Source organism: Aegilops tauschii, chromosome 4, assembly GCF_002575655.3.
Source record: "Aegilops tauschii subsp. strangulata cultivar AL8/78 chromosome 4, Aet v6.0, whole genome shotgun sequence".
In the NCBI taxonomy this organism is placed as follows: domain Eukaryota; kingdom Viridiplantae; phylum Streptophyta; class Magnoliopsida; order Poales; family Poaceae; genus Aegilops; species Aegilops tauschii.
This window is the reverse complement of record NC_053038.3, coordinates 254,970,283-255,042,371: the sequence shown is the minus strand read 5'-3', so window position 1 is coordinate 255,042,371 and position 72,089 is coordinate 254,970,283.

The window sequence follows — 72,089 nt, the reverse complement described above, 5'->3', positions numbered from 1 at the left end:
ACGAGTACGACCTCCAGCATGACCTAGATGCTCGTCGAGGCCGTACCAGGTCCATCTATGGACCTAGAGAGGACCTGCACGCATACAGGGAAGGATACTATGATCGGTTAAACCGAAACGATAGAGTCCGGGAGTAGCAGCACATTAGGAGGGCCGAAGACCTCCAACATGACGTAGCCCGAGTTTGGGGCACTGCACACCCCCGGTGCTTCACAGAAAGGGTAATGCAGCATCAATTCCTAGAAGGCTTCAAGCCTGTGAACATCGAATCATATGACACAACCACAGATCTTGCCATATGGATAGAGGATTTCCTCCTCCACATCCACATGGCGCGAGGAGACGACCTCCACGCCATTAAATATTTACCGCTCAAGCTTAAAGGCCCAGCTCGATACTGGCTAAACAGCCTTCCCGAAGACTCCATAGGTTGCTGGGAAGAGCTTGAGGGTGCTTTCAAGAAAACTTTCAGGGCACCTAAGTCCGGCCTCCGGATGCTGACGACGTAAATCACATCATGCAACAACCCAAAGAATCTGCCCGACAATTTTGGAACTGATTCCTGACTAAGAAAAATCAGATCGTTGATAGTCCGGATGCTGAAGCCTTGGCTGCCTTTAAGCATCGTGTCAAGGACGAATGGTTTGTACGGCAGGTCGGCCAGGACAAACCAAGAACTATGGCAGCCCTTACTTCCCTCATGACCAGCTTTTGCACGGGCAAAGACAGTTGGCTTGCTTGCAAGAACACCAACCTAGACACACCCGATACCTCTGAGGTTCGGGACGAAAATGGAAAGCCCTGATGCAGCAAGAATAAATGTCGCCACAACGACGGCGAAGGTGAGGATACGGTAGTAAATTCCGGATTCTGAAACCAGAATCCGAAACCCGAAAGAAAGCCCCTGAAGGCAATGGTGATGGCCCGTCCAGACTAGACACAATTCTGGACAGTCCTTGTCAGATCCACGACACATCAGAGAAGCCCACCAACCACTCCAACCGAAATTATTTGGTGATCAAATAGGTCGGGAAAGTCTTCGGGCAAAAGCCCACAAAGCAAAGATAATGACGAGCCCTGCAGATCGAATAGTGGAGGCGAGAAACCCTTCCCTTCTGGGGCTAAGACGGTAAACATGATCTATGCAACCCACATACCGAAGAAGGAGAGGAAGCGAGCCCTATGAGACGTATACTCCGTCGAGCCAGTAGTTGCAACGTTCAATCCATGGTCAACCTGCCCGATCAAGTTCCATCGTAGGAATCATCCCACCAGCATGAGCCATGGAGGGTATGCAGCCCTAGTGCTAGACCCCATCATCGATGGATTCCACCTCACTAGAGTCCTAGTGCACGGAGGGAGCAGCCTCAACCTGATATTCGAGGATACAATGAGAAATATGGGGATCGATCCATCCAGGATTAAACCAACTAACACCACCTTCAAAGGGGTCATTCCGGGAGTGGAGTCCCACTGCACGGGCACCGTGACGCTCGAAGTAGTGTTCGGATCTCCAGATAATTTCTGGAGCGAGGACTTGATCTTCGATATTGCACCTTTTCGCTGCGGCTATCACGCCCTCCTCGGCCAAACAGCCTTCGCCAAATTCAATGTCGTTCCGCATTACGCGTACCTCAAGTTGAAGATGCCTGGTCCTTCGGGCATCATAACTATCAACGGCAACACGGAACGCTCACTTCGAACCGAAGAGCACACTATGGCCCTAGAGGCCAAAGACCAGACCAGCCCATATAGGCCGGATGCCGACCCGCCGTGAGGGCTGGTGACAATAGTAAACGGGTCCAAACCAGTTACCCGTCATGGGAACCCGCATGTGTTCACCGCAAATAGAGATACGCGCCCCACGACACGAATACATTCTTCACGCTCTACGTGCGTCGTCAGCACAACTTCACACTCAAAATACCATGGGCAGCCGTGAGGCATACATTAACCCGAAGTACATGTTCATTCAAACCGGACTTCGGAATCACCTAGTCGTCGGACGACCCGGGGACCAATTCCGGACACCCCAAAGCTTAAAGCTCCATCGGCAGGGTCCTCGCCCATCAAAGGTCTCATCGAAGGTCCCAATCCCCTCCTATCAGAAGCAAAGGCGCAGACGTGCAATAGGACACAGTGAAGGCTTCAACTCACACGTCAAGGCCCTGTGTCAACCTTTCTTCTGTAGATGTTCCTTTTTATCTTTTTTCTTACAAGTACTGCCTTCGCAGTTCGAATTGTACGGTTAGACGTGCTGAGCTTACGAGAAATAATAAAAATGCCCTTTATGGTGTTCGGATATCCGCATCCTGCGACTCATTGACTCCCTTTCCGATTATCTCCTCGCTCTTCGAATAGCCCGACATGAAAGTATATTAATTAATCAAGAGTTTGATTTGTACAACAGCTTAATATCTTCAAGTCTAGCACCGCTTTCCGCTAGGTATCCGGCGTCTCGGATATTGCACTATATGTGCATCTGTTCTGAACTATGTCTTGGGTCAATAGTTGGGTTGCCCGATTCCTGTGCTTGCCCCTTATGTTCTGCATGTTCGGCTAAGAGTGCAAAGGGAGAAACCTTCCTATTGTACTACTGGTTTGCCCGGTCATGTACCTCAGGAGGAAAAAGCCGAAAACTGATCGTCATAGTTAGCACGAACGGGCCCGCGATCTGATGACGAGGCTGGACTCTAAAAATTCTTGGCGATTTCGCCATGTCACACAAAGGTTTCGTCTTAACATAAACCAGGTGAACAGAAAGAGCAGGTTTTAATCCCTAAGTGTGTCACAATACACCGGGGGCTAGTCCCTAGTCCCCACCATCAAGCTCCTAAGGCTAAGTGAAAGCAGTAAAACCTAATAGTCTGATTGCCTGGTTTCACTCCCGCGATACCGCCTCTGGGCACCAAGACGTTGGCTAAGGTTAACAGTGCAGAGACGGAACACCACTCGTGATATTCACTTGGGGGCTAAAGCCGATGACTGGCAGCTTTCAGAATAAACATATGGCCACACAGGAGTCAAAATATAGTTATTACAATATAAATAAGTTCGCAGGGAGCATAATAAAGCATAAGTCCCACTTGATACAAACTTGCTACACCTACTCAAGCATTAGATTTTCCGAACACTGGCCCTCTATCGCCCATGCTCCGGTCATCACCTGTGTGAAATACTGCTCGGGGCGGCGATGCTCCTTCCCCTGGGGCCGAGGACCAGTGGCCATCTCCATTGGATAAATCTTTGGCCAAGAACCATGGTCTTCACAAATGCGAGCCTCGCCCCCTCAAAGCACGTTGACTGCCTCACGGCATGAATCCGGAGCGGTGACTCCCGTAGCTTCTGCACAAGGCCGAAGTAGGTGTCCGGAATGGGATCTGCCGGCCACAGGTTGACACAAAGGTCCTTCAAGGCCAGCTCAGACATCCGATGCATCTCCATCAGCTTCTTCATTTGATCGCTGAGGAGGGGTAGACGCTCGGAGTCCAGAAACTATGACCAGAAGAGCCGCTGCGTGGAATCCTCCTCGAGGGTGGCGTAGTGCCTCGCCGTGGCCGCTGCATTCTTCGGAAGTTCGCCGAAGACGCCTGCGGAGTGCCAGATCCTCATCAGTAGGGTGAATTTGTTGCCTCAGAACACACTCTACAATAAATATTTCTTACCATTGGCAATTTGCGCAGCTTGCCGAAGCTCCTCCCAGACACCTTGAGCGTCACTTCTCGCCTCCTGGAGCTCCTTCTCCGCCTTGTATAAACGGGAGGATTGCTCCTCCTGCCCCTTCTCAAGGGCCTCAAGCTTCTCAGTGGGATCCTGGAGCTCCCCTTTGACCTCGGTCACCCGAGACTCGTGCTGCTTAGCAGCACGCTTGGCCTGCTCAAGCTCGGACACCGCCCTCTTAGTGGTTGTCCTCTTCTCGGCCGCCTTGCCCTCAGCTTTCTTCAGGGCCTCCTTCAAGCCCTAGACCTCGGCGGCAGCAGCTACAAGATCATCATGATAAAGGATCAGTAAATGGTCTGGCCAGTCACTATCCGGCAAGTACACATCTTTTCACAGAGCTTACCTTGCGCCTTGTCAGGCCGTTTGTTGACAATGTCCAGTTCTTGATCGAAAAGCTTGAGCTTCTGATCCATCTCCTCTAACACCGTGACATTAGCAGCCACAGCCACGGAAGATGCCAGCGTAAGAATCAGAAATGTCGACATTATCAATCGACCTACCGAATTTGATCCTCTGCAGGTCTCTTCGAGGTCCTGGCAGAGTCTTGGGGGCTGCTATGCACGCAGACTACCTAAACTAACAACTATAACCACATTATGAGGAAAGATCATTACTTGACTTGCCTCAAAGCTTGTTAGAAGGCCTTGGACAACATCGCTCAGTCTGGATTGGATGAACCGAACACTCTGCATAAGGGTGCGGTGCTCTTTAACGATGACGAAGTTGTTCACCAACTCCTCTAGTGTGTTCGGCCAGCCAACCGCCGCTCGTGTGGAGGTGTTCGGCACGGGCGTTGGCTCCCCGGCCCCCTCCCCGCAGGGAGGAACCTGTTTTGTCGAGGGCCTCGGGGGCTCGAGAGCGGTCGATGGAGGCGGTCCGGATGGCCCGGACTCCTTACCCTCGCCGGCTAGGAGGGACGCTCCCTCCTGGTCTTCGGTGACCACGTGTTAGCTTTGGCCATTTTGTCATCTGCTCCCCCTTTGTGTTCAGAGGAGGAGGAGGAGGAGGAGTTTGGGACCGTACCTCCTCGACCTCCTCGGGGATCAGAGGAGGTGCGGAATGCGCCATAGACCCACTATCCGCCAGTTCGGCGGGCAGACACGTCCCCTACGAGGTCTGCTCGGTGGGGCGTTCGTGTGGGGGGATGCAATTCAGAGGGGTTGACCTTCAACTAAAACAAACTACTGAAAGCATAATAGCTAAAAATACAGACACCTTACCTGCCGGCAGGGGGTTTAACCGTGGATCCCTTCCTTGGGAGTCCCTCGGACGCCTCGGACTTCTCGTCAGAGTACGAGCTGTCAGGTAGAACCAGCTTTGGTCGGTGTCATCTCTCTAGGGCCGGGGAAGGTTGGACCACCTCGGCGTCCTCGGACGCCGACCTCTTTTTGGAGGGCGAAGAGGCACTCTCCTCTTCTTCTTCCTCCTCCTCGCCCCCATCCTGTATGGATGAGGCCGCAGCGTCTCCGAACCGGTTGCCCAGACGAATCCTGCAGCGGAGGCCATCCCTGGTCTCCGATGCTTCGTGCTTCTTGCCTTCTTAGCGGGCACCTTGTAGGGCACCACGACTAGCATCTTCTCCAGCTGCTCTGATCGCGGGCCCTCCGGCAGTGGCGTCGGGCCGCTGATCTTCTTGGCGTTGGCGAGCCAGCCCTGCAGAATCCACGTAACAAGGTTAGATCGAGTCTCACATAATGTGAATATCTGAGCACTCTTCGAAGAGAAATGCCACTCACCTCCCTTGGGGGATTCGCGACGTCAAGACCGATGTGCTTCCCCTCGTCCGGCCAGTCCTTCTGGGCTGGAATAGTTGGCCCCATATCTTGTCAGGATTCATGCCAAAGAGGTGCGGCATAGTGGCCAAATCCTCAGGCTCATGCTCCCACATGGGCTTGGCCCTCTCCTGGCAAGGGAGGAGCCGGCGGTGGAGCATGATCTAGAACACGTCGACCAGCTTCGCACCAGTCTTTATTATGTTGTCGACGCGCTTCTGCAGCGCTTTGGTGTAAGCAACACATCCCCAGTCCAGACTCTTAGTGTAAGCAACACATCCCCGTCCGGCCACTGAACCCTTGTCACCTTTCTGATCATGGCCCTGCTGCAGTTCGCGTGCTCGCCGCCGACCACCTTGGGCTTGAAGTTGAACACCTTCAGCCATATACCGAAGTGCGGCTAGACCTGGAGGAGCGCGTCACTGACGACGATGAAGGTCGAGATGTGGAGGAGGGAGTTGGGGGCTAGATCATGGAAATCCAGCCCATAGTAGAACATCATCCCCCGCACGAAAGGATGTAGGAGAAATCCCTGCCCCCTAAGGAAATGGGAGGGGGGAACTACCCTTTCGCATGATTTAGGTGTAGGGATGATCTGGCCCTTTTGGGGGCTCGATGGACGACATTGGCCGGCAAGTAACCGGCCTCCTTTAGCTTCAGTATGTCCTTGTTGGTGACAGAGGAGGCCTCCCACTTTCCATTGGCTCCAGACCCAGCCATGGTCGAAGGACATGAAGTGGGGTTCGATGTGGAAGAAGAGGGAAAGGGCGCTGGAGCTCTGAACGACTCCGAGTGCGGAAGGTAGGAGAAGGCGTGGGAGGCACACTGTAGCGGCCCCCCTTTATAGGTTGTTGATGGGCCGAGGATTCATTTTTCCACGCCGTTGGCCTCTCCACTTTCCGATATCTCCGCAACATTATGAGCAGGGAGGGGAATCGAAATCATTAACCATATCCCCCGAATGGTGGGACACGATCTTCGCCTTGAGGGGACGTGTCAAGCGTGGCGTCAGCCTCGAACCGCGCTTCAAGAAATAGTAACTGCTTGGCGTGATGGCCGGAAGCGACTCTTTGTTGAAAGAGAAAAAGTTCTCAGATAAAGGTGTTGTATATGCTCGAGCAATGTTTATTGCTACCTTTGGTGTTAAGTAAAACTACTGTTTCAGATTCCGGACATCGCTTGGTTCCGAACAGGGGGAGACTTGCTCAGGAACTTGCCCCACAAACCGAATACTGGTCGGATGAATGGATATCAGATATAAGTCTCGGCGTTGGAGGCAAGTTCGGGGGCTACTGAGGGAGTCATGGACTAAGGGGTCCTCGGGGCGGCGGCCCATTATACATGGGACGGACTGGTGGAGCCGTACTATGACAGGAGATTTATGAAGCCATGGTGTGCCCTCCAAGTCAAGAAGGCGTAGGATCTCTTTGATTCCTAATTGTAATCTATCTTTGGTAACCCTAACCCTATCGGTGTCTATATAAACCGAGGTTTGTAGTCATTAGGGGCAGAGCTATCTTCATCCCCCATAGCCTAGGTTTTAGCTCATGCAGATCTCGAGGTAGATCTACTCTGTAAACCATGATATACAATCAATAAAATCAAGCAGGACGTAGGGTTTTACCTCTTCGAGAGGACCCGAACCTGGGTAAACACTGTGTTCATCATCCCTTGTTACCCATCGATCCTAGATCCCCAGCTGGGGACCCCCTACCCCGAGGTCTGTGGTTTTGACACCAACAGTGGCCTTCTGCGTAGATGGTACTTTAAGCTTCAAACCTTGGAAGTAGTGGCTGAGCAGGCTCTCGAAGTGGCCGGTCGAGGCTCCTTGGAAGCATCTCCCGAAGTGAAGGCCGACTCCCCACCTGGTTTCGGGGCAGAATTACCTGCCTTTTCAGCGGGTGGCGCCTCGATGGACCGCGTGGCAATTGAAGGGCCCCCTTGAGGAGTCATACCACTACCAGAGCACTACAAGCGTCGACTTTTAGGAAGAAAGGTCGGGGTGTGATGTCTACTACACAACTTGTTCGTGTAGACTCGTGTTGCGCCTCCAAGGAGAGAGTTTTGTAGGACAGTAGCAATTTTCCCTCAAGTGGATGACCTAAGGTTTATCAATCAATGGGAGACGTAGGATGAAGATGGTCTCTCTCGAACAATCCTGCAATCTAATACAAGTAATCTCTTGTGTCCCCAACACACCCAATACAATGGCAAATTGTATAGGTGCACTAGTTTGGCGAAGAGATGGTAATACAAGTGTAGTATGGATAGTAGATATAGGTTTTTGTAATATGAAAATATAAAAAAACGTAGCAACTAACAGAAGTGAGCACAAATGATATTGCAATGCTTAGAAACAAGGCCTAGGGTTCATACTTTCACTAGTGCAATCTCTCAACAGTGCTAACATAACTGAAGCATATAAAAATCCCTCAACGTGCGGCAAAGAATCACTCCAAAGTTCTTATCTACCGGAGAATATAAGATGAAATTGTTGTAGGGTATGAAACCACCTCAAAGTTATCTTTTCCGATCAATCTATTGAGCCATCCCTATAGATGTCACAAACATCCCTAGAGTTTGTACTAAAATAACACCATATAATACACATCAACCAACTCTAATGTCACTTAGATACTCCAATGTCACCACAAGTATCCGCGAGTTGATTATTCGATATGCATCAAACAACTTCAGATTCACAATATTCAATCCAACATAAAGAACTTCGTAGAGTGCCACAAGGTTTCTACCGGAGCAAGAAGGACGAAAATGTGCATCAACCTCTATGCCTAGATTAACCCAATGTCACCACGGGAATCTGCAAGTTGATTGCCAAAACATATATCAAGTGAATCAATAGAACACCCCATTGTCACCACGGGTATCCACATGTAAGACATACATCAAGCGTTCTCAAATCCAAAAGGTATTCAATCCGATAATAGTGAAACCTCAAAGGTAAAAACTCAATTCATCAAACAAGATAGATAGAGAGAAAACACCATATGATCCAACTATATTAACAAGGCTCTTGGTACATCAAGATCATGCCAACTCAATAACACGAGAGAGAGAGAGCGAGAGAGAGAGAGAGAGGGAGAGAGAGAGAGATCAAACACATAGATACTGGTACATACCCTCAGCTCCGAGGGTGAACTACTCCCACCTCGTCATGGAGTCAGCCAGAATGATGAAGGTGGCCTTCGGTGATGATTTCCCCCTCCGACAGGGTGTCGGAACAGGGCTCCAGATAGGATCTCTTTGGTACAGAGGCTTGCGATGGCGGAGTCGAAGTTCTAGGGTTATTTCTGGGGGTTTGCCTATTTATAAGAAGTTTTAGAGTTGGAATTATGCGAAAAGGAGCTCAGATGGCCCACCAGCCACCAGTCACAGCCACCCCCATGGGCGCGCCCTGGTGGCGTGTGGGTGCGTCGTGGCTATTCTGGTCCTCCCACAAAGTTTTGGGGATCTCTTTTGTTCCAAAAAAATCGCCAAAAAGATTCGCTGCATTTGGACTTCATTTGATATGGATTTCCTGGAAAACCAAAAACAAGCCTAAAACAACAACTGGCACTATGCACTAGGTCAATACGTTAGTCCATGAAAATCATATAAAAGTTATATAAAAGTGCAACAAATTCATAAAAATATAATAAACATGGGATGAATACTTCATAAATTATAGATATGTTGGAGATGTATCAGGGTGCTTGGGGCAGAAGTTCTCTTTCTGGATGAAACAGGGGTAGGTTTTATCGACAAAGATGGTTGTGTCCCCGGCAGGTCCAGAGTGATGGCTACTTTGGAGCCGTCAAGGCTCTCTTGGAAGAATGTCCCTTCCTCCTATGTTATGGACAACTACTAGTCTTCGTGAAAGATTGGGTTGGTGTCTCGGCGGTACGTCCCAGACTCAGGCGCAAGGCACTTCAACTCCTTGGCCCAGAGTCTCCATTGGTGGTTAAATACATTGGATATTCAGATAAGGGCGAGGCGTGCTGCTGGGTAAATAAAAAGGTTGGAGGAGACATACTCTGTCGCCGGGATTGTAGTAAGACAAGCCATCTATAAACTTCCACTTAGCAAAATCCGTGGCTTCGCCCTTATATAAGCTAGCTATGACCGTGCCGAAGGCTGCATCATTAGCAAAGCTTCTCCAGATCGACTGGGTCGCGTCGTCGGTTCCATTGTACATACGCAATGGATGTTATTGTTGCCGAAGAGGTTGGATCCTTTGGTCGATGGCCATTTCCATCACATCTAGAATGGTGAGGCTCATATTTATCAGGCACCTCACCTTCGCTGTGAGACTAGCCACATCATCATTGTCCTATTGAGCATTTCTCTATGGCCTCTAGCTATAGAGCTTCTTCGGAGGATCCGAAGAGAAGGGAAGCCTGGGCCGAGCTGGCTCATGTAATGGTACATCATCCATGTAGAACCATTCGTACACCCACATGTTATCTTCTCGAGGAGTGCAGATGGGGTAGCCAGTTCCGACTATTCTGCATACCTCGACAGCTCCTACCTCATGTAGTTTCTTGTCTCGAGAGCAGGGCATCACACAGAAATATCGTCTCCATAGTCCAAAGTGGGCCTCACATCCGAGGTACATCAGGGCGATGAACCACATGGTGGGCAAGATCGAGTTGGGAGTCAGGTGATGGAGTTGACTCCATATAATTCAAGTAAACCATGAAGGAAAGGGTGGATTGGATATGCCAGCCCGTGGAGGAGGAAAGGAACGAAGCATACCCGCTCATCCCCATGGTGGTGGGATAACTATCGTCATGTGTATGCTTATAGATGGATATTAGGCCCAAATGAGTTGAGTAGAGAGTCTGTTTAGCTAGAGTCGAGTGATGAAACAACTTCCCTAGTCACCCTTGAGGGGACCGTGTGGGCGCCTGGAAGAGCCAGCATCATTCGCCATTGATGGAACTTCTCAAGCTCGACTTTGGGAAGGGGAATGGTATAGAATGGAAAAAAGGAGGGAGGAAGTCCAAGACGCGCTTGGTCGTAAAGACGAGCTCGGTGCGGGTTGAATAAAGCCAAAAAGGTGATGCTTCGACATTTGGCCATAAAGGAAACATGATTCCCCAAATGGCGCAGCACGCGAGGAGACATGAGGTGGCGCCTGCGCTGAAGAAGAGCTCGACGACTCAAGATGGAGACACGGAAGAAGACATGGGAACTTGCCTGCCAAGCCGAAGATCGTTCCGAGCCGAAGATCATCCAGCCGAAGACATTATCCGATGAAGGTTGTCAACCTCGACTTCGAAGAATAGTTCGGGGGCTACTAACGGTGTCCTAGACTAGGGGGTCCTAGCCAAGCCGGACTAATGTATGGGCCGTACCACCAGCCCATTAAGGAGGAGAGACTCCGGAGGCCTCCAAAACCGGCGATCGAAGACTTGGCGTGTACTTCAAGTATATCTGATTAGATTCGGCATGGAATTTCTTAGATGGCAACCGACCATGTGTAACCCTAGATACCCCTGGTTCCTATATAAACCAGAGGGTTTACTCCATAGAGGGCAGCCATACACACATTCATACATTCATCACAATCCTAGGGTTTAGACCACAACTCACGATCTCGAGGTAGATCAACTATGTACCTTGATACTTCCATAATATAAGAAAGAGCAGGACGTAGGGTTTTACCTCCATAGAGACGGCCCAAACTTGGGTAAACGTCGTGTGTGTTCTCTCTTATTACCCATCGATCCGATCTAACAACTCGGTCCCCCCTATTTGAGATCTGCCGGTTTTTACAACGACAATCCATTTAGTGCATTTCAAGATATTTATCAAGGCTTGATCAAATTTGAAATACAAGTGTGATGTATGTTGGTCCTAAAAATAGGCAAAAATCATTTTAAGCTTTTGAATTGGTGGTATAGGTACTGGGAGGAACACAAGTTAAAATTCTGAACCATCTGGTAGGAGTGGTCAACCTTGCAAGTTTGACCACATTTTTGAAAAAAAATCAAATAAAAAAGCCTCAATATTGAAATCCTTTTGCATTGAGCCATCCTATGTGAAGTAGTTAGTGAGAAAAATAATAAACTTGCAATACCACAAGTTGGAAAAAAAAACTTCACTAGTGTAGATGTTGCAATTTTTTGGTAAGCTCTGCATGTGGATGATAAGCTCATTCTAGGTTGACCTATTTTTGGTTGTGTTTGGATGTTGCACCTTTTTAAGTAAGTTTTGCATGTTGCTCCTTTTTAAGTAAGTTTTGCATGTTGCTCTTTTTAGGTAAGTTTGCATGATGCATTGTTTTTGAACATGCAAAAGCCACTCGACGTAGGAAATCCTAAATGCAGCATACACCAACTTAGTAAGCACATTCGAATAAAAGTTAACAGCATGATTAAGCTTAGCAAACCTTAGTATGGCAACATCATACTATTTTTAGTTAACATTGGCATCCACATGTTAGATCCTCGACACTGGCTAGAAGGGGGTTGGAGACGTTTAAGATGGTGAGCCAGGCGGCGGTAGGACCATTAAGCATTCTACTCAAACTAAGCCTATGGTTTATATTGCTCCACCACTATTGGGACAGTCATGCAACCCGGCTTGGCCTCCAAGCTGAGCAGCAGCAGATCCTCCCCGGCAACAGCCTCCAATAGCTCCTAGCCATCCATCTTCCCATCCTCGTCGTCCACTGGAATGGCCAGATTCATGTCTATCGGCAAAGGATGAGTGATGATCTCCATACCCCCCTGATAGCCCACCTCCTCTGCAACCTCCTTTTGGGCGATGTTCTTCAAACCCCCTGGTAGCTGTCATCTTCTGCTTCCTCCTGCTCCTCGTCAGAATCCTCCTACTCCTCGTCAGAATCCTCTTCCTCCTCCTCCTCATTAGAATCTTCTCCCTCTTCTTCCTTGTCAGACTCCTCTTCCTCCTCCTCCTCATTGTCTGCATCCTCCTCTTATGTTTCCTCGTTGACAGTGTCAATAATGTGCAAATTCGCTTGCCCTTCTAGCTTTGCATTCAGCAATGAGAGGCGAGAGCAGTACTCACACCAGCAAGCTTGCTGTCGAGGATCATCATCACCTCTGTCGTTGCCCAAAGGAGAATCTCCATTGAGATTGCCCCCTTGTCCTTAGGAAGCATTCACTTCAATTCATTTGATGTCACTTCCAAGGTCAGGCCCAACGAGTGCAACTCGAGATCTTTCTCGCCCGGACACGAGGGCCATATTTCCTTGCACTTGGCCAACAACTGCTCGTCTACGGCGCAAAACTCTTCCATAGCCCTCTTCCATCCAGCAAGAGCTAGCAATCAATCAAATACAAAATTTCCAAATAAAATTATTAAAAAATAACTCGATTATAAGGATCAAAATTACCACAAAATATAAAATGGGCTCCTATGAACCATCCTAATTTCTAGGGTTTTCTTTTTGTCAAACTAGTTACCACTATCAGGAATCCAATCCTACATAAACTTCCATCCTATTTGGAAACTGGAGCAGCTCAACGAACAACAATTCAATCACCCAATCGCCCAGTCAATCGACTAATCCTAATTGCTAGGGTTTCAATTAGAAATGTATCTGTTGCCCAACTATATCGGATGGTTCCTGTTGGCTACAACGTATCACTAGGTTGCTTCACCTGGGGAGCTTAGACAGATGGTCAGAGTGGGCGGCGGGGCTACTAGGGCATCGCGGCGGCAGCACTGCTACGGGAACACTGTTGAACGATTGCTTAGGAAGAGATAATGCACCGGTTGATTTGAACGTTTTGAATGAGGTAACAACCTCAAAATAGCTTGAAAGGAATAAGAATGGAAACTTGAATCTTCTGGGATATCTTCAGCACTCCAGATAATATGAATAGCAAGAGCTGGATGATTAAGAGATGCACCGGCTTGAGAAAGCATTTGAAACGAGGAAAGAATATGATCAACAAAGCTTGAATTGAATCCACCGGAGAAGAAAAGAGAACAAAATGATAAACTTCAAGCTCCGTTATTATCTTCATGGGAACTCATCGGATAAGAACATTGACGGAAAAGAATGGAGAGGCTTCCCATCAATAAAAGGATACATGATTGAGAAATCTGAGTGCTTGAAGAAAAGGGTGGGAGGGCGGGAAAAACAAAGGCAACTTGGGGTAGATGGAATAAACACCGTCGAGAAAACTTAGAATTGATCTTGCGGATGGGGAGAATGATGGGATCATCTCGAAGAGAAACAGACCGGTTGGAAATAGAATTAAGATGGCAATCTCGATGATCAAGAAGGATTAGTATCCACATAGGAATATGAGAACACCACTTAGAAAAGGTATGGAATCCACACTTGACATTGAAGCAACTCGAATACCACAACTCAAAACCAAAGAAAGGATTTGGCTTGCAGAATAAGCCGGAAACAAACATATGATTGATCCCATATCGTATCATGTGTTTGTTGGAAAGATATCCTACGAGATACTTGAATTCCCACTTATAAACTCCCGAAACTTTCTGGTTATGCAATCTGGCGTTGGGGATACAGGGGAAGCAATATATCTCACCCAAACTAACAATCCCTACATCCAGCTGTATCCATCCGTCAACACATAACCAAGAAAACTCCGGAAATCGTGTACCTCGACCTTAGAAAAGCATCCATTATACGAGTTATGGCAATACTCCCGAACTCCCTCACCAGTACTGGGTGGCGTCGAGGTTATCTCACCAACTACTGCATAAAAGAGATTTTCGATGTCGGCGAAACTCAGGTATTCCAGAACTGCAACGATAAAATTGTGACAACAACACCTCGGAGCTCAACTCCCCGGGACACTGCCACAATCCCTAAATGTCAGGAGGCACCAAGAACAATGTTCTTGTCACAAGAATATCGGAACGATCCCAAGATACCCGCGTGATCCTAAAAAGAATTTAGTGAAATTTGAGGAGAGGAAAGACAAAACATCTACGTCAGGAGGCCTCACCAAAGCGGCAAAGGGACTGAGGAGTAAAAAGAATCCTACTCTCCGATATATATAATCCTAAGACTCAAAACATTTTTGTTCTAGACTCAGCGATTCGATCAAGCAGGGGGCTCCTAAGTCGGGGATGGCTCTGATTATCAACTTGTAACACCCACGATGCGGCTATATCTCCGACGTGTCGAGGCATGACTTGGAGGCATAACCGCATGGTGGTTTTGTCGCAAGAAGGGTCATCTTCACACAATCCCATGTAATGAACAAGAATGGGATATTGATTTGGCTTACAACCGCCACTTCACACAATACTTAAGTAAATCATACATCATCAGAGTACACACATAGACCGACTACGGTCAACTCCAAAAGAAAAGGAAGATAACCCCAAATGCTAGATCCCCGATCGTCCCAACTGGGCTCCACTACTGATCATCTGGAAACGAAACATAGTAACGACCAAGTCCTCGTCGAACTCCCACTTGAGTTCGGTTGCGTCACCTGCACTGGACTCATCGGCACCTGCAACTATTTTGGTAGTATCTGTGAGTCACGAGGACTCAGCAATCTCAAAACCTGCGAGATCAAGACTATTTAAGCATATGGGTAGGATGGGGTAATGGGGTGGAGCTGCAACAAGCACTAAGCATATATGGTGGCTAACATACGCAAATAAGAGCGAGAAGAGAAGCAACACAACGGTCGAGAAGCTAGAAGTGATCAAGAAGTGATCCTGAAACTACTTACGTTCATACATAACCCAAAACCATGTTCACTTCCCGGACTCCGCCGAAAAGAGACCATCACGGCTACACACGCGGTTGATGCATTTTAGTTAAGTCAAGTGTCAAGTTCTCTACAACCGGACATTAACAAATTCCCATCTGCCACATAACCGCGGGCACGGCTTTTGAAAGATTATACCCTGCAGGGGTGTCCCAACTTAGCCCATCACAGGCTCTCACAATCAACGAAGGATATTCCTTCTCCCGGGAAGACCCGATCAGACTCGGAATCCCGGTTACAAGACATTTCGACAATGGTAAAGCAAGACCAGCAAAGCCACCCGAATGTGCCGACAAATCCCGATAGGAGCTGCACATATCTCGTTCTCAGGGCACACCGGATGAGCAATCCGTACAACTAAAACCAGACCTCAAGTTACCCGAGGTGGCGCTGCAAAGGGCTCTAGTTTGGACCAACACTCAGAGGAGCACTGGCCCGGGGGGTTAAAATAAAGATGACCCTTCAGTCTGCAGAACCCAAGGGAAAAAGGCTTAGGTGGCAAATGTTAAAACCAAGGTTGGGCATTGCTGCAGGAGTTTTATTCAAAGCGAACTATCAAGGGGTCCCATGACCCCAACCGCGTAAGGAACGCAAAATCAAGGAACATAACACCGGTATGACGGAAACTAGGGCGGCAAGAGTGGAACAAAACACCAGGCATAAGACCGAGCCTTCCACCCTTTACCAAGTATATAGATGCACTAATTAAAATAAGAGATATTGTGATATCCCAACATAATCATGTTCTAACATGGAGCAATCTTCAACTTCACCTGCAACTACCAACGTCATAAGAGGGGCTGAGCAAAGCGGTAATTAGGCCAAACAACGGTTTGCTAGGAAGGTGGGTTAGAGGCTTGACATGGCAATATGGGAGGCATGATAAACAGGTGGTAGGTAGCGCAACATAGCGATAGAGTGAACAACTAGCAAGCAAAGATATAAGTGATATCGAGGGTAGTGGTCATCTTGCCTGAAATCCCGCTAGGAAGAAGAACGAGGCCAAGAAGAAGACAAACGGACGAAGTCGAACAAATCCCCACAAACGCGACGTTATCGGAACTAACCTGAAGAAGCAACACCGGAAAGAAGCAAACAACATGCTAAACAACCATCACATAAACATGGCATGATGCACAATCAAGTATGATGCATGTCCGGCTTAAAGAGGCATGGCATGGCAAAATTCAACAAACAACACTACAAGTTAAGTGGAGCTCAATATGCAACGAGTTTCATATTGATGAAACTTCACAACATTTATTTAGTTCACTCTTGTTTATGTACCCAACAATATTAAATGTTGATTAACGTGGCAAGAGGTGAAGCATAAGAAAACTAACTATTTAGGCAAGTTTAAATGAGGCCGGAACAACAAACAACAATTCCGGAAAATCCTCATATGCATATTTTGGATTTGGTACTGTTCTACCCTAAACACAATTTAATGTTGTTAAACAGCAAAATGAAGTGAACCAAGTTAAACTATGCATTTTTCCACCCCATGTACATCTAAACTTTATTAAATTTGGAGCTGCGGTTAATTAGTTATGAAATAAATCATTTTAACATGGCATTTAAGCAAATTTAAACAAACAGCAAGTTTAAACATTTTTAACATGGATGAGAGCAGCATATTATGAAACTAGATAAAATTCTAAGCATTTGGCATATATAAATTATTTACATATGATGCATGATTAATTAGTTATTAGATGCATGAACACTAGGGGTTTTTCTGTAAAACTGCACTCTCTGGAAAAATGAACAAATCGTCCAGAATTGAAAAAAAACGTCCACGGGCTGAAACTGGCTGGCCCATTAGTGCAAGGCGGGGCGCTGGATCTGGGCTTCTCACCAGAGGACTTGGGGCGCTGCTGGGCAGCGGCCTGGCGCGCTGGAGGCGCGGTCAACGCGAGCGAGGCAGGGTCAAGGCGCTCGTGTGGGACGAGCAAAGTTCCTCTGCTCGAATCAGAGCGAGCAGAGGCCGGCGACGGTGGACTTGGCGAAGGGCGGCGCGCCGACGTGGGGTAGCGGAAGCAGACGCGAAAGCTGGAGGCATGAGAGGCACGGATCCGGGCGGTGGAGGTAGCAGGCCGGCGGCGACGACTACTGTTATAGAGAACCAGAGAGAGGGATCGGCAGTGAGTAGCGGCAGGGGGAGGAAAAATAAAGAAGAACAGAGGCGGGGCATGGCAAGGACCTGGCAGCGGTGGACCTTGCGGGCACGTAGAGGAAGGTCGAAGACGGTGGGGTAGCGCCGGATCTGGTGCACGGGTGCAGGTGACGAAGCTCCAGGCGGAGAAGGTTCCATGGGGCGGCGGCATCCTTGTTCGTCCCTGAGAGAGAAATAGAGCGAGAGCGATTGAGAGAGGGGGAACAGAGGAGGACCGGAGGACGGAAAGAAAGGGTCGGCGACCTGCAGGGAGGTCCGGCCGCGGAGACGCGCCGGCGTCAAGGTGCGGCGGCGACGGCAAGATTTTGCGATGATGCGACTTGGACGAGGCAGCGGCTGTCCATGGAGGTTCTTTGTCCGAGAAAAAAAAGACAGAGATGTGAGAGGGAGAAGAGAGGAGCGGGAAAGGAAGGAAGGGGCGGCGCGGGGCTCATCTGCTGGTGATGCTCGACGGCAGAGGGAGTTCCGGTGGCCTGACTGACCGGAGGGCTGCTCTCCTGCTCAGGAACGAGCCAGGAGGAGGCTATAGGTATCGAGGGAGGGGGATCCCGAGGGGATTTGGTGGAGTGGCGGCGGGATGGGACATCTCCCTAGAAGTTAGGGTTTGTCCATATTTGGATTAGGGGTCTTTATATAGAGGAAGGAAGGGGTATTTGGACCATTCAATTAAAATCGGACGGCTGAGAAAATATAGGTTAGGAAGTCCAATTAAGAAAATCAAGATGTTTTATAGATGTTTGGGGATGATCCGAATCCAACGGTGATGACTGAGTGGGTCGGGTTCGGGGAATTTTCGGACACGGGCGAGGGGTCGATGCACTGTGTAAAGAGACTCCGGTTTCGCAAGAGGGAACAACGAAGAACAAGCTTGCTCTAGAAACGGTCAACAAAAGCAAGGGGACGCGGCAACTACGAGCGGATGCAAGTTTTAAAAACAATGACGATAACGAGTGCCGATGCAATGCAGATGATACCATGATGAAATGCAACAGACAAATAAAACACACGATGATGGAAGGCATCTGAAGCGTCGGTCTTGGGGCGTCACAACTCTCCTCCACTTACAAGAGATCTCGTCCCGAGATCTAGGATGGCACCGGAGAGAAGCGGAAGAGAAAGAGGTGAGACAAAGTTGCTTCTTTGACAAACGAGTGAAACCAATGAACCTCGAGAGGTTGAAAACTTGAAAGAATAACACAATAGAGTTGAACAAAATTGAGAGCATTCCAGTAGAAAAGAGAAACAAGGAACACCATGTTAACGTTGGAGGTTGCAAATCTATGAATGACGAGCACAATGGACAAGAAGGAATTGAAACCACTCTGGTTGAAACGAGATAAGAATGAATAAGAATGATATAATTTTGACAGCACTCCGATTGTAAATGGAAGGAATTGAACATGAACTTGACAAGATGAGAGGATACTCGATGAAATCAACAACACACTACCTCCGGAACTATTGAAAGAATGGCACAAGGGGTAAGAAAGATCTCAAACAGCTCTCCGGTTGAGGAAGGAGGCAAAACTTGATAAGATGAGAGAACTCGAATGAAAACATGACACTCCGGCTAAACGGATAAGCAAGGAAAAAACATGATCTTTGACAAAAAATGGGATGATGGGTTGAAGAGTGCAACATCACAATGCCTCCGGAAGCAATGAAAGAATGGAATAAAAAGAACAGAGAAGAGAAAACATCCTCTCCCACAAATAAATTGGAAAGGCATCCTTACGAAGAAGGGTTGAATGGAGTTGTTGGAAAAATCAAAAATGAAATGATATACTCCTCGTGGACTTATGAAAACATCTCAAAACTAGAGGTGCAATTTGCCACTAATGAAACCAATTGATTGTTTAAGTTCAACGAAGAGATGAAAACTTCTTTCATCAAGGGGATAGGAGGAAACTTGGATCGTTGACAAACACCACAATTAGCAACATTCCCAATGGAAGGCTTTAGGTGAAACCTATACTGTAACATCCCAAATTTCAAAATTTTGGAATGTTATAATAAATAGATAGTTATTATTCATCATTATCCTATGGTGGGAATTTGCCAGTACATTCAATGTACTGACCCTTTGTGGCTGCAACGTCTCATGTTGTAGGAATCTTATGACGAGTAAGTGATATGTTAGGGTTACGATTTCTACACTCAAATTTGCCGTTGGTGTTGATGGGAATCCACAACCTTGTTGTTACTTCCGCTATTTGGATTGAGGTAATAATATCTTACGTTACTTCATACATGTGATTTCCTCTGTTATAAATCCTCGAGTACTGTGTGTGTCAGCATACCGATCCTTACAAGATGGTATCAGAGCACATGTTGACTGTAGGACGTGACCCTAGAAACTGGCAAGCCCATAGGAAGGATTTTCTCTAAAATTTTCTTTTTCAAAAATATCTTTTACCTCTCTTCTCTTCCGATCTTATTGAAATATTCCCTTTAGGGAGACCATGTCCCTTTTCCCTTTTGACCACACGAAGATTCAGCTGATGGGACCACTCCAAGAAGTACAAGATATCAGACAACCACGACCACTACGAAATGAAGGAGATTTTTACCGTGCATCTGAATAAAGGAAACTACAATAGTTGAAGACTCCGAAGACTAGGAGAATTTGAAGGCCCTGAAGAATTCTCAGATTTTTTATGACCTAGGAAGGCTACCCTTATGGAACTTGGCAGATTATGGAAGTTGTCAATACCCGAGATCAGGGTGTCTCGGAGAAAGACCGGAGCATGGAGAGTTAAAAACTCAAAGTTCTGTCAAGGAAAACCCTAAGGCAGGAGATATCCACTATGGAGAGATAGCTCATGGAAATGACAAGGGCAGAAGCACGGCTATCCATGATGTTATCGCCCGCTTATGCTATTGTCACCGTGCTGAGTTAAGCATGCATATGCATGGAAGGATTGGATGGTAGAAGGCTGATGGAGCACCTATCAGCAAGATGAAGTTTTAACTTTAGCCGGTGTATCACCAGGATCTGGAGTGTTACATCAAGAAGTTAAGATGGACCTACAAGAAGCAGTATTTGATAAGGAAGCGTTTCATGAAGAAATCAGGACCCAAAAGCTGAAAGTAGCCAAGCTAGAGGAGCAAAACCTTGAGACATCAAAGATTCGTCATGAACTGAAGGACAGTAGGATCATGGTCCATGTCGAGGTTGATGAAACCCAGAAGTTTGGAATGCAACTCCAGAAATATTAAAGGACGTCACGAGAGATTTCGCGTCAACAGAGATGATCTAGCAAAAGAATTTTAGAAGAACAAGCATGATCGGAAGAAGCCATCAGAGACATGAACAAGACTTGAAGAGTTTGGCGACTCTGAAGATTTATTGACCCTTAGAATACCAAACCCCTGTTTTATACCTACGTTAGATGCGACGTTTGTGAGCTGTCATTTGTTTGATGTTTTTCCCGACAGCCACAAATAAAATCTGCCTTTTCAAAACTTTTTTTGTATTGTGTGCATCCCTCTCTCTCTCTCTCTTATCCCACCCCAAAACCCATGGACCCAATAGAGGATGAATGGAGATGAACCCATATTTTTCTAGACCGATGATTCCATTGGAGACGGACCGATGGATTCAGAACATGGAAGGTCATATGAAGAATAACACTATAGCCGGAAAGGATATGACCCAGCATGCTCTTCAGTGCTTTGTAAGAATTTCTGCTACTTGGTGGAGGATGTACCAAACCATCAATGGATGGCAAAGAGTAACCACTTGGGAAGAATTTAAGCTGACTCTGCAAAGATCTCGTCTTGTGTCCCAGAAGTTGAGGCCTTATGGAAAGGATATGAAGAAACCTTGTGCATACAAGCTTTGTGGAGAAATAGGACACAACCATAAAGAAAACAAGGACGAATACCCTCATAAGCGGAGGATTACCAAAGGAGTTAGCCGAGGATCTCAGGGAACTTCGGTTGGAGATTGTTCCCAAAGGTTTTGTTGCAGCAATGGAAGTTCAGTCTACATTGTTGGGAAAGATCCGTGAAGCTTAGAAGGATGACAAAGAGATTGCTGAGGTAAAAGAGAGGATGAGCAAAGGAAAGGCCAATGGTTTTCGTAAGGATGAACACGACACCTTATGGTTCGAGGACCGTGTATACGTGCCCAATAATGCAAAGATCAGGAAGTTAATACTTCAGGAGACTCATGATTCACCATACTCGATTCGCCCTGGAAACACCAAGATGTATTTGGATTTGAAGGAGCATTTCTGGTGGACTGGTATGAAGAAGGATATTGCGGAGTATGTAGTCGTTGGTGATGTATGCCAGAGAGTAAAGGCAGAGCATCAGAAGCCAGCCGGATTACTACAGCCTATGCCGATACCCGAATGGAAGTGGAATAAGCTTGTTATGGATTTCATTACTGGATTTATCAGAACCCGATCGGGATATGATTCTATCTGGATAGTAGTTGATTCACTTGACCAAAGTGGCTCACTTTATCCCAGTGAAAACCACCTATACAAGTGCGAAGTTGGCCAAGATATATATGACCAGGATCGTATGTCTGCATGGAGTTCCGAGGACCATTGTTGAGGATATAACCATTAGAGTCACCCGCCCAGGAGGGGCCGGGTTACTCATAATGGTCATCACGCGAAGCCCGGCGCCAAGCTTGAAGACGGCGGGCCACAGATGGGCTTAAGACCCGGAGATGGCTTAAGGCCCGTAGTTACAAACCGCCGTTATGGTAAGACTTGTAGTGTAAGGCAAGAATAGTTAGGAGTCCGAGCCGGACACTGTTATGAGCCGGTCGGGACTATGAGAGCCGCTGGGCGTCAACCTCTCTATATAAAGGGATGACCCGGCGGCGGTCTAGGGACAAGAAGATCTCATCGAGAGCCAGGCATAGCAATTAAGCTCCCTGGTCGTCGAAACCATAATCAATACCACCTCAACTGGACGTAGGCTTTTACCTTCACCGTAAGGGGCCGAACCAGTATAACCCCCGTGTTCCTTGTCCCGTTTAACCCCTTCTTTAAGCTTCCTAGCTGCGATGGCTCCACGACTAAGTCCTAGCTCGAGGACATCTGCCGTGACAATTCCACGACAGTTGGCGCCCACCGTGGGGCTGGCGCACGGTGGATTTGAGTTCTTGAAGGGCAGCTTCGAAGGGCTCAAGGGATACGCTGTGGGCCGGATGACCAAGAGTCGTCACGGCAAGCTCTACATCGACGATGCAAACTGGGGCCCCGACGCCGGCTCAATTGAGTACGGGTACGGGGTCCCCTTCGGCGGAATTCATGTCTTCATTGGCAAGATTGGTGAGCCGGGCCATGAGCCGGATCTCTGCGCCGGTCTCATCGAGACGGCTCAGCGTGCACGACCCGCCCGGGCTCTACCTGCCTTGAAGCATGCTTTTGTGGGATGTGTTCATGGAGGACTCTCTGAAGGGTCTGGATCTGCTGATGAGGCGGCCGCTGGCTCTGACGGCGAGTCGTCTACAGGTGAGTCAAACTCGTTGTATCAACTTCAAGATGGCAGGCTCAGGGGTTGTTCCGATGGTGACAGCATTCCGGACCCCTTTGAACCGCCGAGCCGGGTTGGAATCTTCATGGCCGGCGCGCAACCTGTTCAAAACCCCGCCTTCGGGTTGGGAAGCCCGGTGCCCTCGCCGGCTCAGGTGCTGATGGATCTTACAGATAAGATGACGGTCCTGTTGACCGCTACGGTAGCTCCGGCGGATCAAGTTCAACATGACGCAGAGGTGGCACAGTTAAAACTAGATCTAGCAAAGGCCAAGGAGGATCTGGCGGCGGAGGGGATTAGGATGGCTGCGGAGAGGGCGGCTCTTGATGCCCAGACTCAGCTTATTTAGGCACAATCCTTCCGGCTCACGATGGATCAAAACGCATCCAATGAGGTCATGAGAAGGAGGCATCAAAAGACACAATCTCGACTCCCTCTGGTATATGATCCTCGAAACCTCTTCAACACGCTAGGTGCAGGGTCTAGTAACCCGCCGGAGATCAAAGTGCCCGGGGCCGGGACACCAATGCAGCCCCAAGTAATGGGACCGCCCCGGGCGAACCCTGCCCCGCCTCAGTATGTGCCAATACCACCGGGTCATTATGCCAACCCGTTGGAAAACATGGTCGCCGCAGCGGCACGGCTGGCGGCTCTCCCAATTGATGGCGACTCTCCAACTGCGGTCGAAACCCGTCGGGTTAGGGAGCTCCTTCAGACGGCTCTGGCGCAGCAAGAGGCGTACTCTTATAGCCGGGACAGGATCCATTCAACCCCTCGTCCAGGCCAGAGCCCGAGTTATAGCAGACACATGGTTTCAGCGACCGGCTCAAGTAATGTCCGACGCCATGACTTGCCACCTGGCCATGGCCCGGCTCATAACGGAGCCTTTCACGCGACACACCAAGATAGAGCACGGCAAGAGGCGGAGCAGGTGCCTCAGTTGACGGCTTACCAGACACCCCCAGCTTATCCGACGGCTTCCGTCGACGTGGGTATCCCTACAAGGACTGGAGGCGTCCCTTGTTTAGTGCCGGCTCTCCGCAACGAACGTCTACCCAAGGACTTCAAAGGGCCTAGGAAGGTGCCTAATTACACGGCTGATTTACAAACCGGAGCCTGGATCGAGAGCTACGAGATGGCCATGGAATTGCTGGAGGTCAGTGAAGCGACGATGGCCAAGTACTTCACCATGATGTTAGATGGGACTGCCCGCACTTGGTTGAAAGGGCTACCACCGAATTCCATCGGGTCTTGGGCTGAGCTGAAAGCCCGGTTCATCCAAAACTTCAAAGATACCTGTAGGCAGTCTATGTCAATTGTGGATTTGACTAACTATAAACAGCAGGAGGGTGAGTCTACGACACATTGGGTTCGCCGGGTCAAAGAGATAATACATTCATCTGATAAGATGGATGCTGGCTCTGCAGTCTTAATGTTGGAGCAGAATTGTCACTTCCTGCCCCTGAAGATGAAACTCGGGCGGCTCAAACGCGACTGCAATGATATGGGTACGCTGATGGCGGCTCTCGTCAAGTACGCCGACTCTGATAGTACCAAGGACCCCGCTTCAGATGATGAAAGGACAGGGAAGGGAAGGAAGAACGGCAATGGCAAGGGTCCCCAGCATAACCCGGCAAACCAAGGAGGTAACAAGCGTAAGGCTGATGGAAGCATGGAGTTTGTGGCCAATGCCAGCTCACAGGGTAACAACCAGCACCGTAAAGGGAGGCCACCTCCCCGAGCTGGCGGGTCAGGCCCGACGCTCGAGCAGTTGTTGAACGAGCCTTGTCCGAGGCACGGCTCTAGGGAGAAGCCAGCTACTCATCTATGGAAAGATTGCGCAATCATGAAGGCCTTTAAGAATTCCAATGCCTTTAATGGCAATAATGGCTCGGGCGGCGGCTCAGGCGCCGGCGGTTTTCATGGCCCGGGCGGCGGCTCAAATTCCAATCCTCAGAATGTTCAAGGGGGCTTTAATCAGCAGTCCGGCCAGGGTCATCAACAGCAACAGGGGGGATACCAGACCAATCCAAAACAGCTCAATGGTGGACAGTACCATGTGTTTACCACCAGTCTGTGTAAGCGAGATCAGAAGCTTCATAACAGGGCTGTGAATGCTGTTGAGCCGGCGGTTCCACGCTATTTAAGATGGTCTGAGCAGCCTATTGTGTGGAGTAGGGAGGATCACCCTCCCCGGGTTGATAATCTGGGTCACTTGGCCCTGGTGGTGGCTCCTCAGGTGGGAGGATATAAGTTCACTAAGGTGCTCATGGATGGAGGCAGCAGCATCAACATCCTCTATTATGAGACCTTCCATCGTATGGGTTTGATTGATAAGAACCTCAGCCAGTCCAATAATGTTTTCCATGGTGTGGTGCCTGGTAAGTCGGCTTATCTAGTTGATAAGGTCGAATTGGAAGTGGCCTTTGGAGATGAGTAAAACTACAGGGTGGAAAATTGACCTTTGAGGTGGTCAAGATAAGAAGTCCGTATCATGCCATATTTGGGTGGCCGGCTTACGCCAAGTTCATGGCACGGCCGTGTTACATATACCTACAGCTCAAGATGCCGGGTCACAATGGGACCATTACGGTTCATGGTAGCCGAAAGGTAGCCTTGGAATGTGAGGAAGGTGACGCGGCTTATGCAGAATCTGTTTGTGCAACAGAGGAGCTGAAGTTTTACAAGGATAATGTTGACCCAACGGATATGACATCTCTGAAAAAGCCGACCACGGAGCATGAGCCGGCAATGAAATTTAAGTCAGCTGATGAGACTAAGCTTGTTGATTTCGTTCTAGGTGACTCATCTCAGCAGTTTAGCATCAGTGCCAATTTGGATCCAAAATAGGAAAGCGCGCTCATCGAGTTCATCCGTGAGAACAGGGACATCTTTGCAAGGAACCTTTTGACATGCCGGGTGTACCTAGAGAACTCGCTGAGCACACTCTCAATATTGATCCTAAATTTAAGCCGGTCAGGCAATTCCTTCGGCGGTTTAATGAAGAGAGGCGGAAGGCCATTGGTGAGGAGGTGGCCCGGCTCTTGGCGGCCGGGTTTATTGTCGAAGTCTTTCATCCAGAATGGTTAGCTAACCCGGTGCTCGTCCTTAAGAAGAATGGCACCTGGCAGATGTGTGTGGACTACACGGACTTAAACAAGGCATGTCCGGCTAATCCTTTTGCCCTCCCCCATATTGATCAAATCATTGATGCCACCGCGGGTTGTGAGCGTTTAAGTTTCTTGGATGCATATTCTGGATACCATCAGATTAAAATGGCAGTTAAGGACCAGGAGAAGACGGCGTTCATCACTCCCTTTGGAGCCTTCTGTTATGTGTCTATGCCTTTTGGACTCAAGAGTGCACAAGCGACTTACCAGCATTGTGTGCAGAATTGTCTTCATAACCAGATTGGGCGCAATGTTCATGCCTATGTGGATGATATCATGGTTAAGTCCAGGGAGAAGGAGACCCTGGTAGATGACCTTAGAGAAACCTTTGATAATCTCCGGGTTTACAAGATGATGCTTAACCCGGCCAAGTGTGTTTTTGGTGTTCCTGCAGGCAAGCTCTTGGGTTTCCTGGTGTCTAACAGAGGCATTGAAGCTAATCCGGAAAAAATCAAGGCAATCACCTCTCTGGCTAAGCCGGCGTGTGAAAACAACGTCCAGCGCCTGGCGGGTCGTATCGCTGCTTTAAGCCGGTTTATAAGCCGTTTGGGTGAGAAGGCCATGCCGCTGTACCAGTTGATGAAGAAAATTGATGATTTTATCTGGAATGATGCTGCTATTGCTGCTTTTGAGGATTTGAAGAGACAGCTGGCCGAGCCCCCAGTCCTCGCTGCTCCGGTTGACAAGGAGCCCTTATTACTGTATATAGCTGCCAACACACGAGCCGTCAGTGTGGCTGTGGTGGTGGAGCGCAAGGAAGAGGGTAAGGAATATCCGGTTCAGCGGCCGGTTTATTACGTTAGTGAAGTGCTCATCGAATCCAAACAGCGGTATCCACATTGGCAGAAGCTTGTTTATGGTGTATTCATGGCAAGCCGGAAGCTTAAGCACTATTTTCAGGGTCACCCCATCACCGTGGTTAGTTCTGCTCCCCTTGGAGATATCATCCAAAACAGAGAAGCCACAGGGAGAGTGGCTAAGTGGGCTATAGAACTTGGGCCTCATGGTCTGAAATACGTGCCACGTACTGCTGTTAAATCTCAAGCTTTGGTGGATTTCATCAACGATTGGACAGAGCTACAGGTGCCTGAAGAAAAGTCGGATAATACATATTGGACTATTCACTTTGATGGGTCTAGGCAATTGGAGGGCTCGGGGGCTGGAATTGTATTGGCTTCCCCTAAAGGTGACAAGTTTCGTCATGTGCTACGGTTGATGTTTCCTTTTACTAACAATGCGGCTGAGTACGAGGCCTTGCTCCATGGTCTTCGGATGGCTAAGGAGATGACCTTGAGCCGGTTAAGGTGCTTCGGCGACTCAGATCTAGTGGCTCAACAAGTATCAGGCAAGTGGGACTCCAAGGACCCTCTCATGGCGGCTTATCGCCGTGAAGTTGATGCCATTGCTGGACACTTTCAGGGTTACCAAGTAGAGCACATCGATCGCAGGAAGAACGAGGCGGCTGATGCATTAAGCCGGCTGGGCTCTCAGCGAAAGCCGGTGCCGCCTAATACTTTCTTGGACATCCTGGATAACCCTTCTGTCAAGTTACCTACAGAAGAAGACTTGGCTGTCCCTGACCCGGAGGCGCAATTGGTGGCGGCTCTCCACATCACCCCAGACTGGACAGTACCATACTTAGCATACATGACCCGGGGAGATTTGCCTGAGGACGAAACTCTGGCCAGACAAATAACCCGGCGGTCTAAGTCAATGGTCGTCATCAATGGTGAGCTGCATCGCCGCGGTGTTACTAGAATGTTCCAGCGTTGTGTTTCCCCTGAGGAGGGTCAAGAAATCTTACGTGAGATTCACGAAGGGGATTGTGGCCATCATGCCGGCTCAAAATCCCTTGTGGCCAAGGCTTTCCGTCATTGTTTTTATTGGCTGATGGCTCATGCTGATGCGGAGGACTTGGTCAGTAAATGTGATGGTTGCTAGAGGTTCTCGCGACGGGCTCATGTGCCAGCTCAGGAGCTGAGGATGATACCAATCACTTGGCCATTTGCGGTCTGGGGGCTTGATATGGTTGGGCCTTTGAAAAGGTCCAAGGATAAGAAGACTCACCTTTTGGTGGCAGTTGACAAGTTCACAAAGTGGGTTGAGGCAGAGCCCGTTAGCAAGTGTGACGCAGCCACGGCGGTTCAGTTCATGAAAAGGGTGATTTTTCGCTTTGGTTTTCCGCACAACATTATAACTGACAATGGGACTAATCTATCTAAAGGCGCCATGGAGGAGTTTTGTCAACGTGAGCATATTCGACTTGACGTTTCCTCAGTGGCTCACCCTCAATCCAATGGTCAAGCTGAGAGGGCTAATCAGGAGATTTTGAAGGGTATCAAGCCCTGGCTTTTGGTCCCTTTGCAACGGACGCCGGGTTGTTGGGTGGAGGAGCTACCCTCCGTCTTATGGAGCATCAATACTACTCCTAACAGGTCTACGGGTTACACACCCTTCTTCATGGTTTATGGAGTGGAAGCAGTCCTCCCCAGTGACATCCGTCATGACTCGCCTCGAGTGGCGGCTTATGTTGAGGCGGATAATGAACAGGCGCGCCAAAATGCTCTTGACTTGTTGGACGAACAGCGTGACATGGCAGCAGCTCGTTCAGCGATTTACCAACAAGACCTGCGCCATTATCACAATCGCCGGGTTTAGCCCCGGGTCTTTCAAGAAGGTGACCTGGTGCTCCGGCTCATCCAAGATCAAACAGATGCGCACAAGCTATCCCCGCCTTGGGAAGGGCCCTTTGTGGTCAGCAAGAACTTGCACAACGGGTCATACTACCTTATTGACGTTCGGGAGCATAAAGATTCGCGTAAGTCGGAGGAAGAGACCCGTCGGCCGTGGAACATAGCTCAGCTTCAGCCTTATTACACTTGAGCCACCGGCTCTCATAATGTACATATTTCTATAGCCATGTATATCTTATGTTAAATAATAAAGCAGGACCTCTGTCCTTCTCTCCTCAAGAGGTAAAAGTGTTGTTTCCATTACACCATCACATGGTCACTTGGAGGTGGATCCGGCTTATGATCGTATTCGAATCTATCCATACGCAATAGAATCACCTGGGGGCTTCCTATTCAAACATAGGTCGTATTCGAACCAAAGAGAACATAGCTGTCGATACCCACTTGATTGGCAAAGTGCCGAGCTCATTGGGGAGTTTTCTTTGATCATATTTTAATCATAGCTCAACCCCCTTTGGGAACCGACGTGGATCGTATTCGAATCAGCGTCGTTAAACAACTCTTAAGGTCATTTGGGGGCTTCCTGTTCAAACATGGGTCGTATTCGAATCAAAGAGAACATAGCTGTCGGTACCCTCTTGATCGGCATCGCCAAACCCACTGGGGGCTATATGATCGCATTCGAATCTTAGCTTAACCCCTTTGGGACGGGTCTCTGGTCATATTCGAACCAGAAGCCCCTAAGTTTTGATTTTCTGATCTGCAACAAGTTCTTCTGGTTATATCAATAGTGTGCACGGCGGTTCTTACTCCACGGACTTAACTTTGATTCACAGTGTTAGTCACACACAATAAGCATTATCAAAACTGGTAAACCGGAATTGAGGTACCAACCTTATTATCCGGGTTACATAAACCGGAGGTATACTTGAAGGCCTGTAAGTATGCTATTATGGTTACATCAAGGATATAATTGAGGACCAGTCTTTGGTGACTTGGATTCCTATTCCGGGTCATATGTATAAGATTTATCATTCTCAGTGCGGTAAGCCGCCTAGAGACTTGTGACTTGTTTTCTATGCAGGATGGTTCAAGACATCTATTCGAGCTTAAGGAAAATAAATGATCGGTTATGACCCAGAGGAATATAAGGAAGCAACTTCAATGGAGTTAAGCATTCAACACGTGCACGATGGCACGACAAAGTTAAAATGTTTGTCCTACTCTATTACAAGACTCCCCGAGTCCAAAAGGTGAGGCATTGTTTAACAAGCATAAGCATGGGCCGCCTAAAGAGTCAAGATGCTTGCTGGGTCGAAGCTTCCGGCTCATCCCTCTCCGCTCCTCCGGCTGTTCCTATGACCTGGAAAGTTGACGATTTCCAATCAATGCCGCTCAAAGCTTCAAATTGAGCCTCCTCGTTAATTAACCCGGCCGGGTCAATTTCTGGGGCAAAGGTGTGCTTACAAGTCGGCGGGACCAAGCTGATGGCTTCATAACGCGGAGTGGGGATCCTCTGATGCTCCGAGTCATAACCCGGCTGATACTTGGTGAGGTCGGTGTCATTCCCAATTAAGGTAGCCACCGGGCGCACACTCTTCACACAATCAGCAAAATCTTTTTGGTCAAAGGGAGTGCCATCTTCCTTCAGACTGGGATATCCAAGCGCGATCTCTGCCGGGTCTAGCTCCGGGAGGAAAGCCTTGGCCCGGCTCAGAGCAGCTATGGCTCCGGCTCTTGCAGAGGCCCGTCGCAGCTCTTGGAAACGCTGAGGAAGAACGGCAAGCCAGCGAAGTACGTCCGCCAGGTGAGTCGGAACCTCATTGGACAAGGCCACAACGGCCAAGGCGCGCTGTGACCCGGTGTAGAGTTGTTCCACCAAAGTATACACGGCCTTCAGCTTGGTCAACACATTTTGGTTGAGGTTGGCGCTTCTGGGACCTGTTTTACAACGTCAGGTAAGCCGCTAGCAATGATGGGAATTATGAGACATAGAGAATGTAAACTCGTTGAAAGTCTGCAGAATGACTTACCGAAGATTGCGGCGACCATCTGTGACACATGGCGCTTTAAGCCGGAGAGTTCGGCGGTTCTCTCCGTCAGAGCCGCCTCCGCCTATTCGGCCCGGCTGACCAGAGCAGCCTTCTCTTCGGCCCAAGTCTTCCTTTTAGTTTCAAACTTCTTCTTCAGCTTCTCTTGTGCAGCAACACTGAATTCGAATTTGGCGTTGGCCTTCCGGGTCTCAGTTTCCTGCGTCTTCAGGCGGTTCTTCAGCTCAGAGAGTTCAGCTTCAAATTTTTTGCCAGTAGCCTGTACAAATTCCGGGTTATAGTATGAGTGGTTGTTATGCAATCTTAAAGTCCCAAGCACTTTCCAAGCAAAGACACATGGCACTTGGGGGCTAATGAATGCTAAAAGGTTCTATCTACAAATTGCCGGTTCATGAAAGTAAGCCGGAAGTTAAGTCTACAACATATTCTTCCATAAGTAGTAGACTTGGGGGCTAAGTATGGTAAAGATGACTATGCAGTGAGCAAGAGAGTGGCACCTCAGACTTCTGTTGTATCTGCTTCACCATGTCAATCTCCAGGTCCCGGCTGTTGTGCACCTGATTGACATAGCCGGAGATGATCTCTCCAATGCTCAAGTTGGCATAGTTGGTGATGTCCAACTTGGCCCTGTGGCGCTCTAGCAACTCTTCCTTGGCAGAGCACTTAGCCAGCGCAGTGGGTCTCCCCGGCTCGACAAACTCCGTCCGGGTGATTACCACGTCCGGGTCATCGGCCGGCTGAGCCGGGCTGGAGATCTCCGGGTTAGCAGAAGTCTCTGCGATTGGCTCGTCGGTTGGAGCGGTGGCTTCAAGAGCAGAGGCAGCGGGCGGCTCTTGAGCTGAAGCCTCCGGTTCAGTCAGGACCGGCTCTTCGACCGGCTTATTCTTCTTCGCTCTCTTACTGAGCTTTGCTTGAGCACTGAAAGGACAAAAGGTTAGTACAAAAGCATGAGTAAGATAAGTACAACATAAGATAATCATCATTACCCGGGCGCGGTCTTGAAAGCCGGCAGGGTAGATTGCATAGAATCACCAGAGGAAGGTGAAGTTTCCTGATAATTGGAATCAGACGAATTGAGCGGTTGACGAGTGACACCCGCTAAAGGATGACAAGGGTATAAGTTGGAGATAACCTCAGTCCGGCGCTTTCTTGATGCCTCGGGTAAGCCGGAGGAGAGGTCTGCATCCTTGCTGGCCCGGGTTTGCCTCCGGCTCTCATGAATCTGTTGCTTCAAAAGAAATTGAGGATCTTGATAAGCTAAAGGATGCTAAAAGCTTACTTTCCGGGTTACTCTTCGGACTTTCAGCCTTGGCAAGGGGTCCGAGTCGGAGGAATTATAGTTACCTCTTCAGTTACTGGGTTACTCGCTCCGGTGTCATCCTGTGGATAATCAAGTTAATAAGGTGGTCAAAAGACAGATGAAAAGCGGAAACAAAAGAAGAGTCTAAGGAATTAAGGATTACCTCTGACTCGGAGCTATCATCCAGCTGAAGCAGCTCTGAGGCGGAAGGCTTGCTTCCCTTTTTTCGGGGAGCGGCTCTCCTGGCGGCTTTCTTAGACTTTCTGGCTTTTTTAGCCGCCTCATGGTCATACTTGACCTTCCAGAACTTATCATCAGCCTGAAAAGTACAATGAAGACTTCTTAAGGTTCAGATGAAAACTATCTAAGGAGAAAATAAGGTGTTCAGATCAGTGGCTTACCACTGGGGCTGGGTTAGTCTTGTAGAAGGGGCTTAAGCCGGTCCTCCCGCAGTCTGTCAAGCTCTCATTCAAGAGGGACTTGGTCATGTCGTCAACAACGTCTTCAGGAAGATCGTTGCAGCTGTGTCGCAGAGGGTCATCTTTCCGGCCCGTGTAATCGCACATTAAGCCGGGGCGGCGGCTTAAGGGGATCACCCACCAAGAGATCCAGACCCGGAGCAGATCAATGTCGTTGAGGCCATTTCCAAGGAGAGCCTTAATTTTGTTGATGGTGGGGATCAGAGGTTGATGCTCGGCTTGAGTTAGCTTATCCGGCAGGGAGTGACTTGGCTCCAGACGCAGGGCACCAAAGCCGGGCAGAGGGCTCTCGTCAGCCGGCGAAGTATCCTGGCAGTAGAACCATGTCTGGTTCCAGACCTTTGGATGGTTGGGCGGCTCAGCGTAAGGAAAGAGGCAGTCTCTACGGCGTTGAATGGAGATTCCACCAAGTTCCAGGCTCGGCCCGTTAGCGCACTCGTTCTGGCGGTTCAGATAAAATAGCTCTCTAAAGAGCAGCAGGCTGGGCTCTTCTCCAAGATAGACTTCGCAGAATACTTGAAAGTTGCAAATATTTGACACGGAATTGGGTCCTATGTCTTGCGGCCGCAGATCAAAGAAATTCAGCACATCTCTAAAGAATTTTGAGCCGGGCGGTGCGAAGCCCCGGCTCATGTGATCAGCAAATATCACCACCTCACCATCCCTTGGTTGCGGTCTCTCCTCCGACGGGTCAGGGGCACGATAAGACATGATTTCCTTCTTGGGCAAGTAACCCGTCTTTACGAAATCAGCTAGAGTGTCGTCTGTGACATTGATCTCATCCAGTTGCACGTGATGGGTGCCTTGGGAGCTTTGGGAGGCATTGTGAAAGATGAAGCCTATGACAAAAGGAAAATGGTCGGTTCAATTATAAGCTGGCAGATGTCTACAGTTCAATACTCAAATGGCGGCTTATGAAGGGGCCTAATTACATATGGCTAAGTGCATCGGGTTATATAAGCCGTTGAGGGCATTGTGAGTAATTCAAATTGTCTACAGCTTTATCATAAATGAGCCGGAAATTTTACAGCACGTGGTTTCTTTTAAGCCGGAAACATGAGCCTCCATAACTAAACAAATGCCATTTTTGACTAAGTGTGGCGCAAACAAGTTTCACAAATCGCAGTAATTGTTTTGGATCAAAACGGTCGGCTAAAAAGAAAATTTTCTAGACCTAGAACTGACGCAGAAGAAGTTCATGGATTCAGAACGAGATCTTATTGCAGACAAAGGGGATCTACTATCATAAAAACGGATGCGCAACAACTACCGCAGGAGCTCTGTACTACTCTTGGATCAAACATGGCTATAGTGGAGGAACTACAGAGAGTTCGAGGAGAACAGCGAAGAACAGAGGAAGAACAGTGGAACCCTAATGCGGATCTACGGTGGAGAGGTGCAGGGACTTACAGGTGCACAGTTACGGCGAGGGTTCGTCGCGTTTCTCTGGTCACGTCAAGTTGATGCAGCGGCCTGAGTTGGTGAAGATGAGGAAACCCGCGGCGGAGCTCGGGTGGCAGCACAGTGGCGAGAGGAGGAAGAAGATGGAGGCGACGAGTGACTGGAGGCTCATGGGCCGGGCTATTTATAAGGTGAAGCTCATAAGTGGGCGCAAGAAACGAGGAGGTCACGGCGTGATTATCTCGCCCCAGAGGCGCCTCGATTTTCGGGATGATCATTAAAGGTAAGATCCGTTGGGATTTAATGGAATAAAGAAATGAACTTAATGGAAGATGATGTCATGGCGGGTTATAAGGAATCCAGATGATGACGTCACGGCGGGTTAACACCTTCGCACAAATGTAAGCCGGAAAATTTTCTTTCAAGGGGATTGAAGATTGACATGAACCGGTTCAAATCAATTTGGGGCCTAATGTTGAGGATATAACCATTAGAGTCACCCGCCTAGGAGGGTCCGGGTTACTCATAATGGTCATCACGCGAAGCCCGGCGCCAAGATTGAAGACAGCGGGCCACAGATGGGCTTAAGACCCGGAGATGGCTTAAGGCCCGTAGTTACAAACCGCCGTTATGGTAAGACTTATAGTGTAAGGCAAGAATAGTTAGGAGTCCGAGCCGGACACTGTTATGAGCCGGCCGGGACTATGAGAGCCGCTGGGTGTCAACCTCTCTATATAAAGGGATGACCCGGCGGCGGTCTAGGGACAAGAAGATCTCATCGAGAGCCAGGCATAGGAATTAAGCTCCCTAGTCGTCGAAACCATAATCAATACCACCTCAACTGGACGTAGGCTTTTACCTTCACCGTAAGGGGCCGAACCAGTATAACCCCCGTGTTCCTTGTCCCGTTTAACCCCTTTAAGCTTCCTAGCTGCGATGGCTACATGACTAAGTCCTAGCTCGAGGACATCTGCCGTGACAATTCCACGACAACCATCGTATCAGATAGAGGAACACAATTTACCTCAAAGTTTTGGAATCAGCTGCACCAGACTTTGGGTACTAGGCTAGAGTTCAGTACAGCCTTTCATCCGCAGACAGATGGATAGACCGAGAGAGTCAATCAGATTCTGGAGGAGATGTTGAGAGCGTGTGCGCTAGATTATGGATCTAGTAGGGATGATAATCTACCTTACGCGGAGTTCTCATACAACAAAAATTACCAAGCCAGTTTGAAGATGGCCCCTTTTGAAGCTTTGTATGGGAGAAGGAGCCAGACACCGTTGATGTGGGATGAAGTTGGAGACTGTCAGTTGCTTGGACCAAATGTGATCAAGGAGTCAGAAGAGAATGTTAAGTTGATTCGAGATAGACTGAAGGTAGCTCAGTCCAGGCAGAAGAGTTATGCAGACTGAAAAACGCAAGGAGGTAGTCTATGAAATTGGAGACAGAGCATGTCTTCGTGTGTCCCCTCTACGAGGAGTTAAATGATTTGGAGTTAAGGAAAAGTTAGCCCCGAGATTTGTAGGACCATACTGAGTTTTGGAGCGTATGGGAGAAGTGGCCAACAAGTTGGAGTCACCCGAAGGACTGTCAGGAGTTCATGATGTGTTTCACGTTTCCCAGTTGAAGAAGTGCCATGCAGAGATGACCAATATTCCCCTGTAAGGACGCTTGACCCTGGAAAGGATAATGATGTTCCACGAAGTGGAGTATGGACTTCATAAGTATAAGTTTTTTATCTCGGTATGTGGGATATCCCACGAGGATGAAGAGATGAATTACTATTGGATATAAAGGAGGTATGATGTTGGAAATATGGATCACTGGAAATTCCATGATGAGTCTGAGTAATCATGTCCTAGTTTGGTGCCAATAGAAGGAAGGAAGACAATACAATTGGATGGATTTAAGAATACTAGGAAGTTGGAAGTTGGAATAATGATCAATTGCTCGATGATAAGTTCAAGGACTACAAGTGATGAGACGGGCCATAACCCACAGGCCCCAGGACCTGCCAAGAAGCAAGCACATTCTTGCTGAAGGAAAAACCCTGGAAGAAGTTACAATTTTATCGACAGACGATCTTATAGGAGTTACGCAAAACCTGAGAGTTGTGAAGGAACGATAGATGTTTGTTTGGTTTGCAGAATCCATGGATTTATCCGAACTTGGTTCGTCGACAAGAGAAATTCTGCAATGCTTGTGAGGATGACTGAGTGTTAGAATGCGAGATTCACTAAACCGTATACAGGGTAATGATTTGGGTGCGGGATGGATTGATCACCATACCGACTTAGTCTTATTATTCGCCTTGCTATATGGGATGGTAAATCCGAGTGACTTACCTATAGTAGAGAGACGACGATCAAAACCTTGTTTAAACCTTAGAATGGTATAAGTATTTCCCCTTGTACAAGGCAGCTGCTGCCAGTCGTAGGATATACAGTGAGGTTCAACCTAGACCCATTTCATGCAGGAGGAAACCATAAATTGTTGACCACCATGAGATATCGATAGTTGTTTAGTATTGGCGCCAGACCCGTCAGCTAAGAAGACCCAATCTCGGAATAACCTTACCAAGATGAAAGGACAGAAGAATTGCGGTAAAGGTTATGCCACTACCGGAAGAGCCAGAGAAGGAATTATACTGAAGATTTGAGAAGACCGGCCCTGTCAAGAATAAGGATGGAGGACATGAGTATTGATGGGACCGTAACGATGTTTCTAAGGGTGGTAGCACCCTAGACCCCCGGAGATGATTGATGGACTTTGAGAAGACCCCCAAACCTAACCTATTTCTTTCTAGCCTCTCCGAATCTCGAGGATGAGATCCATTTTAAGGGTGGTAGGTTTGTAACATCCCAAAATTCTAAATTTTGGAATGTTATAATAAATAGATAGTTATTATTCATCATTATCCTATGGCGTGAATTTGCCAGTACATTCAATGTACTGACCCTTTGTGGCTGCAACGTGTCATGTTGCAGGAATCTTACGATGAGTAAGTGATACGTTAGGGTTACGATTTCTACACTCAACTTTGCCGTTGGTGTTGATGGGAATCCACAACCTTGTTGTTACTTCCGCTATTTGGATTGAGGTAATAATATCTTACGTTACTTTATACATGTGATTTACCTCTATTATAAATCCTCGAGTACTGTGTGTGCAGCATACCGATCCAGGGATGACACTTAAGCACAGAGACTTGACCGTCTTAGGTCGGTTCGCTACATATACCAAGATAACTCCAAGGAAGAAACTGATGGGTTTAAATATCTCATTCCTGACGACTTGTCAATCATGAAACATGAAGGACACTGTCAAAATGACATAACACCACCTCAAAAGATAATATAGAAAGAATTGCACTTCGGAATGCAAGATGAAGAATGCTTGAACTCCTCAAAACAAAACATGTGTTGAGCACCATGTTTATTTTGGAGTATGGTTTGGCGGATCTTAACTTCGAGAAAAATCTTGAAGAACAAAACGAGAATGAAAGTTATCCTTGATGAACCATCATGTAGAGCCTCCATGAAGAACTCCGTTAATAAAAGAAAGATCCAACGAATGGAAAGTTGAAAAGAATGAAAAGAAGCCTTGCAATGATTTAGATGGAGCTTCGCGACGAGATAATGCGGAAAACATGGAACTCCGGAAGAAGATGAACACATATAACTGAGAAATTGATATCACTACGAACTCCGGAAGAAGGAATTGAATTCACTTGGATGAAGCAAGAATAAGAATTATGTTATGCGCATCCTTCACCAATTTAAATTGATGACAAGCAATGGATTTGGCATACTACTTATTCTTCTTGAAAAGATTGAAAGAGATATAGCCATACTTGGGAAGATCTTCAATGAACCACCGGTAGGATTTACACAACGAATACATTGATATGAGAACATAGGAAGAGGAATCTCGAACGAACCACCGTAAGAATTGAAAATGAACGAAGAAAAGATAAAGAAACACCGGGAAGAATTATAAAAAGAACGAAGATACTTGAGAGAATTTAGATACAAGTGAATGAATAGATCACGAGCTGATTAGAGAATACTTCAATGATGCACCTGTAAGATTTGGAGAACGAGAGCTGAAAGCGGGAATGAATAATTCTGAGATGATGGCCTCCGAATAATCAGACTGAAAAGACTTCTGAATTGCTCTGGATGGGTGAAAAGAATTGTCACAATCGAAAACAATTATGAGAGGATGGCATCAAGCTTGAACCATGAATCTTTGGAAGAATGGGTACGGATTTGGAGGGAAAACGCTTCTTCGGTCTTCAAAATCCGAGAATGACGACGAGAAACAACCACCATGAATTGTTGAGGCACTCCGTAATGAAAATTAGAAAAGTTGAACCAACGATGAAAAGAATATGAAAGCGAACATGGAGAAGGCATCTGACTGATAAAAATTCATTCTTACGTCAAACTTTTAAATGAAATTGATAATAACTCTGGAAAAAGTTAGAAGAGTCAGGTAAGATCCTGGGAAAAAAACCTGTGGGTTAGGGCCCACTCAAAAGAAAACATTGTTGAACGATTGCTTAGGAAGAGAAAATGCACCGGTTGATTTGAACGTTTTGAATGAGGTAACAACCTCGAAATAGCTTGAAAGGAATAAGAATGGAAGCTTGAATCTTCTAGGATATCTTCAGCACTCCAGATAATATGAATAGCAAGAGGTGGATGATTAAGAGATGCACCAGCTTGAGAAAACATTTGAAACAAGGAAAGAATATGATCGACAAAGCTTGAATTGAATCCAACGAAGAAGAAAAGAGAACAAAATGATAAATTTCAAGCTCCGTTATTATCTTCATGGGAAATCACCAGATAAGAACATTGACGGAAAAGAATAGAGAGGCTTCCCATCAATAAAAGGATACATGATTGAGAAATCTGAGTCCTTGAAGAAAAGGGTGGGAGGGCGGGAAAAACAAAGGCAACTTGGGGCAGATAGAATAAACACCGTAGAGAAAACTTAGAATTGATCTTGCGGATGGGGAGAATGATGGGATCATCTCGAAGAGAAACACACCGGTTGGAAATAGAATTAAGATGGCAATCTCGATGATCAAGAAGGATTAGTATCCACATAGGAATATGAGAACACCACTTAGAAAAGGTATGGAATCCACACTTGACATGGAAGCAACTCGAATACCACAACTCAAAACCAAACAAAGGATTTGGCTTGCAGAATAAGCCGGAAACAAACATATGATAAATCTCATATCGTATCATGTGTTTGTTGGAAAGATATCCTATGAGATACTTGAATTCCCACTTATAAACTCCAGAAACTTTCTGGTTATGCAAACTGGTGTTGGGGACACAGGAGAAGCAATATATCTCACCCAAACTAACAATCCCTACATCCAGCTGTATCCATCCGTCAACACATAACCAAGAAAACTCCGGAAATCGTGTACCTCAACCTTCAAAAAGCATCCGTTATACAAGTTAGGGCAATACTCCCGAACTCCCTCCCCAGTACTGGGTGGCGTCGCCGTTATCTGACCAACAATTGCATAAAAGAGATTTTTGATGTCAGCAAAACTCAGGTATTCCAGAACTGCAACGATAAAATTATGACGACAACACCTCGGAGCTCAACTCCCCGGGACACTGCCACAACCACTAAATGTCAGGAGGCACCAAGAACAATGTTCTCGTCACAAGAATATCGGAACGATCCCAAGATACCCGCGTGATCCTAAATTTTTTTTAGTGAAATTTGAGGAGAGGAAAGACAAAACATCTACGTGAGGAGGCCTCACCAGAGCGACGACGGGACTGAGGAGTGAAAAGAATCCTACTCTCCAATATATATAATCCTAAGACTCAAGACATTTTTGTTCTAAACTCAACAACGTCTGCGATTCGATCAAGCAGGGGGCTCCTAAGTCGGGGCTGGCTCTGATTACCAACTTGTAACACCCACGATGCGGCTATATCTCCCACGTGTCGAGGCACGACTTGGAGGCATAACAGCATGGTGGTTTTGTCGCAAGAAGTGTCATCTTCACACAATCCATGTAATGAACAAGAATGGGATAGAGAGTTGGCTTACAACCGCCACTTCACACAATAGTTAAGTAAATCATACATCATCAGAGTACACACATAGACCGACTACGGTCAAATCCAAAAGAAAAGGAAGATAATCCCAAATGCTAGATCCCCGATCGTCCCAACTGGGCTCCACTACTGATCATCTGGAAACGAAATATAGTAACGACCAAGTCCTTGTCGAACTCCCACTTGAGCTCGGTTGTGTCACCTGCACTGGACTCATCGGCACCTGCAACTGTTTTGATAGTATCTGTGAGTCACGAGTACTCAGCAATCTCAAAACCCGCGAGATCAAGACTATTTAAGCTTATGGGTAGGATGGGGTGGAGCTGCAGCAAGCAGTAATCATATATGGTGGCTAACATGTGCAAATAAGAGCGAGAAGAGAAGCAACGCAACGGTCGAGAAGCTAGAAGTGATCAAGAAGTGATCCTGAAACTACTTACGTTCATACATAACCCAAAACCGTGTTCACTTCCCGGACTCTGCCGAAAAGAGACCATCACGGCTACACACGCAGTTGATGCATTTTAGTTAAGTCAAGTGTCAAGTTCTCTACAACCGCACATTAACAAATTCCCATCAGCCACATAACCGGGGGCACAACTTTCGAAAGATTATACCCTGCAGGGGTGTCCCAACTTAGCCCATCACAAGCTCTCACGATCAACGAAGGATATTCCTTCTCCCAGGAAGACCCGATCAGACTCGGAATCCCAGTTCACTACAGGAAACAGCTACTTTGCCGTCTGCCACGGCGGACGGCAAAGGCTCGAAAGGCGGACGGCAAAGACCTTTGCCGTCAGCCGCGGACGGCAAAAGGCTCCGGCAAAGAAGGCTACGGTAAACAGCTGCTTTGCCGTCTGCTTCCTGGCGGCGGACGGCAAAGGCTCTTTGCCGTCTGCGGCGGACGGCAAAGAGGGCGGACGGCAATAATTGCGTTGTCAGTCCGTTAAGTGGCTAACGGCAGACCTTTGCTGTCCGCCGCGGACGGCAAAATTTCTCTGGTCTTTGTCGTCCGCCTTATGATGTCATCTACACGTCACTAGATGGCAGGTTCTTTGTCGTCTGCCACTGATGGCAAAGTGCAGGTTCTTTGCCGTCTGCCACGGACGGCAAAGTCTTTGCCGTCTGCCATTGTAGGCAAACTGACCAAATGGGTCAGCTCCCAGGAAGCACAGTTGGCTGCCACGTGGCTTCTTTGCCGTCCGCGGCAGACGGCAAAGAGCTCTTTGCCGTCGGTGGCAGACGGCAAAGAGCCTGCATATTGTCTGTTTTTTCTGTTTTTTATTAAATCCCACAATTTGCACAGAAAATATATAAGTTTCATATCACATATCCAGCACATATCCAGCACATATCCAGCACATAAGTTTCATATCACATATCACATCAGTTTCATCCATACACATTGTTCATACATAAGCAAGTTCCATCCATACACATAGTTCCATCCATATATATATTACAATGCAAAGTTTCATCAACATAGCAAGTTAGATGCAATGATCCATATCACATAGTTCCATCCATCATAACAAGCTAGATACAATGCAAAGTTTCATCAAAGGAAAAGCAAGCACTCCATCATAGCAAGCTAGCTTCCATGAAGTGAATGAAATCTGCAAAATGGTAAATAAGAAAGTTAGAAATAGGTGACTAGAACAAGAAGAAGACTAGAACAAGAATTATATGTCATTTATGAGCTAACTTAGGTGAAATGGATCATATATGAGCTAACTAAGTTGAAATGGGTTGTTTATGATCTAACTTAGTTGAAATGGATCATTTATGAGCTAACTTAGTTGAAATGGGTCGTTTATGAGCTAACTAAGGTGAAGGGCATCGTTTTTGAGCTAAGTAAGGTGAAATGGGTCATTTTGGAGCTAACCTAGGTGAAATGGGTCATTTTGGAGCTAATCTAGGTGAAATGGGTCATTTTGGAGCTAACCTAGGTGAAAAGTCATTTTAAAGCTAACGTAGGTAAAATGGATCATTTAGGAGCTCATCTACGTAAAATGGGTCATTTTAGAGCTAATTTAGTTGAAATGGATCTTTTTGAGCTAACTTAGGTGAAATGGATCATTTAAGAGCTAATGTAGGTGAAATGGATCGTTTTTTAGCTCACTTAGGTCAAATGGATCGTTTATGAGCTAAATTAGTTGAAATGGATCGTTTATGAGATAACCTAGGTAAGATGGGTCATTTTGGAGTTAACCTAGGTGAAATGGGCCATTTTAAAGCTAACGTAGGTAAAATGGATCATTTAGGAGCTAATCTTGGTAAAATGGGTCATTTTTGAGCTAACTTGGATGAACTGCATCATTTATAAGCTAACCTAGGTAAAATGGGTCATTTTGGAGGAAAATAAGCTAACTCTAGGTCATTATGGTAAGCATATTGGAGGAAATAAAGCTAAGTCTAGGTCTTTATGCATTTGTTAAGCAAAACACTAGAGAAACTTACCGTGATCAGGGAGGTGTAGGAGCGGGGTGGCTAGTGCCGCTACCTGGAGAAGGATCGTGCGATGCGTTTCTGGAGTTAAGCTGCACCAAAGATCATTTCCAATGTCTCGTTAGCATTACGACACTCAAATGTTAAGACTACCAAGTAATGTCCATTCAAACTAAACTCACCGTGCTCCCAGGAGCAATCACTGGCATCGGCGGAGCGGGCTGACCGGACTTCTCGCACACAGACTGCACATTTGGTTTTCAGAACAGAGTCATACTAGTTAGTAATGAGACTCAAATGTTAAGACTAGCAAGTAATCTGCAGAAGAAACTTACCACAAGGAGCTCGTACATGGCCCTTGCCTGCATGTCATTCCGTGCCCTCTCCTCCTCCATCATCTTTCTCGTCCTCTCCTCCATCTCCCGCTGCCTCTCCGCCGCCTCCGCCAGAAGTTTCTCCGTTCTATCTCTCTCAGTCTGTATAGCAGCCTACAACACCACTCACATGACCATTTGTAATCATTGATGGAAGCGCACACAATGTAATGGAGAAAGATAACTGAGTACGTATCACTAACCTTGATGGCGAGTTGCACTGGCCGTTCACGAGGCCTTATCTCAGGAGCGGAGCTCGACTGGCGTGCCTTGATCTCCGGGAGAGTGCTAGGACAACGGATAAGTCCATCTCCAATGGCTATGGAGCCATGGGACCTCCCGCCACCAGATATCATCACCAGCTCTGGATCAATGGGACCCTGGCTCGGGTTAAAGTCCTCCCCTTTCCTCGCCTTCCCCTCATCTCTATATCTCACGAGCTTGTTGTGGGAGGAGATGTTGGTGAAGTTGTTTGCATCATCGAGGTCAGACTGAGAGAAAGCCTTGACTTTCTTGAAAGAGCCAGTGTGGGCCATGGCATACAGGTCGTACACCTCTGGCACCTTATCCGCCTTATTGTGGCGTGCCTGAAAGAGAGAAACAATGAAAATTAGTAATTAAAGGGCTCAAGCTAGCATGATGAATGAATTGCATGAATCATGAAGCAAACCACATACCCAGTTGCGCCCGAACTGATATAAGTTGGAGCTGCCTTGATGGTGTGGCACACCTTCCATTTGGGCACGTTTGTCCTTGGCCTGGTTGTGGAGGGCTAGCCATTCTTGTGAGCACCACTCATCGACCAACACCTCCCAACAATCCATCCGATCCGCACACCATCTCGGAGGCGCCTAAGTTAGCAAATAGAAACTTGAGCGCTACGGCTAAGAATTACTAAATGAAGGAAGTTAAGTAGAAGGCCTTAAGAATTACCTTCATGTACTGCTCCTTACTCAGGAACTTATCGCGGCACGCCGGCTTGGTCTTCTTGATACCACGCAAGGCGTAGTAGTCTCGAACAGCCTGCACCCGAGCCTCGTGTCGTAAGTTCTGGAGTAGGCGCTTGCAGACGTTCTGGATAACATTTGCGTTGTCCTCCTCGTATCCCTCCTCATACCTGTAGAATGTCTGCAATCAAATGAGACAATATTGATTAGTACAATTAATAACTAGCTAGTTGAAGATTTTGAAATGTGTAAAGGAGAAATTACCCAGAACGTCCTGATCACCATGTCTGCCCTCGTGTCGCACACGACACCGTCGATAATGACATCCGGCGGGGCCGGGGCAGCCACGTAGTGCTCCCAGCTCAACCCAAGCTCTGGAAGCCGACCCTCACCAGGCAACGTGACAAACCCCGGGAAGTTTTGCCGGCAAAGAACTCCAAGGACGGAGTTGGGCCGGCGGACACTATGATGGTGGTCCCAACCCCTGCAGCATGACAAGGCCAACGCATTAGTTATTTGAAGAAACGTGAATGCAGAAGGTACAAAAATATTAAATGCACTTACGTACCTCTCCCCATCAGGGAAGATCAACCACCTCTGCTCGCGGGTCGCCGGCACGGACGGGAGCCGTGTAGCACCACGCTGGTAGACGGTGCCACCCTCCTCCTCAAGATCAGTCGGCTCCCCGCCATCATCAGCATGGCCACTCGGCTCCTCGGGCTGATCCGGCCAGGTACCCCATCCGGACGTGTGCTCCTCCGGGGTCTCATGGGCCGAACTCTCGTGGGCCGAAGGCCAGTCGACCCGAGGCTCGTGGGCCCAAGACCCGTGGACCGGAGGCTCGTGGACCGGAGTCCGTGTAGCCTCCTCCTCGGACGAGTCCACCCTAGCAGTCACGTGCTCGGGTGAAACAGCTGGGGGTGGCGGCGAGGAAGGCGCCCTAGCAGTCACCCTACCTCCTCTCCCGCGACCACGTGCCCCACCTCCTCTCTTCCTACCTCGTCCCCTGCTGGGCACCGCGGTCGACGAAGAAGGGCCCGGCGGTGTGGACATAGTGTCCAGCAACGCTCGGCGGAGAGGTACGTCTGGAATCGAAGACCTCAGACCACGCGCCGACGAAGAAGGGGCCTTGGCGCGCTCCCGACCAGCGCCCACCATCTTTCAACACCTGCCATGACAAACAGTAAACGAAATTAGTACAACATAAAAAAAGACCGTCATGAATAATAATATGTGTATCACTTAAGTGTATCATCATCAAGTACAACATTAAAAAAATTAATACCTGACACTACTAATAATCTCGATCAGTATCATCAATAAATGCATAATCATCATCATCACTATAATCAATGACGGGCTCATAGGGTTCAGTGGCATCAACATGTGCAAGGCCACCTTGACGTAATCGGTCAAGCAATGACAGGTCATCCGCAGCAGTAACCTCTTCTTGTTCCGGCTCTTCTTGTTCCTCCTCTGGGGTGATGTCGGATTCACTTTCGCTGTCTACTTCAATGTTTTGGGGTGAAGTATAGCGGTTCTTGAAACGCTTTTTGGAAAGACGTGTCTCTTGGAAGAATTCTCCTTCATATGTGTCTGGGTTAATGTGAGGTTCATAATCCTCTTCCTTTGGGGGAGATAGTCTAGCACGTGGCGGCACTTCATAAACGACATCCCAACCTTTCAGATTTGGATTAGTTTGGCAGGCCCACGGTAGATAGAATACTTGGGTCGCCTGTTGAGCCGTAATATAGACATCAGGAACATCTAAATGGGTGCTTTGGTTGATTCCAACTAGCCCTATATGTTCATGAGTCCTTCTAGTCTCCTTCGGCTGAAACCAATAACATTTGAAGACTACGACATTCGGTGGGTTTTCACCATAGAATAGAAGTTCATAAATTGCTTCAACTCTCCCATAATACTCGGTACCTCCTTCGCCGATAGCAGATACACAACAATTTGTAGACTTTCGGTCGGCCATAGATAGCTCTTTGCCATAGGTACGAAAGCGATACCCGTTGATGTCGTATTTGTCAAATGAACGGACCTTATAGTCAAAACCATTAGCGACTTGTCTCAATTCGGCGTCCATAGACTCTGAATTAGCCTACAAGTTTAATATGAAAGGATTGTTGCATTACGCACAAATTAGCGAATGAAACCGGGATAGCCGCCTACAAATTAGCCTACAAGTCTAATAGAAATTACCGTTTGTTTGAACCAAGAGATGAAACCGGGATAGCCACCTCCTTGCTTTGCGAGAAGCTCATACTCTTCGACAGAATCCTTTTGGATCACCGCTCCATACGAGAATAAGGCGACGTATCGACTGTATGAAATATCTAGGAATAAGAGCAGTTCAAAGGAAATAGAAGTTGCGAAACTATGTACCGAGAACTTACTCGATGTACGGCCGCACTTCTATCATGTTGTTGAAGATATACAACGAAATGGTCCGCCATTGTTCGTTATCCAAAGATACTGGATTTGAAACACTGGCTGGTGCGAGATTCCCTTTGAATAGGCTGAGGTTGGATCCACCCTTTTTAGGGTCGTCAGCATTGTACCGAGGCTTCGGATTATGCAAATGACGATTTTTGGCTTCGTAGTGTGCTGTCACGAAGTTTGCCGCCTCCTCAGTGATGAATGCCTCAGCCATCGATGCTTCAATTCTACGTTTATTTTTACATTTTTGTCGAAGCGTCTTCTGCATCCTCTCAGTTGGGTAGCACCAACGATTTTGCACGGGCCCCCCCAATCTTGCCTCGGTCGGGAGATGCAAAATCAAATGTTGCATTGGATTAAAGAATCCCGGTGGAAAGATCTTCTAACTTGCAGATCAACTCCGGCGCCAACTCTTCCATTTCTTCTAGCACGCCAGGCGATAGTTCTTTCGCACAAAGAACACGGAAGAAATAGCTGAGTTCTGCCAGTACTAGCCATTCATCCTCAGGGATGAAGCCATGCAACATCACCGGCATTACCCGCTCAATCCATATGTGCCAATCATGACTCTTGAGACCAAATATCTTCAATTTATCAAGACTGGCTCCCCTCTGTAGATTCGCTGCATACCCATCGGGGAACATCAACTGCATTTTCACCCACAAGATAATTTCCCTCATAGCTGGCCTTCCAAGATTGAACCATGCCTTTGGCTTCGTCCAGTTCTGCTTTCCTTTCGGTTCTTTCATGTTTTGTAACGGCCTATCACATAGCGCCTCCAGATCGACTCTAGCCTTAGTATTATCCTTTGACTTCCCATCTATGCCGAACAATGTACCAAAAAGTGCCTCGGCGATATTCTTCTCAGTGTGCATCACGTCGATGTTGTGTGGGCAAAGGAGGTCTTTGAAGTAAGGCAGATCCCATAAGCATGTTTTGTAAGTCCAGGCGTGCTTAGAATTATACCCCTTGAAGTACCCTGGACGCTCTGGATCTGGCTCGAGAGCGTTTAACTGATCCAGGGTCTGTTGGCCTGTCAATGCATGTGGTGCAGAGTTTTTGACAACTGTACCTCTGATGAAGTTCTTCTTGTCTTTCCTGAACTTATGGCGAGGATTCAGGAACTGTCTATGCATGTCGAAGCAAGAAAACTTGCGACCGGCCTGAAGCCAACGAAACTCAAGAGCTCCCTTGCATGTGGGGCACGGGAACCTTCCATGCACACACCAGCCAACGAATAGCGCATACGCCGGCAAGTCATGCGTCGAGTACATGTACCAGACACGCATTATGAAGTTCCGTTTGCTATAGGCATTGTATGTCTTGAACCCATTATCCCAGGCTTCTTGCAATTCGTCCTTAAGTGGTTGCATGTACATTCATATTTTTCCCCGGATAGTTGGGCCCTGGAATTATCAACGTCAGGAAAATGTTCTTTCTTTGCATAATTTGTCCGGGGGGGCGATTGAGTGGAAAGACAAATACGGGCCAACAACTGTATTGGGCTGCCGTCATACCAAACACACTGAACCCGTCCGTGCTGATGCCGACTCGAGGATGCCTCGGATCTGCCGCTTTGTCACCATGTAATTCATCAAACTTTTTCCACGCAACACCATCCGATGTGTGTACAATCATCAGATTCCCATCTGCATCTAGTTCGGTTCATTTGCCCGTTTTGTGCCATGTCATCTGTCTGGCCGTCTCTTCGACCATGAAAAAACGTTGAAGTCTTGGTACGATTGGCATATACCGAAGAACACTAACGGGGATTTTGGTCTGTGTCTTCTCACCCATACCGTTGTCTACCACAACATACCTGGAAGACTTGCAAATGGGACAATAGTTCAAGTCCGCATAGTCAAGCCTAAACAAGACACATCCTTTCTCACAGGCATGTATCTTATCATAGGGCATCTTCAGTGCACGGAGGATTTTGTCCGACCGGTACAGGTTTGCAGGCATTACATGGCCTTTGGGTAGAAAGCGTCCAAATACTGTCATCATTGCATCGTAGCATTCTCTGCCCAAGTTGAACTGAGCCTTCAGAGCCATTACTTGTGAGATGGCATCCAACTGACAAAGCTCAGTGTGCTCATGGAGCGGACATTTTGAAGACTCCAGCATTTCATTGAAGGCCTTTGCAGATTCCTCCATCTCCTCCTCCGAATCCCGAGCATCATCAAAGTCTTGCACCATGTTTTCCATCCCGGTACCATGCTCGTCGGTGCGACGATGATCCACCTCAGCTCGGTCACGTTGGGCAGACTCACCATGAAATGTCCAGACCGTATAATCGGGCGTAAAACCACTCTTCTGCAGGTGTTTGCCCATTTCAGCCTCTGTCGTCTTTTCCCAATTGCCGCACCGTAAACAGGGGCACCAGGTTTTCCTCTGGCCATTTGCAAATGCGGCTCGCACAAACCCCTTGGTTTTTGTGAACCATTCAGTGCTCCATTTGTTCTGACCAGTGTGACCGGTGTACATCCACGCACGATCACTCATCTTGACTTTCAGAGCTACTAGACACACAACAAATATATATATATAATTCACCATGTATGTATTCATCAGTTGATCTACTTTCTCAATTTTATTACGTCCATGCAACCTACACTCTAATAGGTAATGATAGGTCCTAATCCCACCCGAGTATGTTTAGATTGGGTTCATTTTCCCATGCTATGCCCCGGATCCTACGCAAAATTTCGGCAGCACCTCCCCGCTGTTCTCCTGATACACGTCTCTGCAATAAACAGAGAGGATGTGTACCCGGAGAACAACAGGGGAGGCACTGACGAAATTTATGCGTCGGATCCGGAGCAAAGCATATGGGAAAACGAACCCAATCTAAACATACTTGGGCTGTCCATGGATAGCGTTGGACAATTCGAAAGAATCAAGGTTATAAATATGCAAATGCATGCATATTTATAACTATGACGCTTTCGAATGGGAGACACATATTGGTTACGCATACTGATGATTCAAGACACATATATATCTAGCTATCAAGTTTCATCGGAATAGATCAAATAATTAATGGGGGAGGAGGACATGTCATTTGTGCTCACCCATGAACGAAGGGGCAGAGCTCGTCAAACGCACGGCGAGGTCGTCGAACACCAAACCTCGCAGCGATGAAACAACTGCACATTTAAAACTACCCGATCAACACAATTATATATGATGTTTTTCATAACAAAATCGAAAGATATATGACCTAACTAATAATTCACAAATATATGACCCCGTCGGCTTCTGGAAGGCCAAAGAACACCTTTTCGGGAGGTGTCAGGGGTCGGGGTGTCGTGTCGGTCTCGGGGTGCCGTGTCGGGGTCGGGGTCTCGGGGTCGGGGTGTCGGGTCGGGGTCGGGGTGCCGTGTCGGTGTCGGGGTCGGGGTGTCGGGTCAGGCTCGGGGTCGGGGTGTCGGGGTCGGGGTCGGGGTCGGGGTCGTGGTCGGGGTCGGGGTCGGGGTCGGGGTCTCGGGGTCGGGGTCGGGGTCGGGGTCTCGGGGTCGGGGTGTCGGGGTGTCGGGGGTGTCGTGTCGGGGGTCGGGGTGTCGTGTCGGTGTCGGGGTGCCGTGTCGGTGTCGGGGTGCCGTGTCGGGGTCGGGGTGCTGTTTCGGGATCGGGGGGTCGGGGTGTCGTGTTGGGGTCAGGGGGTTAGGGGGTCGGGGGGTCGGGGTGTCGTGTCGGGGTCAGGGGGTTAGGGGGTCGGGTGTCGGGGTGGAGTCGGGGTCGGGGTCGGGTGTCGGGGTGTGGTGTCGGGGTTGGGGGGTCAGGGGGTCTTCTCATTCTTCTACTAGTTCTACTTCTTCTCATTCTTCTACTTCTTCTCATCCCCCGTCTTCTTCTTCTTCTTTCTCCTCCTCCTCCTCCTCCTCCTCCTCTTCTTCTTCTTCTTCTTCTTCTTCTTCTTTCTCCTCCTCCTCCTCCTCCTCCTGTTCTTCTTCTTCTTCTTCTTCTTCTTCTTCTTTCTCCTCCTCCTCCTCCTCTTCCTCTTCTTCTTCTTCTTCTTCTTCTTCTTCCCCCTTCTACTTAACCTAAACCTAAACTAAAAAACTAAACTAATTAAAACTAAACTATTTAAACTAATTAAACCTAAACTAATTAAACTAAATAACCTAAACTAATTAATTCTAAACTGAAAAAACATAAACTAAAAAACCTTATCTAAACAGAAAAAAAAAACAAAAAAACAGAAAAAAAAATGGGAGGGGCTCACTGTGGTGGGCGCGACGGGTCGGGGAGGGGCCGGCGACGGGGGGCCGGGGCGGGGCGGTGGAGGAGGCGGGGCGGCGGGGGCCCGGCCGGCGGGGGGCCGGGGCGGGGCGGTGGAGTAGGCAGGGCGGCGGGGGCCCAGGCGGCTGGGAGCCGGGGCGGCCGGGCGGCGGGGGGCCGGGGCGGGGCGGTGGAGGAGGCGGCGGGGGGCGCGGGGCGGCGGGGGGCCGGGGCGGCTGTGGGCCGGGGCGGCGGTGGGGCCGGGGCGGCTGTGGGCCGGGGCGGCGGTGGGGCGCGGGGCGGCGGGGGGACGGGGCGGTGGGGCGACGGGGCGGTGGGGCAGCGGGGCGACGGGGCGGTGGGGCGGCGGGGCGGCGGGGGCGACGGGGCGGCGGGCGGCGGCGGCGGCGGGGTGGGAGGAGAAGGGCAAGGACGAAGTGAGTAACGGGCGGGGGGGTACCGGCCGTTAGTCAAGTGCCCTCTTTGCCGTCAGCCAGCCTTTGCCGTCCGCCTTTTTGCCTCTTTGCCGTCTGCTAGCGGACGGCAAAGAGGTGGGTCGTTAAGATTTTTTCAAACGAGCGGGGGGTGGGGGCCACCACACTCTTTGCCGTCTGCCAGCGGACGGCAAAGATTCTTTGCCGTCTGCTGGCAGACGGCAAAGAGCTGGCTGATGGCAAAGAGCTTCTTTGCCGTCAGCCTTTTCTTTGCCGTCTGCTTATGTGTAGCTGATGGCAAAGAGCTTCTTTGCCGTCAGCTAGCAGACAGCAAAGAGCTGGCAGATGGCAAATTAGCTGATTCCAGTAGTGGTTACAAGACATTTCGACAATGGTAAAACAAGACCAGCAAAGCCACCCGAATGTGCCGACAAATCCCGATAGGAGCTGCACATATCTCATTCTCAGGGCACACCGGATGACAATCCGTACAACTAAAACCAGACCTCAAGTTACCCAAGGTGGCGTAGCAAAGGGCTCTAGTTTGGACCAACACTCAGAGGAGCACTGGCCCGGGGGGTTAAAATAAAGATGACCCTTGAGTCTCCAGAACCCAAGGGAAAAAGGCTTAGGTGGCAAATGTTAAAACCAAGGTTGGGCCTTGCTGGAGGAGTTTTATTCAAAGCGAACTGTCAAGGGGTCCCACAACCCCAACCGCGTAAGGAATGCAAAATCAAGGAACATAACACCGATATGACGGAAACTAGGGCGGCAAGAGTGGAACAAAACACCAGGCATAAGGCCGAGCCTTCCACCCTTTACCAAGTATATAGATGCATTAATTAAAATAAGAGATATTGTGATATCCCAACATAATCATGTTCCAACATGGAGCAATCTTCAACTTCACCTGCAACTACCAACACTATAAGAGGGGCTGAGCAAAGCGGTAACATAGCCAAACAACGGTTTGTTAGGAAGGTGGGTTAGAGGCTTGACATGGCAATATGGGAGGCATGATAAACAGGTGGTAGGTAGCGCAACATAGCGATAGAGCAAACAACTAGCAAGCAAAGATAGAAGTGATATCGAGGGTAATGGTCATCTTGCCTGAAATCCCGCTAGGAAGAAGAACGAGTCCATGAAGAAGACAAACGGACGAAGTCGAACGAATCCTCACAAACGCGACGTTATCGGAACTAACCCGAGGAAGGAACACCGGAAAGAAGCAAACAACATGGTAAACAACCATCACATAAACATGGCATGATGCACAATCAAGTATGATGCATGTCCGGATTAAAGAGGCATGGCATGGCAAAATGCAACAAACAACACTACAAGTTAAGTGGAGCTCAATAGCAACGAGTTGCATATTGACGAAACTTCACAACATTTATTTAGTTCACTCTTGTTTATGTACCCAAAAATATTAAATGTTGATTAACGTGGCAAGAGGTGAAGCATAAGAAAACTAACTATTTAGGCAAGTTTAAATGAGGCCGGAACAACAAACAACAATTCCGGAAAATCTTCATATGCATGTTTTGGATTTGGTACTGTTCTGCCCTAAACACAATTTAATGTTGTTAAACAGCAAAATGAAGTTAACCAAGTTAAACTATGCATTTTCCCACCCCATTTACATATAAAGTTTATTAAATTTGGAGCTACGGTTAATTAGTTATGAAATAAATCATTTTAACATGGCATTTAAGCAAATTTAAACAAACAACAAGTTTAAACATTTTTAACATGGATGAGAGCAGCATATTATGAAACTAGATAAAATTCTAAGCATTTTGCATATATAAATTATTTACATATGATGCATGATTAATTAGTTATTAGATGCATGAACACTAGGGGTTTTTCTGTAAAACTGCACTCTCTGGAAGAATAAACAAATCATCCAGAATTGGAAAAAAACGTCCATGGGCTAAAACTGGTTGGCCCATTAGTGCAAGGAGGGGCACTGGATCTGGGCTTCTCACCAGAGGGCTTGGGGCGCTGCTGGGTAGCGGCCTGGCGCGCTAGAGGCGCGGTCAACGCGAGCGAGGCAGGGTCAAGGTGCTCGTGTGGGACGAGCGAAGCTCCTCTGCTTGAAGCAGAGCGAGCAGAGGCCGGCGACGGTGGACTTGGCGAAGGGCGGCGCGCCGGCGTGGGGTAGCGGAAGCAGATGCGAAAGTTGGCGGCATGAGAGGCACGGATCCGGGCGGTGGAGGTAGCAGGCTGGCGGCGACGACTGCTGTTACAGAGAACCAGAGAGAGAGATCGGGAGTGAGTAGCGGCAGGGGGAGGAAAAAGAAAGAAGAACGGAGGCGGGGCATGGCATGGACCTGGCGGCGGTGGACCTTGCGGGCACGCAGAGGAAGGTCGAAGACGGTGGGGCAGCGCCGGATCTGGTGCACGGGTGGAGGTGACGAAGCTCCAGGCGGAGAAGGTTCCATGGGCGGCGGCGTCCTTGTTCGTCCCTGAGAGAGAAAGAGAGCGAGAGCGATTGAGAGAGGGGGAACAGAGGAGGACCGGAGGACGGAAAGAAAAGGTCGGCGACCTGCGGGGAGGTCCGACCGCGGAGATGCGCCGGCGTCAAGGTGCGGCGGCAACGGCGAGATCTGGCGAGGACGCGACTTGGACGAGGCAGCGGCTGTCCATGGAGGTTCTCTGTCCGAGAAAAAAAACAAGACAGAGATGTGAGAGGGAGAAGAGAGGAGCGGGAAAGGAAGGAAGGGGCGGCGCGGGGCTCATCTGCTCGTGATGCTCGATGGCGGACGGAGCTCCGGTGGCCTGACTGGCCGGAGGGCTGCTCTCCTGCTCGGGAACGAGCAAGGAGGAGGCTACAGGGATCAAGGGAGGGGGATCCCGAGGGGATTTGGTGGAGTGGCGGCGGGATGGGACATCTCCCTAGAAGTTAGGGTTTGTCCATATTTGGATTAGGGGAAGGGGTATTTGGATCATTCGATTAAAATCGGACGGCTGAGAAAATATAGATTAGGAAGTCCAATTAAGAAAATGAAGATGTTTTATAGATGTTTGGGGATGATCCGAATCCAACGGTGATGACTGAGCGGGTCGGGTTCGGGGAAGTTTCGGACACGGGCGAGGGGTCGATGCACTGTGCAAAGAGACTCCTGTTTGGCAAGAGGGAAAAACGAAGAACAAGCTTGGTCTCGAAACGGTCAACAAAAGCAAGGGGACGCGGCAACTACGAGCGGATGCAAGTTTTAAAAACAATGACGGCAACGAGTGCCGATGCAATGCGGATGATACCATGATGAAATGCAACAGACAAATAAAACACATGGCGATGGAAGGCATCTGAAGCGTCGGTCTTGGGGCGTCACACCCTGATAGCCCACCTCCTCTACAACCTCCTTTTGGGCGATGTTCTTCAAACCCCCTGGTAGCTGCCATCTTCTGCTTCCTCCTGCTCCTCGTCAGAATCCTCCTCCTACTCCTCGTCAGAATCCTCTTCCTCCTCCTCCTCATTATAATCCTCTCCCTCCTCTTCCTTGTCAGACTCCTCTTCCTCCTCCTCCTCATTGTCTGCATCCTCCTCTTATGTTTCCTCGTTGACAATGTCAATAATGTGCAAATTCACTGGCCCTTCTAGCTGTGGATTCAGCAATGAGAGGCGAGAGCGGTACTCATACCAGCAAGCTCGTTGTCGAGGATCCGACGACTCCATCACCTCTGTCGTTGCCCAAAGGAGAATCTCCATTGAGATTGCCCCCTTGTCCTTAGGAAGCATTCACTTCAATTCATTTGATGTCACTTCCCAGGTCAGGCCCAGTGAGTGCAACTCGAGATCTTTCTCGCCCGGAAACGAGGGCCATATTTCCTTGCACTTGGCCAACAACTGCTCGTCTACGGCGCAAAACTCTTCCATAGCCCTCTTCCATCCAGGTAGAGCTAGCAATCAATTAAATACAAAATTTCCAAATAAAATTATTAAAAAAGAACTCGATTATAAGGATCAAAATTACCACAAAATATAAAATGGGCTCCTATGAACCATCCTAATTTCTAGGGTTTTCTTTTTGTCAAACTAGTTACCACTATCAGGAATCCAATCCTACATAAACTTCCATACTATTTGGAAACTGGAGCAGCTCAACGAACAACAATTCAATCGCCCAATCGCCCAGTCAATCGACTAATCCTAATTGCTAGGGTTTATATTAGAAATGTATTTGTCGCCCAGCTATATCGGATGGTTCCTTTTGGCTACGACGTATCACTAGGTTGCTTCACCAGGGGAGCTCAGACAAATGGTCAGAGTGGGCGGCAGGGCTACTAGGGCATGGCGGCGGCAGCACTGCTACGGGAACAGCGGCGGCTACTGGGTGGGGATGCGCCCGCTCACTTGGGGATGGGCTATTTTAGACAAAGAAAGCGATAGCTCACCCAGCCCAGGTGATGAGTACATGTAGGCCATAGTTACACCCATAGCCCCTACAACTATACCTACTGGATCTATTAGTATAGATTGCGCATGCCAGTTATATTATCAGGTACTTTCGTTTCTTGGTAATGTTTCTGAAGTTCATGAGAATATGATGCTACCTAAGTTTGATACATTTTGTTGCTTAAAATTGAAGGACCTAGCATGGACAAGAAGGATGAACATTGGAGAATGATCAAGCATGAAGATGAAGGCGTGTGGGAAGAGAACAAGAACCAAGTTTGTAGTGGAGATTTCCGCACTTTGAAGCCACCATGATGACATACAAGAAGATGGACGAAATATACAAGATGGCCTTTTATAAATTTTGTCCATAGCTTATTATTGGTGCTGCACCACCTTATTTTTGGGCCAGACTCATGTAATTTCGAAATACTACTTCATAGGCTGTTTTTAGAGTCCATACTGTAGGGGAAACGAACCGGGAGGTGTTTTCATCCCACCTTGCCAAGGGTGGACGAAATCCCCTCTCTTTTCCCCTATAAATACAGCCCTTAAGGCATCCTTTATACTTGGGATTTGTTTAGTTAAAAGTTAGCCATTGCAACTTCGCGTACTTCGTTTGTGTCCAACGACCAGACTAAGACCGCTTCGGGATCCCCACTTATATCAACACTTCATATATATATTCGCAATATTCAGATTGCTTTATCATATTCTTGCTTGTTCTTCGATGGCTTGCAGGAATAGACCTTCATGATCAGGTTGATCGTGCTCTCACTACTAGGAAAAGGGCTATAGATGGAATGGCCACTAATGGCGCACCAGACATGTGGTGCGCCATTGCTATATAGCAGTGGCGCACCATGTGCTGGTGCGCCATTAGTGTGATAGACACTAATGGCGCACCAGACACACGGTGCGCCATTAGTAACAAATTTTTTATTTTATTTTTCCAAACATACTAATGGCGCACCGGGGCACAGTGCGCCATTACTAGTTCTAACTAGTAATGGCGCACCAGCCACATAGTGCGCCACTACTATATTTTTTTATTTATTATTTTTTTGCAAAACTACTAATGGCACACCGGAGAACAGTGCGCCATTACTAGTTTAAACTAGTAATGGCGCATTGTTCCCTGCTGCGCCATTAGTGTCTTTTTTTTGCAAAACTACTAATGAATGCAACTAAAATTTCAAAAAAACAAAATTTGATTATATTTTCAAATAATAAATTTGATGATTTTTTTCATATTCATAAATATTATTACTGTTTTTATAAAAAAATATTACTGTTTCATATTCATATTCATTTTCTAAAAAATTATTAGATGCAACAAAAAAAATTAAAAAAATATTACTAATGGCGCACCTCTGGCTGGTGCGCCATTGCTATGTAAAAAAACATTCTAATGGCGCACCGCTTCGTGGTGCGCCATTAGTAAGCTTCCCCCCACACTAAGCTGCCCCCGCCGCACCCGACCACCACTGCCACCAACGCCCCCTCCCCGAGCCGAGCGCCGCCTCCCTCGCCGTCCCCCCTCCGCCCGCGCCCGCGCCCTCGACGTCCTCCCACCCAACCGCCCCCTCCGCCCGCGCCCGCGCCCTCACCGTCCCCCCTCCCCCCGCGGCCCCACCTGCGTCAACCTCGTGCTCGCCGTCCAACACCGCGCGGCCTGCCCAGGAGGACCGCCGCCATCTTCCTCTTCTTCACCCCCCTGGAGTGAGCTCGGCGGCGACAAGGAGTGGCGACCGCAACGACCCCGTCGCCTGCGTGATTCTCCCCCGCCGGACTCCACCCCCGCCGCCCCCGCGCCCCCCACCACTGCAGCCGGCCGGCGCCGTGTACGCCCTCGACTGCAGGTGAGCCCCTCCCCTCCACTTCCTTCTCCTTCTTCTTCCTCTTGCCCTCAACCTCTGCTCTGAGTCTCGATCGCTGTGCAGGGCCCGTCCATCTCCGGCGAGCTCACCACACCGCGCGAGCTCAACGACCGCTGTGCAGGGCACCACCACGCAGGTGACCCTCCGAGTGTCAAAATTTCAACATTTTGATAGAGTACAATTGTTACAGTACAGTCAGAATTGTGTATGATTGTGCCTAAAGTAGATAATAGTGGACTTTGGGCTTTTTTAGAGGCAATACTAGTGAATTTCAGTTAACTCCTTACAGTTCAGTTAGGTACAGAAAAATTCAGTTAGGTACAGTTACAGAAAAATCCAGTTAGGCTTTTTTAGAGGCAATACTAGTGGATTTTAGATATCTATTTGCTTGTCCTTCAAATAGGGGCAAGACTGTTACAGAAAAATTACTAAATACAGTTAGCTACTGTTAAAAAATTCAGTTAGGTACAGTTAGCATCAGTTAGGTACAGTTAGCTACAGTTAGCTACTGTCAGGCTTGTTAGATTAATCTTCAGTTTACTTGACTTTTGAGCCGCTGTATCTGAAGGGAGGGAGACAGGGAGTGATGCAGTTGTGCAGCTGCTTGCTGCTGAACCCTAATTAGTTTGTTTGGCTTATGTATAAGACCATAGAGCACACCTCAATTGGAACCACAGCTGCACTAGAGCAATTATGTTTCAGAATGCCCAATCATGTGCTCCAAGTGCACCAAGTGCAAGTGCACTAGGATTTTAGAACCACAGCTGCACTAGGATTTGGTGGTGGTGACTGAATGCAAGTGCACCAAGTTATAAGGGTCCATATGCAGTGTTGTCATCAGGTCCAGACATAAGCTCCTGTAGTAAGTAGCTTTTGGTTTTATCTTTGTAAGATAACTGGTTCTTGTAGTTTGCTGTTGGTTTCTCTTAATGGAAATCGGAGGGGTAAACCCTTCCTTGATAAAAATTAAAGTGTCTGGTTTGTCGATTGCAGAACTGAACTTCTCTTTGAGAATGTGTACTCTGTGCTCTTGACATTTGCGCTTAAAGTTCTGAGAAAATCCACATGGTCTTTCATTTCTGTTGCATTGTTTTATCTATATGGTCTTTCATTTCAGAGTTACACTTATATCATATTAATCATTGACAAATCCACATGCTTAATCAATCGAGTAGTAAGTTGTTTAGGCTTGGCCATTTCCACTCATTGTAGATAGATAGAGTTACACTTTTGTTACATTGCGTTATCTTTCTGTAGAGTAGTAATGCTCCACTTCCATTGGTACTACTTGTGATGCTGACAGCAAGTCTGTAATACTGAAATTTTGTCAACTTGTGATGCTGCTGCTGTACCCCGAGAGGCCCTTGAGTTTGCTGGAATGTCGATTAACTTCCGTTCCGGCAAATTCGGGTACTCCATATGTCCTATTTTCAGCAAAGGTCATGCTGAAATTTTCCATGAATTTTAGCATGACTTTTCCATGAAATAGGACATATGGGGTACTTGTGACTAATGCATGGGCCGGGGTCTTAGTACTTAATTAAGTAGGAACCACTCATCCTAACCATTTGCTCTCAAAATTACCACTTCACTTCTTACTACTGAAAATCTTAGACCATCTCCATTCACCAATTGCTCAAACCAGTTCGAAGGGCGTGTTTTCACCACACTGTGGATTATCTTATTGGACCCAACAGAGATGATGTCGTTTTGAATTATGAACATAGGAAATGTCGTCATCGGACGACGAAAGTCTCCCGGGGGAGTGCGACTGGTGCCACGACGGTCGAGGTCTGTGCGACAGGCCTCACCTGGACGATGATCGGCGCTTCAGCATTAAGCTCGAGGAGACCTTCGAAGTTGAAACGGTACGCAACGACGACAAGTGTTTTTTCATAATTAAGCACGACTTCAACTATTTCAATGTGTAATTTCATCTTTTACAATTCGAGTATAGTTTATCCCATGCCATGTAAGACGCTATGTCTTGGAGAGGATGGATTTTGAAGATCATGAAAATTTTGAAACGAAGAAAATTCACCTAAGGACACATCATGATGTGGATTTTGAAGTAAATCTGTATAATGCTGAGAGCGTAACCCATTTTGGTTGCAAAAATTGGGAAGCATTTTGCAAGATGTATGGTTTTGATGAGGGTATGCTTGTCACCATGGATCTTGGTGATCCTGACACCGACCATGACAATATGGACATTTGGGTCCTTGTTGATACGCCTCCAGTTCTACCGCTATGTGAGTTTCTCAAACATAGTTAATTATTAACTAATTTATATTGTTTATTTCAAAATAGTTGACAACTTATTTCCATTGACAGCTTATTTTGATTGTTCGAAAAATGTGCGGAACATGGTAGACAAAACCCACTACACCGATGGCTCCGAGTTAACTTATCAGGAGAAAAATCATCTGGTCGGATTTTGTGCTGATCTTGAGAATTACAATATCTACAATCAATGTCCTCAACATTATGGTCAATACGTGCCACTAGTGCACGTGTTGAACTACGGTAACTACCATGGAGATACCCTGGTAAGATTTTTTACTATTACGACATCCGTGCATCTTTTGCATACTTCTAAAACTAGTACATCATTGCTAACTATGAAGTTATTACTATGTTTTTCAACAGAGAATCCCTGAGGATTGTGTGCCTCATTTGATGTATCAGAATGGCAGTCTTCGTGTTTTCAACTTATATCCAGGTCATCCTACGAATCTCAACTGTCCATACCGGATTTCTAGAAGAAGTGGAGACATGCTAATCAGAGAATGGAAAAAATGTATGGACAGTCGTAAGGAGGTTCTTGGAAGCAAAAGGAAGCGCCGCGCAAGAATTGGAGACAGGATGATCTCCATTCTCCATAATGGAGAGTCAGGGTCTATATTGTTTTATGCTATTTTACCTTAAATAGGGTATTTAGGTCCTGCCTAATATTGATGATCATGTGCTAAGAACAATTAAGTAGGGTTGGTTGGATGACTATCAGGATGATGATCGTATGACTTGTTATTAATAACGAGTAGAAGTTGTATGATGATGATTAGTAGGACTTGTTAGGATTAGTATTACTTTCGACAAACTCGCTACTCGCGGTCTCGAGACTTGTAATGTTCTATCTTTGTTCGGTCTTTTGAATTCGGAGACTAATATGATGAATTGTATTCGGAGACTAATCTTCTATTGTATTCGATGAATCTGCTGTTGCTGTGTGGTGCTGCTTATATTCTGTCCAATAATATATTTTGTAATCTGTGCAAAAATCAGAAAAGAAAAATAATAATCCATAATATACATACTAATGGCGCATCACACCGCAGTGTGCCATTAGTATGCCAAAGGATACTAATGGCGCATCACCCCGTAGTGCGCCATTAGTATGCCAAAGGATACTAATGGCGCATCACCACGCGGTGCGCCATTAGTATGGCTAGGCACATGGGTAAATATGGCCCCCTGGGAGGCATACTAATGGCGCACCGTGGCCTATACTAATGGCGCACTGCCTGGTGCGCCATTAGTATACCAGATACTAATGGCGCACTAGTGGTGCGCCATTAGTAAAAAATACTAGTGGCGTGGTGCTAGTGGCGCACCAGTAGTGCGCCATTAGTAGGCAAAACTGGTGCGCCACTAGTAAGCCTTTTTCTAGTAGTGTCTAGTGTGGTCAATAACCTCTCGGAGTTGGTTTAGCGATTGCTAAGGCACAACATCATGCACGTTTGTAGTCGGATCATCAAAGTCGTCTCCACCAAATCGATATTTATCATCTCATCGAAAGATCGGGCCCCTCGCCTCTATCAAGTGGTATCAGTTTTTAGGTTGCTTGGTGAGATTTTCCAGTTTTCATAGTCTAGATTACATGTGTTATTCATACCTAGAGTCTGAGAAAAAGCCACACAAAAAAGATAGATTAGTTCATACATGTTAAAAGGGAGAGAGAGAGATTATTGCGGAATATGATGGATTTGGTGGAATCGTTGTTTTATTGCTTGAGCCTCGTGGGCATATATATAGGAGTACAATGACTAACTTGGAGTACAAGACAAGCCGGAACATATCCTAATCTATCTCGTATTTCCTAACTAAACATAATACTCAACATCCCCCCGCAGTCACAACGGTAGCGATGCAGATGGTGAGACTGGAGAAGAATCCAAAGGCAAGCCGACGGACACCCCCCACAGTCGTAACGGTCGATGCATCGCGGAAGTCATTGCTGGAGTGGAAACCGACGAGGTTGCTCAAGCAAGGCGGTAGCCCTTTGTGCCGTTTATCAAGGTAGCTGGGAGCGTAGGTGGTGTAGCCGTGGTTGAGCTAGCCATGCGAAGAATTCCGTGGTCGATGTCGAGTCAGGGTGGCCGGTGTCGAGAAGTCGCCGTGGAGCCGCGGGCGCAAGGAGGCACCGAGTTAGCATGGGCGCAGTGGTGTCGAAGTAGGGGTGTGCCGGAGAGAAGACAGTGTTGACGAGGTGTCGCGTCGGGTGTGCCAAGCTTGAGGACACGTCGTGGACGAAGACACGCGTCGGTGTTGCAAGCACCGGGCATGCGTAGACGGACGAAGAAGATGTAGACGAAGCGCCGCACCAAGCTTGCCAGGCCTTGGGGAGACGTCATGGACGAAGGCACGCATCTGTGTTGCCAGCACAGGGCATGCATAGATGAGGGACCTGCACGAGCTGTACGCCTTGTCAGAGAAGTCGGACGACCCAGCAGAGAAGAACTCGACGACGGTTGCGGCGCCAATCGGCGCGAGGCCGATGTCGCCCGCGATTGTCGGAGTAGACGAAATGGTCGGGATCGATGACGGTGACGCTGGCAACGGGCTAGTGCTAGACGAATACGAAGGAGGTGGACGGGCGGCGGCGGCTACGTGGGTAGCGGCGGCGGCAGCTAAAGAAGAGCGGCGGCGGCGGCTGCTGCTAGGTCAGGAGCGCGGTGGCAGTGCTCGAAGTAGGCAAAGAACCCTCACAGCGTGGCGTAGACCAGCGCGGACGGTGGCGTTCCCACGCCAAGGGAGATGGCGCGGCGCATACCACGGGAGGTCGACGCGCAGTGACAGTGGAGAGGGCCGCGGCGCGAGCCCGAAGGGGCGATGTAGCGGCGGCGGGCAGGTCGGGGCGACGTCAGGAAGACCTCGGGGCGGCGACGGGGATAGCGGGGCCGCGGCGCTACGGTGTGAAGGGGCTGTACAACGGCGGAGCGCGTGTCGGTGCAACCGCGGGGACGGCCTTGGAGCGGCGGCTGGGACCGTGTATCGCGGCACTATGGCCCATAGGGGCGACGCAGCGGCGACGCATGAGTCAATGCAGCCGCGAGGAGAACCATGGGGCGGCGCAACGGCAGCCCATTGCTTGATTGGTGGAGGGTCGCGCTGAACTCGGGGACGATCTTCATGGAACCTACGGAGGCGTGCGTAACCAACGGGCCAGGTCGGCCGCGCGGTGTAGATGAGGCGGCTCGCGGCGGCGAGCCGGTGATCAAGCCGATCGCGCGCGAGGTCGAGGATGCCGCTCGGTGGAGGCGTGGTGGCGGCGGAGTTCGAGATGAAGCCGGCGATAATGGACGGCGTGGGATGTCGTGCGGACGAGCGTGTCAGCACCGACACCTAGGCTGCCATAGCAGCGCCGGTGCCCGGGCAGCGAGGCTCGAGCGACCAACGTAGCAGCGGCGCTCGAGTTGAGCCAGCCGACGAGCCTGGCGCAGCCGGCCCGATGCAGCCGGGGACAAGACTGTAGGGCCGCCGTGTAAACGCAGCGGAGGCGGTGACGTGGCTCGATGGGCGGGCCGGCGTGCGAAGGGCAGCTATGACTGGCCTTCGCATGGTGAGAGGCCGCCGGGTAGGGCGATGCAGGTGTTCCGGTCGGAGCAGGCGGTGACGACCGGCGCAGGGCGACGGGCGGACCGATGCGCGGACGGCGGCTGGCCCTAACGAGCCGCCTCGGCGCGCGAGTCCGCCGGGTCGAAGGAGAGGCTGGCCGGTCGCACCGGTGTTGGAGTAGAGGCGCTCGGGGGTCGACGGCGGCTGCTGGCGACGCAAACCGATCAAGATTCGATTGGAAAACCAAAAGGAAAAACGCCGATCAAAACGACCGGCGAGAGAGCGAAAAAACCCGGATAAAGGGCTTAAAGACTCTCTAGGGCAGCCGGTCAACACGGCCGGCGGACGAACCCTAGGTACGGGTGGGGCGGCCCCCGTTGGCGGTCGTGGAGGCCGACCGCCCCGGTGGCGGCGCGCGCGTGCGGAGGCGGCGGCGACGAGGGTTTAGGATTATTAGGCTCATACCATGTTAGAAGGGAGAGAGAGATTGTTGCGGAATATGATGGATTTGGTGGAATCGTTATTTTATTGCTTGAGTCTCGTGGGCATATATATAGGAGTACAATGACTAACTTGGAATACAAGACAAGCCCGAACATATCCTAATCTATCTCGTATTTCGTAACTAAACATAATAGCAGTCTGACCATTTTCGCCATTGCCACCTAGGTGTTGCATTGTTGAATTTTTTTTTTACATCGTGTGTCGAATAGCTGGTTTTAGTGTTTAGTCTTTTAAAGTTTCAAGTTTTAGTCATGTTTTGTTCACGTCGTGTCCGCTCACACCATCATCCACTTCATTGTGATCTTTCTTTGCCACTTATTTTCTTCACCACCGCTGCCGCCATCACCAACATTCATCCGCTCCTGCCATTTGTCGCCGTCTTGGAGCATCATTCATCTTGTGGATAGAAAAACTTGAGAAAAGATCCAAAGAAAAAGAAACCTTTTGAGGCAAGGTTAGATCAGCCAAAATAAAAAGAAGGGAAGTGTTGATCCCGTAGGTTCTCTAAGAGAGAGATAATTGAAAAGAGGAAAAAAAAATCAGAATAGTACTTTCCCATGAAGTACTACTGTACTTGGATTGGAGTTCGTTGTTCGGTTTGCAAAGATACACGAGAAAGAATAAAAAACAGATTTGTTTCCTTCCTTCGGCTGGACAGTTTGGATCTATTGGAGATTGACTAGAAAAAGGGAGCAGCCAACATGGAGATAAAAAGGGAAGTTTGACTCGGTTTCCTAAGAATAAGGGAGCAGCCAACGTGAAAATAGGAGAAGCGCTGACCTGTTTCATATATCCCTAATTTTTTTAGGAAAAAAGGTGCAGTTGTTCGCATTAAACTAGGCAGATCAGAGTTGCCTTGGGCTGGACCCATTTTTTGGGAAGAGAGAGATGTCACGCGCACAAGTTTGAAAGGCTGTAACAGTATCCAAGGAAAGAGATTTCGGTTGTCGGGAAGAGATCCATACGTGTTGCGAGTTTGACTTGGCAAGAGAGAGAATGAGTTGGAAGAAAAGAATAAGGAAAGAAATTTTGGTTGCAAAGTTGCCTTTACTGCTAGTCACGTGGAACTAAGTCCTACAAAATTCGGATAAAAAAAGGGCAGATTAGTTCGAAAATGCGTTTTGGTGGCCGAGCTACTTGCAGGCGGGTATCTGGCCTGTCAGCGCTTGTCGTGATGAGTGCCAAGCATGTATGCCGCTACTGTATTTTTGGTAGAGGCTGTCGCACATCGCCCATATTTGCTAGCAATTAAACAATGCCGGCTCACGTGTACTGGTAGGCGGAGCAGTGCGTGCACACCTGTCTGGCGCGGGCATGACATTGTCGCATGCACACGTCTGGGTTTGACTCCGTCAACATGTGCCAAGACAGGGAGCCGTTTGAGTCGAATGTTGGGCATCCAGCTGTTGTCGTCGCCTCACCGGCTATCTATAGGAGAGATCCTTGTGCATCACAGCCAGACCCATCTCAGACACACTCGCCATGGCTTCATCTTCTTCCTCGGTCCGTTCCAGGGATAGGCGACAGCTCCTGCCGCTCATCATTTGCCCAGACCGCGGCGAGGTTCAAGTGGATACAATATCAGCGGGATACCAGGCCCCAACCTTATTCCAGCACATTGGTAGGAAAGAAAATCCTGCAAATTAAGTGATATAATGACAGGAACGCATTGTCTCGACGAATCAACCAAACAAAAAAATCAACCAAAACACAAAAAACCTTCTCGTTTCTCATAGCGTACACAACCACTCCAAATGATTTACTGACAACAACGACACTAGCGATTCAGACAGTCATAGTTTTACTAAAACTCTGAACAGATGCTAGCAGTCCGACAACCACAGAAACACAGATACATGCACTGTATTTTTCAGGCAACGAACATCTAATTTTTCAGTCTGAAGTTCGATTTTTCAAACATAAAATCCAAATGAAATCAGTCGTTGAAATCCGCTTTGGGTGGGTTGGTGCAGGTGTTTCTTCTGTGGCCCCTCAGGCTGCACCTGGAGCAGCGAGGTGGCTTTCTGGGCGCCTTTGGAAGATAACCACGCTGTGGACATCAGGACATGTATTACTTTTGTGAGCTTGCCCCTTGCATATTGAACAGAACCTAGTCCTCTTAGCTGGCTATTCGAAAGGCGCTTTTGTCGCGGCTTGTGGTAGGGCTCCCTGCTGGTCTCTTCTTTGATGGTGCTGCAAAGCTATCTGAACATTGCGAGGCAGTTTGCATCTGATTCGTTGGACCAAAATGTTGCTTGAGTGCTATAGTTGAACCAGCAGAATCACCTGCCATCTCTCTGTCGGACAACCCCATATCGTCGCGTACGGCAGCCACTGGCTCCAGTACTGTTTACACATTTCTTACTTGGTCCATAGCAAGAGTATATGCATCCACGTTGCTGTCACCCAGTCTAACAATTTCAAGGCAAAGCATATGCAGATTGTTATGTCGCCGCGAGGAGTATTTGAGAGGACCCTGGTCCTTCTGGTAGTGCTAGAAACTTTGGTGGGAGTATATCCCTTACAACCCTTGTCCAACGTTTTAGCAAGTGTTTGGTTGGAACTTCTTTCGGCCAAGCCGGACCATCACCTGAGAACAAAACAGTGAAATCTCAAAATGTATCCTCTTTCCTCTTGTGTTGTTCAGTAATAATTCATTCGACATGCATAACAGAACAACAAGAATGTGATACCTTTAGTGCATGGCCGCACACCATGCCAAAATGCTCAAACATTCCACACTCACACTTGAATTTATCAGCAAGCTCATTCACCTGAACAAGGAACTCATTTTTACACCACTTGTCCCTGGAATCCTTCTTTACATGCCTAGCTATGTTTTCACGACGAGGCACAACTTCAATTAGAACATATAACCCACCCTCTTATAGCATCTCACCAAACTTTTCAAACATAGTCGTCGTGTAAATTTCGGATGCACGTATTCCTTGTTCAGATTTGAGCAAATGGTTTGCACTTTTCACTCTGCTGCGTGCTGGTCATTTTGGCAGAGAAAACATTCATGAAATAAGGTTTAGCACACTTTCTCCGGACCTTGTATATTTGGGTGCGAAATGTGTTTTGTTGCAGACTGTGATGCGGAGCATCCTTCGACCATCACCATGGACGTCACACCACCACCGCAAGCACGCACAGGACCTACGATGAGAGCTCGCGCACGCGCCGTCGGAACCGAGGTGAATTCTTTCCTCTTCGAGTTTCATTCGGATTCACACGAGAGTCGGGTTCTACCTCAAATGGATACATTGTGCATTCTCAGGTACCAAGGACATGATCGTGAAGAAGCTAGGAGGGAGCCACAAGCAACCTAGAAGAAGGAGAAGGAGAGCGGTCGAAGCGCGAAGACACGGAGGCGCTGGACCCCCCGGGTGCCCGGCCCTACATGCCCCGGGTGCCCGGGCCTTCGGCCGCTGCCTGGGTGGCGCCCCTGAGCTCCCCGGGTGCCCGGCCCCTCGCCGGGAGCCGCCAGCCTCCGCACTCCGGGTGCCCGGCCCCTTGGCCCCGGGTGCCCAGGCCCCCTCTCCAGCCACCGGCCGCCGCCCCGGGTGTTGGTGTCAAAACCGGCGGATCTCGGGTAGGGGGTCCCGAACTGTGCGTCTAAGGTCGATGGTAACAGGAGACAGGGGACACGATGTTTACCCAGGTCCGGGCCCTCTCTATTGAGGTAATACCCTACTTCCTGCTTGATTGATCTTGATGAATATGAGTATTACAAGAGTTGACCTACCACGAGATCGTAATGGCTAAACCCTAAGAGCCTAGCCTGTATGACTATGGTAATGAATGTATCCACTTCGGACTAAGTCCTCCGGTTTATATAGACACCGGGAGGATCTAGGGTTACATAGGGTTGGTTACAAAGAAAGGAATCTACATATTTGGTCACCAAGCTTTCCTTCCACGCCAAGGTGAGCCCTATCCGGACGCGGGTGGAGTCTTCTGTCTTCGTATCTTCACAGCCCATCAGTCCGACCCATGGCTAACAGGCCGGACGCCCCAGGACCCCTTAGTACAGGACTCCCTCAGTAGCCCCTGAACCAGGCTTCAATGACGAGGTGTCCGGCGCGCAGATTGTCTTCGGCATTGCAAGGCGGGTTCCCCTTCCCGACTACTCCAAGATAGTCTTCGGATGCGAAGAATGTATCCGGACCTGTAACACAAGCACCACACACAGCCGCAGAGAGTATAATATTCCACGAGTCACATCCACCCGGTCATTATTTCGAACCATTTTCGTCTGTCGTTCCATGTTTCGAGATGCGGTTTCCATTGGCACGTCTTGTCAAAGCAGAGATCGTGTCCCCTTATTGCGGGATTCTCATCAATACGGGCGTGGGTAACCCAACCGTGCCATTTGCACAGCCCTTGGGAATAGGCGAGTTTTAAGGCGAGTGGGGAGGCGCTTGATATTCACTGCCTTTATAAGGGGATAAGGATTCCCTTTCTTCACCCACGCCTTCTCTCTCTCTCTTTCCGCCCTCCCATCCCCGAGCTCCAACGCCCAAGCTCTCAACTTTTCCGCCTCAAGCAAGCATTCAACCATGTCCGGATCCGGAGGGAAAGGTAAATGGATGGCCTCCTCCGTCAAGGAGAAGGACATCACCGGGCTTCGGGCGGCCGGGTACCTGGTGAAGGAAATCACCCACCGTCTTCCAGCCAAGGAGCAAATCGTCCCCACCCCGAAGCCCAACGAAAGGGTGGTGTTCATCCCCCATTTCGTCCGCGGGTTAGAGTTTCCACTCCACCCTTTCGTCCGCGGACTGATGTTCTATTATGGGCTAGATTTCCACGATCTAGCCCCGAACTCTTTCCTCAACATCTCGGCATTCATTGTCGTGTGTGAGGCTTTCCTCCGCATCCAGCCCCACTTCGGGCTGTGGCTCAAGATTTTCAACGTGAAGCCGAAGGTGGTGGACGGCCAACACGCGGAGTGCGGAGGAGCCATGGTGAGCAAGATGCCCAATGTCACATGGCCCAAAGGTACTTTTGTGGAGACTGTCAAGGAGTGGCAGAAGCAGTGGTTCTACATCACTGAGCCACGCGACGCAGTTGGGCGGCGGCTCCGGAATTCAAGTCTGGAGCTCCAATGCGGCTCACCTCCTGGATAAAGAAGGGCCCCAACTGGTCTTCGTCAAACGAACTGACTGCGCTGCAAACGCGTATTCAGAGCATGGTGGCTAAGAACGTCAAGCTCGTCGACGTAATCCAGGTGATGCTCGTTCGCTGGATCCTCCCCTGCCAAAGCCGAAGTTCCCCTTTATGGGAATTTGATCCGGGGAAGCACCAAACCCTGGAGAGGCTCTTCGGAACCACTCACGAAGATGCCTGGAAGTTGCTCTTCAAGGGCAACGAGGAGCCGCCGGCCATGAATTCGGACCGCAGGCACAAACTTGCCCGTCCCGCCAATGCGGTAAGTCCTTCATGTCTCAAGGTGCATCCTCCCCTTAGTTATTTAAGGAAGATATTTAAAAACTTTACTGTTCGCGTTTCACGCATGGACAGAGACAACGGAGCGGATTCAATGTCCGGCTCTGCTGCCCAGGAACTAGTCATCCCACTACTGGAGAAGATGCTGGTTCCAGCGCCATACAAGGTGCCGGAGAAGAATGCCAAGAAAAAGGCCAAGGGGGTCCGAAGTGGCCCCCGTCGCAAGGGAACCTCGGACATGTCGTCCGAAGACCAAACTCACTCCTCGGCCGCCGAAGACGACGACGAGGAGGAGGAAGAAAGCAACCCCCCCCCTTGAGGGGGGAAGGAAGAAGAGGGCGGCCTCCACGAATTTTGAGGCGGAAGCGTTCAAGAGGGGGAAAGGCCCTCTCGCGGATAACTCCGCGTGGGATGTCGAAAGCAGCCCAGAGCGGCGTCCCCGAAACAAGCCCTTGGCCGCATCATGAGTACTAAAGCCCGTATGCGTCCACATATCGGTTTCATGGTATTAATATGCTGAGTTATGCTGTTGCAGTCCGGCCCACGACAGCTCCCTGCGATCCTCATCAGGAGGTTCGCTAGATTCAAACGCGATGGCTAACGAGTCACCGTCGGCCGCTCACTCTCCCCAGCCCAAGGGCGACGACGAGGTGGTGTCCCAGAGGACCTTCCCAGACCAGGGAGGGGTCCAGGAGACCGTCAGGGCAGTGCCCGAGGATGACTCCTCGGCCGTCGGACACATGGGGGAGAAAGCCCCCATGGAGACTGGCGATGGGGGCCATGTCCAATCCGGCCCCCAGCCGAATACCCTTCCGGAGACCTACACGGCTCCGGAGACAAGCGAGAAGCCTTCCTCGAAAGGAGGAGGCGTGCCTGTTCCACCGGTGACCTCTGTCCAACCAGAGGCACCGAATAATCTGCTGGAAGCGCTGCGAGGCGCTTCCATTGTGGATGAACACCGTATCCTTATGGGTATGGTCATTGAGATGGTTTAGTCCGCTAAGAGCGGACTGACCAAAGCCTGCAGCAATCTGCTGACCGGCTTTGAGGTAAGCGACGCAAAATAAATAGCCCCCATATATAGACAGTAGCCCCTGAGACACTGTCCGGTGTTCGGAAAGAAAAACCAGATAGAGGATCAATTAATTTTTGCAGGGAACAAACTAAATGTGTCTTTATGGTAATAAGCAGGCGTCTTTGTTGGCCGCGACCACGCACACTGCCAAAGTTTCCGAACTGAAGCGGAAGCTGGAGCGGGCCGAGGGAGAGCTCGGCTAGGCGAGGAAACAGCTGGAACAGCAGCAAGGTATGCAATGACTTGCTATATTATTTCGGAAAGAATAAATGATGTGTATTGACTGTGATGTCATGATTTGTGTAGGAGCGACGACCAAGGTCAAGGCCCTGCAAAAGGCCCTGGCCGAAGCCGAGGAGAAATCTGTCAAGGAGCAAGCTGCCCGTAAGAAGCTCAAGGCCAGGCTTAACGAGGTTCAGCAAGAGCTCCAGGATGCTGTTAAAAATGCGAGACCTTGGAGGGTGATGTGTCAGCACGAGATGCTGAACTCGCCAAGGCGCAGAAGAGGCCTGGGTTGAAGCCCAGGGTGCCCTCCAGGAAATCAAGAGGCCAGAAAGATCGCGGCGGGTAAGGCAATTAGTATGCAAAGCAAGTATGTGAAGAGGAAGTATCTTTTACTAACCCAGATTCGGAGTTCTCCAGGGGCTTTTGCTGATCTGCCACGTAGTGTGTCCGACGCCGCGGAGTTCTTCCGAGCCGAAGAAGGGAGCTCTACGGAGAAGCTGTTCTGGTCGCAATATCTTGCGCCAGAGCATCCGGTGCCCTTCAGCGATCAGCTAAAACAGTTGGTCGAGCTGCACAGGGTGGCCAAACTGGCCATGAAGGATTTAATAATCCAGCTGTGGCCAGCCGAAGCTATACCCAGCAGTTACTTCGGCCTCGTGAAGCGGCTGGTGGATGCCTATCCTCGGCTGGACTCCATCAAGCGGTCCGTCCGCATCGAGGGCGCGCGCCTGGCCTTCTCCTATGTCAATGTGTGGTGGGCGAAGATGGACGCCGTCAAGCTAGTGACCGAAGGGCCACCGGAGGGCAAGGAGCACCGCACACCCGAGCGATATTTTGGAGACGTCCTGGAGGGGTCCCGCATTGTTGCGGAGCAGTGTGCGAAAGACGTGATCTTTGAATGAATACATTCATATTTTGTCTCGCCTTGTATTATGAAAACAAAGACTGTTTGTGTAATATAATGTTTGTGTTAGATTTTTACCTCCTGTGCGGCCGTTTGTATTAAATCTAAGAGTTGGCCAGTCGTCGGCTTCAGCCCCCACGTAGGAAATATGAGGGTGTTCTGGATGGAATCTAAACACTCTTGATCCAATTATTTGGTCCTTGAAGGAGGTGTTTAGCGCAACGAACAAGCCAATCGGATTATAATGCTTTATCACTCTCACTTAGCCATAATAGTTCAATAATAAAGTTTTAGGCGCAGCCCCTGGTATTCGGAAGTCCGAATTGGGGGATTCTGTAAACACCTGATCGGATAAAAACCGATTCATCGCATAATGCGGAAAAAACCTCTAGCGATTTGAAACCTCCGAAGAGCTGACCGGCTCTCGCCGCATCATGAAGTCAGTTTTCGGCTTTCTCTGCTAAGGTGCTCATCCGGATGAACCAGGGCACAATCGCAATAGTTCTCACTTTACTACCCTAGCCGATATAGCGGAACATAAGGTAGTAAGCACAGGAGCCGGGCAACCCAACTATTGACCAAAGACATGATTCGGAGCCAATGCATATAATGCTAAATTCGGGGTGCCGAACTATACTGTAAAAAGTGTTCGGACTTTGTTGTTGTATTACGGGGCGCTATAAAGCCCCTGGCAAATGTACACTCTGGTACGGGTGCTATCTGGTAAGGTTTGTTAACAAAGAATAAAGGAAAACAGAAAAGGAGCAATGGTAATGAGCTAGGGCCGCAGAATTTGGGCCGCGAACTATTTTCATTGCAACTTTATT